This window comes from Zingiber officinale, chromosome 7A (assembly GCF_018446385.1).
Source record: "Zingiber officinale cultivar Zhangliang chromosome 7A, Zo_v1.1, whole genome shotgun sequence".
Lineage (NCBI taxonomy): Eukaryota > Viridiplantae > Streptophyta > Magnoliopsida > Zingiberales > Zingiberaceae > Zingiber > Zingiber officinale.
The window spans coordinates 75,252,133-75,324,221 of NC_055998.1; the positions used below are offsets into that span (position 1 = coordinate 75,252,133).

Here is a 72,089-nt window from a genome sequence, read left to right on the forward strand (position 1 = left end):
GGGTTAGATTGTCAACTAAGGCACCTAATTAGGGTAAGGCAGAAGGCAAAGGCAGATGATAGTATTTTTCATTGGAAGCCGAAGACAAAGGGGGAAGGACTTCTGATAAAACTCTTCTAAACAACCTGTTGTGCATCAATCAAATAAATAATTGCACTGGATAAATAAAATCCCAAAATTCTGTTGATAATCAAATAAATACTTATGAAGAATACCACTAGGGTTCTTGATAATAGTGAGTCGGGAAAGCCGCTAGGGTTCTTTGCGGAGTGGGGGCGTCGGTCAAACTCCTGTAGGACTTCACGGGACGATTTTGAACGCCTCTGCTAGAGTACACTCCGCAAACGACTTCAAATACCTCTGTCGATAGGGTTTCTTCACAAATGGGTTTCACGATTGTGAGTTGGGAAAGCTGAGTATAAGAGTACGGGCAGATTGACATTTAATAAATTGTTAGGGCTATTTTTGTCCCAAACGGTAAATATGAATACTTTTGGAAGAAAAAAATTCGTTGACCCTAGTATTAAAAAGAGAAAATTATGATTTTGGTCCTGTAATTTGTGTTTTTTCTAATTTTAGTCCTGTTGAAGATTAATTTATTTTTTTAATCCTGTAACTTGTAATATTTTTTAATTTTAATCCTTTTCTTTAAAATTGAAAATTTTGACCGGTAAATGGTAAATGTTGAGTTGGCGGTCATTAATTGTCTATCTGGAAAAAAACACAAAAAAACGTCACTTATCCCACATTTCACGTGGAAAAAAAATATATAAAAAATGACAAACCTAAACCTACGCCGATCCTCCATTCTCCCTTCTCCTCCTTTCAATCGCCCTTCCCCCTGATGTCGCCTTCCCACCGACCCCTGCAGGCTCCAGCGCCAGGGTCGGTGGAGCAGGAGGAGGAGAAGCTGGAGGGGGAGAGAAGGACTTCGGCGGCGACGCTTGAGGATGAGAAGGCCAAGGGCAATGATAAGGAAGAGAAGGAAGAAGAAGAAGGCGAGAAAAATGTGGAGTCGCCTCTGCCTTCAGAGGCAGAGGAGTCCGAGGGAAATGGTGGGGAAGGGGACACGGAAGGCTACGGGGAGAAAATAGTGGAATCTCCGGTGGAAGTTAAGGCCAAGGGCAGCAACGGGAAGAAGGCGAAGAAACAAGGGGGCAAGCAGGCAAAGAAGGAACCACTGTCGCCTCCGGAGGAGATCGAGCTGCGCGTGTCCATGCACTACAACGGTTGCGCTAGGAAGATCAGATGGTCTTGAAGAGCTACGAAGGTACAACGATTCTACAATGAGCTTCGACCTTCAACATCTCCTCTGAAAACGATCGATGTTCCATGGCAGCAGGGGTGGCGGAGGTGGCGAGAGACTGGAGAGCACAGAAGGTGGTGGTGAAAGGGAAGAAGGCCGTGGCCAATCCTTTGAAGATGGTGGAGCATCTCGAGAGGAAAACTGACAAGAAAGTGCAGCTACTGACTCCTCTACCACCTCCACAGCCAGGGAAGAAGAAACCTAAAGCAAAAGATCAGCTGAAGAAGAAGAAGAAAGAGGAGGAGGAAGGAAGAAGAAGACAAGAAAGAAGAGGTTCCTCAGCAAAATCCTGAATCTGCTCATCTTTTTTTTTTTCTCTTCGATCTCTTCTTCTCCTTTTCTCTAAACTTTTTGCTACTTTTCTGCCGCTAAAGATTGTTGTAACTTCATTCCAGCTTCAAATGCACTGGCCAGTCTGCACTCGGAAGATCACGAAGAAGATCTTAAAGATGCAAGGTTTCCTTCTGTCTCCTTCCTCTGTTCCATAGTTTCGTAAACGGACAAACGCTATGAAAAACTTGTGTGTGCCACGTAGGTAATTAATGTCCGCCAACTCAACATTTACCGGTCAAAATTTTCAATTTTAAAGAAAAGGATTAAAATTAAAAAATATTATAAATTACGGGACTAAAAAAGTAAATTAATTCTCAACAGGACTAAAATTAGAAAAAACACAAGTTACAGGACCAAAATCATAATTTTCTCGTATTAAAAAACCTCATTTTATTAAGATTTCTCTATTTCAACTTACATACCACATTACACATACATCATAACTATGGAATCATAAATTATCTAAATCAAATAAAATTTTTGTTGATAATTTTAAATAGATAACCAAAATTATAAACAATAACCTTGAACCAAATGCACCTTAAATAGTTGTGATCTAGGCGACCATAAGTTACCAAAGATTTTAAAATTTAATTTGCTTAGTTAGAGCACCTATATTGATGTTAATATATGAGTGTTATAACATCCAAATGATGTTATAAACCAATATGGATGAGTGTTATAATACCCACACATTAACCGTGTTCAATTCTTTGAATGTGGTTAATGAGCAGATTTTATATAAAAAAATTAAAAAATAAATTTTGAATAAAAAATAAAAAAGATAAATAAATAGTGAGATCCATAATAATTAATGTTAATATTAAAATGAATGTGAATATTTGTTAATGTTGTCACTGATTTGAGCGTCTTCCGATCCCGTTGTGTGCCGGCCTTCGTGCCGTTATCTCGTTCCAGCTTCGTATGTTGTGGTGTTGTGGCCTTCGTGTCTCAGTTATTATTTGGCGTCACTGATTTAGCCGTATTCCGCTCTTGTTGTTTTCTCGGTCTGTGTGTCGGTGTTTCATCTCGGCCTGTGTGTCGCTATTATTTCCCGGCCTGTGTGCGGATCTCATTTCCCAGCCTATGTGCCGATCTCGGGTCCGGACCTGCATGCCGGTATCGTATCCTGGTCTGTGTGCTGGTGTCTTATCCCGGTCTGCGTGTCGATGCCTTATCCCGGTCTGTGTTCCGGTATTATATCCGGATCTCCAGCTCATCTTCCGGCTCCGCGTCGTCAGATCCAGCTCTCCATCCTGATCAGGAGTCGGCTACTCTTCCGGGTCGCAACAACTCGAATCGCGTCCCATCCGAGGGTGCCCCCCTGGGCCAAGGTACGTTCTCCGTTCATATTCTATGCATATTTCATTATTTTATGGCTTAGTCTTGTACTCATATGTTCGTTGGATCCGCCTCGAGCCTTGGGGTACCAGAGACCGGGGGGACCCCGTCACTGGCTGCAGGTAGCGTTGACCAGAGGACTTTTGAAGACTTGGTCAACGTAGAAGCCATCTCAACATACCCCCCTCCGGGACACTGCGACTTCGTCAATATTCCATCCACCTCGCCCGACGGTTCGTCTGACTCATATTCCGGACAGGATCAATTTGGCGTCATCTGTGGGAACATCCTTCACCTGTTCTGGAACGTGAAGATGGACGACATCGGGAGGTTCTCTGCTATTATCACAATCCCGGAGGATCTCGACGCATATATTATATTCTATCCTCACTCCATCGGTATTCGGGAGTCGAGGGATCGAGTGGAGCTTTAGCTGGCTGACAGGTTAGTTTTTCCGTTATGTTTTTTCCCTGACTCCACGGGTATTCGGGAGTTAAAGGACCGAGACAAACCCTTAGCCGGTTGACACGACTTCCCGATCAGGTACGCTACAAGCTCTACTCCCTTTTTACGATTATAGGAACTGATATAGCTCCCTGATCATAAGAGAGTAAAATCCTAGTTCCTTGATCAAAGACTAGGGCCTTCGATTTTTTATCGGACACTAGGGGCCCAGCTCCCTGCACATACACTTGGGACACAGCTCCCCGCTCATACACTAGGGACACAACTCCTCGATCATTGACTCGCAGTACCACTTCTCGATCAGGATCTAGGGGTCTCGCTCTTTGATTACAGGCTAGGGGCCTTACTCTCCGATCAGGAACCAGGGTTTCAGCTCTCCGATCAGGTGTGTTATAGGCTCTGCACCTTTCACCATGAGACTCTGCATCCTCTTACTACTACAGGCTCTGCACCCTTCACTGTGAGGCTCTGCATCCTCTTATTTCTATAGGCTCTGTACCCTTCACCACGGGGCTCAGCATTCTCTTGCTGCTATAGGCGCTTCAAACTATTATTATTATATGCTTTGCATCCTTCATTTGTTGTGCAACCTCTTACATCTATAGGTGTTGCTCCCTTCACCCACGGTGCTCTGCTTCCTTCTATGGCTATGGGCTCTGCTCCCTTATATCAGCTTCACGCTCTTTATCTTCTCCCCTCACTCCATGAGTATTTGGGAGTGGAGGGACCGAGACAGGTCCTCAGTCGGTTGACACCACTTCGCGATCAGGTATGATAAAAGGTTTTATTCCCTCATATTGCTACGAGCTCCGCTTTTATGGACTTCAAGGCTTATCCTCCTCCGTTCGGGGTCGAACTATCGCCACTGGTCTCGGACCAGAGTGTCACCACTGGTCTCAGATCGGAGTATCGCTAACGATCTCTCGGTCGGACTTCTAGACCAATTATCGGTCGGGCTTCTAGACCAATTCTCGGTCGGGCTTCTAGATCAATTCCTGGTAAGACCTTTCGATCAATTCTTGGTCAGACCTCCAGATCAATTCTTGGTCAGACCTCCAGATCAATTCTTAGTCAAACCTCCAGAACATTTCCTGGTCAGGCCTCTAGAGCATATCTTGGTCAGACCTCCAGAGTATATCTTGGTCAGACCTCCAGAACATTTCCTGGTCAGGCCTCCAGAGCATTTCTTGGTCAGGCCTCCAGAACACTTCCCGGTCGGGATTCCAGACTCTCGCCCCAATGCGAGTTATAAGTGAGCAAGGATCTCACACCCAACGACCTTACTGGTCGGGTCCCAAACTCTCGTCCCAGTGTGAGTTATAAGTGAGCACTGCTCTCACGCCAACCCCCAACGACCTTCCCGATCGGTTGTTCTAGACTTTCGCCCCAGTGCGAGTTATAAGTGAGCTCTACTCTCACACCTCCAGACTCTCGCCCCAGTGCGAGTTATAAGTGAGCATGCTCTCACGCCTAACGACCGACAGGTCGGTGTCCCAAACTCTCGCCCCAGTGCAAGTTATAAGTGAGCATGCTCTCACGCCCAACGACCGGCAAGTCGGTGTCCCAGACTCTCGCCCCAATGCGAGTTATAAGTGAGCATGCCCTCATGCCTAATGACCGGTAGGTCGGTACTCACTCCTCACTTGCAACTCTGCCTAATACTCATCACACTTGATCCACTTGTCGCCCGACTCGACACTCTCAGTTCGCATTTTCACTCACCACTGTTGCTCGGTCAACACTTACTGCTCACTAGTCGCTCTGCTTGGCACTCTCAGTTCTCATTTTCGCTCACCACTGTTGCTCGGTCGACACTTACTGCTCACTAGCTGCTCTGCTCAGCACTCATCATTCGTGTTTCGCTCACCGTTGTCGCTCGGTCGACACTCGCTCGGTCACGCTCTTTATCGCCAGGTCGCGATTTACTGTCGCTCGGTCGGCACTCGCTCCGTCACTATCATGGCTTGGCTTGTCCGTCTCGCTCTTTATTGCCAGGTCGCGATTTACTATTGCTCGGTCGGCACTCGTTCGGTCATGATCATGGCTTTGCTCGTCCGTCATTCTCTTTATGGCCAGGTTGCGATTCACTGTCGCTCAGTCGGCACTCTCTCGGTCTCGCTCTTTATTGCCAGGTCACAATTCACTGTCGCTCAGTCGGCATTCGCTCCGTCACGATCATGCCTTGGCTCGTCCATCACGCTCTTTATTGCCAGGTCGCGATTTACCGTCGCTCAGTTGACACTCGCTCGGTCACGCTCTTTATCGCCAGGTCGCGATTTACTGTCGCTCAGTCGGCACTCGCTCGGTCACGCTCTTTACCGCCAGGTCGCGATTTACTGTTTCTCAGTCGGCACTTGTTCGGTCACACTCTTTATTACAGGTCATGATTTACTATTGCTTGGCCGACACTCGCTCATTCACGATCATGACTTTGCTCACCCATTATTCTCTTTGTGGCCAGGTCACGATTTACTGTCGATTGGTCGGCACTGTCGATCGGACGACACTCGCTCGGTCACGTTCTTTATTGCTCGATAGCGATTTATGATCGCTCGGTCAGCACCTTTTTCTCGGCCGCGTTCATGACTTCACTCGTCTATCTTTTTCTCCATTGCCCGATCGCGATTTATTGATGCTCGATCATTATGTTTCTCGGTCACGCTCATGACTTCACTCGTCTATCTTTTTCTCCATTGCTCGGTCGCAATTCATTGACGATTGGTCAGTATTTTTCTCAGTCACACTCACGGCTCTGCTCATTCATCATTTTATCTATTGCCCCAGTCGAAATTTACTATCACTTGGTTGACACTTTTTCGGTCGCTCGGTATTGATTTATTGTCGCTCGATCATTTTACTCAGCATCTCTCGACCGTCTGCTCGATATCGCTTGACATTCGCTAGATCGCTCTTTCGACACTCGCTCAATATGTCTTTTGTCGCTCGGTCGGCGCTTATTCTTTTCGTCGCTATGCCAGGTACTCATCGTCCACAGCTACTCGTTCGGCGCTATGTGATATATCCGCGATATGACTCTGCATTCAGTAGTGATGCTGTGTTTCATTTGGATGGGTCTAGTCAGTCGGACTTGCGCCTCCTTCGACTAGACTTGAGGGGGAGGCTTGTGATGTGGATACGGTTTAGGGCAGAGGAGAGATTAGTGGAAAAGTGAGGGGCAATTTGGTAAAAGCATGGGTAGGGTTTTAAGAAGAGGGGACTGTAGCATGCAAGAGGGGGCGCGACGTTTTGGGTTTTTGCGGCTTCTTCGTGGATTTGCGCCGCCGCCACAGGAACTTCTTCCTCCTCTTGCTCCTCGTCGGCGCCGACGCCGACCACCACCTCCCCTCTTCCCTCTACTCTCTCTCTATCCGTAGGCCTCTTCTCTGCGTTTTTCACGCCACTGCCACCAGAGGGAGGAAGACACTGCCTTCGTCTTCGCCTTCTCCTTCGTCGCCGGTGAATCTCTGCCCTTCATCTCCTCTCTCTCTTGACGCTCGAAAGTCGCAGCCACTTCCGGCTACTATCGCGGCGCACTAAGCTGCAACCACGCACTCTTGCCGAGAATCACTTCCCACGATCGTCGCCTGGCCTCCATTTCGCTGCTCCTTCCCCGTTATTCGTGGGGAAATCGAGGTTGCTTCTAGCTTTGAAGAATTCGGAATCGCCTGAGCCTCACGCCTAGCCAGCGGAGATCAAGAACCGATTTCAAGGACAGCGACACCATTTGGAGGGTAATTTTGGCCATGATATCCCCGGAATCGCCAACTTTCCCCTCGCCGGCAACAACCTCCAACCTCCACCACCCCCTCTTCTCCATGCTGCCGCAACCAAGGAGATGGCCAGCAACCTTCTCTCCTCTCCCTGGCCAATGCCGCTGGACTCGCACCGCTACCGGCGCTGGCCACGCCCGGCCAGAGCCCCTAGCACCGAGCTGCCCATTATTATTGTTGTCACTGATTTGAGCGTCTTCCGGTCCCGTTGTGTGCCGACCTTCGTGTCGTTATCTCGTTCTAGCTTCATATGTTGTGGTGTTGTGGCCTTCGTATCTCGGTTATTATTTGGCGTCATTGATTTAGCCGCATTTCGCTCTTGTTGTTTTCCCGGTCTGCGTGTCGGTGTTTCATCTCGGTCTGTGTGCCGCTATTATTTCCCGGCCTACGTGCCTATCTCATTTCTCGGCCTGTGTGCCGATCTCGGGTCCCGACCTACGTACCGGTATCGTATCCCGGTCTACGTGCCGGTGCCTTATCCCGGTCTACGTGCCGGTATTATATTCGGATCTCCAGCTCATCTTCCGGCTCCGCGTCGTCAGATCCAGCTCCCCATCCTGATCAGGAGTCGGCTACTCTTCCGGGTCGCAACAACTCGAGTCGCGTCCCATCCGAGGGCGCCCCCCTGGGCCAGGGTACGTTCTCCGTTCATATTCTATGCATATTTCATTATTTTATGACTTAGTCTTGTACTCATATGTTCGTTGGATCCGCCTCGAGCCTCGGGGTATCATGGATCGGGGGGACTCGGTCGTTGGCTGCAGGTAGCGTTGATTAGAGGACTTTTGAAGACTTGATCAACGTAGAAGTCGTTTTAGCATACCCCCCCCCCCCCCTCCGGGACACTGCGACTTCGTCAACATTCCATCCACCTCGTCCGACGGTCCGATTGACTCAGATTCCGGACAGGATCAGTTAATAAAAAGGAGAGGCTAACATAATAATTACATAATTTGCTATTTACAGAGATGTCATATATTAATATTCAAACTAATATTGATGCTCTTAGAAAAAAAAAATTGTACAATAAACGTATATTTTGGAAAATAAACGCACTCTTTGTTAAATAAAAAATATTTAAAAAAAAAAAGATTAGTGTTTATACGATGATTAATTGCTCAATATTATTTTTCTATTAAAAATACTTGTATTGCTTTTTCTCTAATTTTATATATTTTAAATTTCAAATTTTCAAAATATTTTTATAAAAAGTATTTGTATTGATCGAGCACTTGATTGAATCAAACCTAAGTTACATACTCAACTTGGAGTCACAAGTCATTCTCAACCACAGACCAAATCAAGATAATAAAGCACAACCAATTTATTATGTCATTCAATTAACTTAACTAAGCAAAACAACGTATAGGAGACACTTCTTGGCCTCGCCTATCAATCATTTAGTTTAGGATGTTCTTTGCAACAACTCCACTTAATAATAGATGATTATCAAGTTATTCGATAGACTAATTCGGCCTATCCCGAGCCAGCCCTGGATGGTCGAGGTGGGGGGTAGACACACAGGCCCCATCTCCAGCCCCGGTCCTAACATTCAGGAGGCCCTGGGCAAAATGATAAAATAGGCCCTAATTTTTTTAATAAAGTAAAATTTATTTACAATGACTTCTTCTAATTTTCCTAGAAGTAAAATCATCTATAATATTATTAATTTCAAGATTTTCTAAAATCTCCTTTTCAATAGATAAAATTACTAATCCATTCAATCTCTCTTGCGACATCGTTGATCTCATGTATGTTTTCAGTAATTTTAATTTTGAGAAACTTCTTTCAGCTGATCCTACAGTAACATGCATAGTCAACAATATTCTATAAGCAATTGCAACATTTGGATAAAAATCTATATTTTTTACAAAATTAAGAATATCAATTGCCGACATTATCTCATTTGGTAAAGTTAGTTGTAGTATTTTTAATTCTGTAAACAAATCATCTAACTCAACATCTAATGAATTATCATGCGTAAAAGTGGATGTCAGATTAACACAACATTTTCTCAACTCATCATTATCTAATGATTTTAATGTTTTCGAATCAAACCAAAAACCAAATATATTTTCAAATGTTTTTATTTCATCAAATCTACTTTTCAAAGAAGAAATTGTCATATCTACAATAATCACAAAATAATCAATTCTAAAAGATTCTTCAGGTGATAGTAAAATTTCATCATCTTCTTTCTCATCAAATTATTTTTTTCTAAAAATACGACGTTTCATTGAAAATACTGGCTCTATATTCATATCAGATGCAAGACTTTTAGCAATAGTCAAACTTGTTGCAAAACCATCATTCCTATATTTTTCAAAATATGATATTATACCATCTAATTGTTTCATAGCAGAATCAATGCACATAGATTTTGATTGTAACTTCTTACTTATCATGTTTACAGCAAATAAAATATCATACCAAATAACCATACCAAGTAAAAATTCAAAACTTTCAATTGAGTTAACTATACTTTCAGCTTGACTCTTAGACTTTGCATCATCACAAATGTCATATAACTCTAATAAAGCACTTCGCACTTCAAGAGCTTGAACACTTTTAATACGACTTTCCCAATGCGTGTTTGAAAAAGATTTGACAGTTAATCCTTTCACATTATCAAGTAAAACTTTCCATCTTTTAGGAGAACTTGAAAACAATGTATATATGCGTTGAACTACTCCAAAAAAAGAAACGGCTTTAACACAAGAATGTGTCATATCACTAAGAGTCAAATTAAGACTATGACAAGCACATGGCATGTATAATGCTCTTGGATTTATTTCAAGCAATCTCTTTTGAACTCCTTGGTGTTTTCCTTTCATATTAGAACCATTATCGTAACATTGACCTCTAATATTTTCAATACTAAGATCAAGTGATTTCAAAACATTTTTTAATTCATTAAAAAGTCCAAGACCAGACGTATCATTAGCTTTTAGAAACTCTAAAAAATACTCTTTTATTTTCACATTGCTAGATGACATATTAACACATCGTACTATAAAAGTCATTTGTTCTTGATGACTAATATCCGGAGTACAATCAAGAATTATTGAAAAATATTTTGCCTCCTTAATTTTCTTAATGATAATACTTCTAACATTATCGGCTAAAAGAGAAATCAACTCATTCTGAATTTTATGACCAAGATAATGATGATGAATTTCATTATTTTGAATGCGTCTAATATGATCTTGCATCACAAAGTCAAATTCAGCAATCATTTCAATCAACCCTAAAAAGTTTCCATTACTTTCTTGATATAGTTTCTCATTAGATCCCCGAAAAGCCAAACAACATTTAGAAAGACATTTTACAATTGCTAATATTCTTGTAAGAACTTGTCTCCAACGCTCTCTTTCTTTAGAAATTTCTCGTTGTAGATCTTTATCAATTGTTTCATTTCTATCTAATCTCATTTTTAATTTCTTCCAAGAGTTCATATTAGTTATATGTTCAATAGAATTTTCATGTTCTTTAAGTCGTTCACTGATATGTTTCCAATCTCTAAACTCATCATTCGCTAAAGAACTTCTATTGTTTTCAGATTTAAATAACTTGTAACAAAAACAATAAACTTTATTTACATGTTTACTATATACCAACCACTTTCGATCTCTTTCCTCTCAATTACTTAACTTTTTAAAATAATAAGTACTTGAAAAATGTCTAGAGTAGTGATCAAAAGGAAATGTGAGATTTATTTCTCTTATAAGCCCCTTTTCAACTAAAATATCACGTGCATTATTATCAAGATTATCCCAATTTCTTGGGTCATATATATCAAGTGGAGGAATAAATTGTTTATCAATATTATTATTCTCATTATCTATTACATTAGTAACATTTTCATGCTCTCTTAAATTATCTTTATCTTCATTAACATCATGAATTTCATTAGATTCATCATTAACATCATGAATTTCATTAGACTCCTCGCTAACATCATGTATTTCTTTAGACTCATTTACATTATCCCTATTTAAAATTTCTATATTTTCATTAGAACTTGTACTTTTAACAAAGAATTTATTAAGAGCGTCTCTTTTGTGATTCAGTTAATTGTTCTAATCTTTTTCTTTTTTTTTTCCTTTTTTCACATCCAGAAATATGTTTTTTAGGTAACATATTATAATTCACAAAATCACAATTAAAAAGCTATAATTTAAATCAACTTAATCTAAGTATAAAAGGAATAATAGCACCTGGATTGAAATTATTTGTAGGCTTAGCACTTAACAGCTTAAGCACCTCGCCTCGGACACGGTCGACTGTAGTAAAACACCTGTTATTAATTTAATAATTAAGTCAACATTAAATTCCAAATTTACAATTAATTAATTAACAAAAAATTCATATTCTATGAACAATTAGCTAATTAACAAAAAAAAAATCCTAGTACAGCACCGTGTAGAGTCTGTAGACTTGCAATCGTCGGCTCGCAAGTCGCAACAGAGCGGAGCAGCCGTGTAGAGCAGAGGCGGAGCGATTCGCTAGAGAAGAGGACTCAAAGCCAGAGGAGCAGGAGAGCAGCTTAACAGAACAGCCGAACAGGCCCTGGCAGCGGTAGGGAAGCGGCGTTTTCTTCTTCAGCAGTTCAGCTCCTCCGTCCTCCGATGCTGCTCGGTGCGCCGAGTAGTACGCCTCGTGCAGTCGTGAGTCGGGGGCAGTGTGTTTCCGGCAGTGGCGCGGCCGTGCGGGGGAGAGCGGAGTACTGGCGGAGAGGGTCCCTGCTGTCCCTCTCTATCGCGCGGCCCTTCGATGCGCTCGGAGCAGTAGCCGTCGGCCGACGGAGGTGAAGGAGAGTACGCAGTCTCGCAGCGGCGCAGCCGAACGGAGCGATTTCGCCAAAGGAGCAGCGCCGACGATGGATTTCGTGGAGCAGTAGCCGACGGATGCAAAAAGCACGGATGCAAAAGGCAAAAGGAAGGATGCGAAAAGTAAAAGGAAAGTAAGCACTGAGAAATAATCGGCGGATGCAAAAGCCAAAAAGCAAAAGGAAGCAAAAGGAACGTTGGCAGCTGTCGGCGGATGCAAAAGTCAAAAAGCAAACTGAAAATAAACAGCAGCCGACGGATGCAAAAAAAAAAAAAAAACAAAAGAAAATAACATTTAACCTAATTATTAAATACATATTTATCTGTAAATTTGGGCCCCCCAAAATATTGGGCCCTGGGCAGATGCCCAGGACCGCCCGGCCTCTGGGCCGGGCCTGCCCATCTCTGGCGAACTTATTTTTTTCTTTAATATTTTAATATTTTTTAAAAATGTTAAAAAAATATTCATTAAAAAATAAATTAAAAAATCTAAATATAAATTCTAAAATATTATAGACTTTTTTTTTACTTTCAAAATCTAGAGATGATGATGACCCTACGAACCCCAATTTATTCGCATCACGCAATTCTACTAATCTAAATATCATTCCCACCTACAACATTATGATTAAACACCTTGCTACATCGTTTTCTCTTTTCATCCTCAATCTATTCAACTTTACTTAGTGGATGCTAGCCCCGGCACATGTAATTTGTCCGTGTTGCTCAAGTTACTTGCCAGTCAAGCTTTTTTGCTTTTCTAGTCAACAAGTCCACTTTACTTTCAAATTTATTGGTCAACAAATAAATACTAAATATGTATTGACCTTGACTCTTGCTTACTTAACACTTAAGTTTATTGGTATTTTTGGTCCCACAAGTCCACTTGACTTATCTATTTTTATGTGGGCCATAGTCAATGAATATAAACTAAATAAGTATTTTTTTAATAATAAAAATAAATTATAAATAATAATAATAATAATAATAATAATAATAATAACTAAAATGAATCAAAATAGTAACCTCACCGAGCAGCCCAAACGCAACTTAAAGAAGCACTTTTTCGTTTCTCTAGAAAGATCCATAAGCTTTAAATGGCTACAAGGCATGATTTTTTCATTTGATCCTCAAAGTTTGGAGAATTGTTTTGCTTACACTTGGAGTTTCAGGAAATGCCAGATTTCTCCTGAAATTTCAGATTATTGCAGTCAGCACTCGGCATCGATTGATACAAATAGAGCCATCGTTATCGGGGGGCAAGATGAAGCAAAATTGGAAACCTTAGAGGGTGAAAACATTATGTTTGCTATAATTTGGGAGCAAAATGAAAATTGAGCGTTTTCGCGACGGCCATCACGTCACTATTATTCTTTGTGCCAGCTTCGTACGCTGTGCCTTGCTGAGGAAGGAAAAGATTTGAACGGACAGGGGTAAAATGGGTAATTTACATATAGGTCGATCGTCGCCGTCCGCCGAGTAAAATCAGACAGCTAGGACCGTCCATCACCGGAGCCACCTTCCCACTCGCTCCGAACGTGCGGGGCTCAGGACGTTTTATTAGTAGAAGCCCAACCGCCCCTTCGTGCAGACTTTCACCAGCATCTTTTGGTTTGTTGCTATTCCTGCTCCCGTACGAGCCCGTCTCTCGCAATGTCCGGCGAACGAGGAGCATATGGAGGTGGTCGCCGTGGCGGTGGACGGGGCGGTCGGGGTCCTGTTGACGGCGGCAGATCGCGTGGCGGCGGAGGAAGGGGCGGATATGCTCCGGCTCCTCGCTCTCAGGAATCGTCGACGACTCCGTCCGCATCGTACCGTCCTTCGCCGACGGCCACAGCAGCAGATTCGCCTTCGTCCTCTTCTATCGGCGAGGAACTCCGGCATCTCACGATCGCCGAGCCCGCGAAGGAGCAGACTCCTCAGCCGGCGGCGCCTCCGGCCTCTAGCAAGGGTATGAGGCATCCGGCTCGGCCGGATTTCGGCACCGTCGGAAGGCCGTGCTTAGTTAGGGCTAACCATTTCCTTGTCGAGATCGCCGACAATACTCTTTTCCACTATGATGTAAGTTTCTATTTTTCTCTTTCGTTATGCATCGTTCTTCCCGTTTGATCGAGAATACCTTGTTCTGAATTTGTAGGTGAGTATAGTGCCCGAATCAGTGTCCAGAGCTACCAATAGAAAAATCATCTCTGAGCTTGTCAAGGCACATAAGGATAAAGCCTTGGGAAGGAGAATGCCAGCTTATGATGGAAGGAAGAGCCTGTATACGGCTGGTACTTTTCCTTTTGAGTCAAAGGAGTTCACGGTTTCACTGCCTGAAAATGATGGAAGGTACTGTTTCTCAACTGAAGCTTTATGCTGACTGTATTTGTTAAAATCGTGTGGTTTTCCTCTTCTTCAGGAAGGCCAAGGAATTTAGAGTGATTATTAAGCTTGCTGGAAACGCAAGCATACACAACCTGAAGGAGTTTTTAGCTGGTCGACAGTTTGAGGCGCCTCAAGAAGTCATTCAAGCCCTTGATATTGTTCTTAGGGAGTCTCCATCTACCAAGTACTTCTGTTTCCTTTTCTTTCTGTACAATTTTCTCAAGTACTATATTATTGTTAATATTATTTTCGTTGCAACTTGTTCTGCTTCAGGTATACTTCTGTAGCACGGTCCTTCTTTTCCCCGAGTTTTGGGCATCGGGCACCCATTGGAGAAGGCTTAGAATGCTGGAGGGGCTACTATCAAAGTCTTCGACCAACACAAATGGGCTTGTCTTTGAACATAGGTAAGTCTTGCTGGAAGTGTTCTTTTGTTTATCTGTTTTGAGGAAACTATCAATTCATCTAGGGTATATTCCATTATATAAGGTGGGTTGTAATCTTGCGACTAAAGTTTTCAGTAACATGTCATCTGAATTGTATTACTTTACTTCATTTTTTGTTGATTAAGTGTCTGGGAGAGGTCCAAGAAAACCCTGAACGAAAGGCTTATATATCCTGTCTTTTGATATGATACCTCGTGTTAACAGTTAATTGATCCTAACGGGTTTATTTTTTCCTTGTTATCCATATTGCTAGGGTTATCATTACCTTTTGAGATAACATGTTTCTCTCTGCAGATATCTCTGCAACATCTTTCTATAAGCCCATGAACGTTGTTGAATTTGTAATGGAGTATCTTAATCTGCGGGATACTTCAAGGACCTTATCTGATCAAGATAGAGCTAAGGTTTTTATATTTCAATCTACTATGAAATGTCATAAACTTCCATTTATTTTTCTCAGTAAAGTTGTTTATTGCTGCCAGTTATTCGTTGATTCCTTAATTGTGGTTGCTGCATTTGTCTGATTTTGTTGATGCTACATATTTTATCATTTATATGAACTCCTGGAAATTGATAGGTCAAGCGAGCCATACGTGGAGTAAGAGTTGAGGCAGTTCACAGAAGAGATTTAAGAATACGATACAAGATCAATGGATTGACAAAGGAGCCACTGAGACAACTAAAGTACAGTACCGGTCTCCATAATCGTTTGAGAAATTCTGTGTTCATCCTTATTGTTTCTATATTAAGGGAATTCGTTCTCTAGGTTTCCTATCAGCGAAACACAAACTGAGATATCAGTGGTCCAATACTTTAAGGAACGGTATAATTACAATTTGATGTGTGTTTCATGGCCTTGCCTCCTGGCTGGTAGTGAGAGCAAACCAACCTACTTACCAATGGAGGTACATATATGATTTGCTAATTTTCTCAAACATATGTTCTTCACTGAATGATCTGTGGATGTCCAGGTTTGCGCAATTGTTGAGGGACAACGCTATTCAAAAAAGCTAAGTGAGGGACAGGTAACCGCAATATTGAGAAATACATGCCAGAGGCCGGTGGACAGAGAACGTAGCATTCGTGAGGTTTGTGATACTACACATTGTTCTTGTTCGTTAAAGTACTATTGTAAAGTTAAAACTTTTAGATGCTTCTTGTTCATGTAACTTCTATATGATGATGATGATTTGTCAGATGGTTGGACAAAACAACTACAATAATGATTTATTCACGAAGGAATTTGGTTTAAGGATGAAGTATGAGCTCACTACTGTAGAAGCTCGTGTTCTACCTCCTCCAAGGGTATTCTCCCTTTAAATATTTTACTCTTGTGTAGTAATTCTTGACTAGTTACTAATGCTATAGTTAACTTATTTCAATGTATTTGTTTTGAATGTTGCAGCTAATGTATCATGACTCTGGTAGAGAAAAATCCTGCAATCCTTCTGTCGGTCAGTGGAACATGATAAACAAGGTAACATGTTTTATTTTGCTTGTAATTTTAGCAATTTGTCATTAGTTTTTAATAGGATCAAAATTTTTAGAGTTTTCAATTTCAATGTTTTTTTTATAAGAATGTATTATCTGACAAATAAAAAAGGAATCAATTAGATCTGTTAATGATTTCTTGTTCTTATCTGCACTTTGATATATACATCTTTTATGTGTTGCTTCTCAGAAAATGGTGAATGGTGCTTCTGTTGATTATTGGACTTGCTTGAGTTTCGCGTCACGACTTAGACAGGAGGAAGTATCTAACTTTTGTCAAGAACTGATTGGCATGTGTAATAACAATGGAATGGTATGGATGCTTCACGTCAATCACTATAATTTTCTCTTAATTGACATTTATACAATCTATTTGATTCTACATAATTTTTTTAAAGGTTATCAAGCCACCTTTTGTCAATTTCAAATTTGCTCGTGTTGATCGATTAGACTTTGCTTTGAGAGACGTTAACAATAGCTCAATTGAAGCATTTAAACGAGCTGGGATTCAAGGGAAGCACATCCAGTTGTTGATTGTGATCTTACCAGAGATGAAGGGCTATTACGGTATTTTGCCCAATGACTATCCTTAGAAGTATTGAAAAATTTGTTGTCTGATTTTGGTTCAATCTATGATGGATGAACAGGGAATATCAAGAGAATTTGTGAAACTGAGCTCGGTATCGTGTCACAGTGTTGCAATCCAAGGCAGGTATCTAAATGCAACAAACAATATTTGGAAAATGTCTCGCTGAAGATCAATGTTAAGGTTTGTTATTATTGTGTCCACTATGATTGACCATGATTATTAGCTAATTATCTGCCTGTATGCTAATCCTCTTTCGTATATAATTGAGCAGTGTGGTGGACGCAATACAGTACTTGAAGATGCCATTTACCGGAGGATACCTCTTGTAAGTGATATACCAACAATTTTCTTTGGGGCTGATGTATCACACCCTTCTCCGGGGGAGGATTCTTTGTCTTCCATTGCTGCAGTTGTAGCTTCGATTGACTGGCCTCAGATCTCCAAGTACAGAGGTTTATTCTCGACCCAACAGCATAGACAAGAAATAATCAACGATTTATTTAATGTTGATCAAGACCCTAAAAAAGGACACACCCCTGGCGGGATGATACGGTACATTTTTGTTGTTTCTCGTTTGTATAAATTTTAGTGAGATTGATATTAAACATGTGTTCTTTTTCAGCGAACTGCTGATAGCATTTTACCGCTCAACAAATCAAAAACCTGGAAGAATAATTTTCTATAGGTTGGCCTAGATCCATTGAAACCAATAGTTGTGATGTGATTTCTTAATCAAGAATGTTTTTACCGCAGGGATGGGGTCAGCGAAGGGCAATTTAGCCAAGTGTTGCTGTATGAAATGGATGCTATAAGAAAGGTTCGGTACTTTCCCATGGTTTATTTTTTTATCAATCCTTTATCATTATTCTTGTATGACATTTGCATTGTTGTTTCTGATCATGAAATCAGGCTTGTGCTTCTTTACAAGAGGGATATCTTCCGCCAGTCACGTTTATTGTAGTCCAGAAGCGACATCACACAAGGTTGTTCCCGGAAGTCCATGGAAATCAGGGATCGACGGACAGAAGTGGCAATATTTTGCCTGGTTAGTTGCATTTGATTCAAAAATTGTCTCAGGGATTTTGTACTTATAATCTTTTTACTCCTAGGTACTGTTGTCGATCGTAAAATTTGTCATCCAACAGAATTCGACTTTTATTTATGTAGTCATGCTGGGATACAGGTACTGATTGAATTACTTTGATGTGAAACATACTAAAAGCATACTGGTTTCAACACTACTTCCCAGGGCATGATCGGTTGCCATTATGAAGCCCTCAAGATACTATGCTTTCAAGTCTCTACGAATATAATGTTTTTGTAATGTGTTTTTTTTTCTTATAACAGGGTACGAGCAAGCCGACTCATTATCATGTTTTATTGGACGAAAACAAATTCTCCGCAAATGCATTGCAGACCTTAACTAACAACTTGTGTTACACGTACTTAGCATTTCTCATGTTATATTTCTTTCATTTTTTCTTCTCAAGTCTTTCTTTTGTTGCTTGTAATTTCATTTTGTTCTTGCAAAAAACAGATACGCGCGGTGTACTCGTTCAGTTTCTATTGGTAAGTTTTGCAATCCTTCTATGTCGTTCATGTGTGTTAGTGTTTCATAGCAATTAAATCTACCTCATCTCTTTACAGTTCCGCCTGCATATTATGCTCACTTGGTCGCATTTAGAGCTCGCTATTACATGGAGGGCGAATCCTCTGAAACTGATTCAGGTCCGAGTCAAACGAGAGATGCGCCTATCCCAGTACAATTCTTTCCCCGAGTTAAAGATCAAGTGAAGGATGTCATGTTTTACTGCTGAAGTTCACTTCAAAATAGTGCCACTCTTTTTTGGGTTGAAAAGTAGGCTTCATTTTGCTCAACTCTAAAGGGTAATAGTCTCCATTAAGAGATGGACCTCTGTTTAAACTTAATAGTTTGTTGGCATACCGTATAACGATTTAGGGTTTATTTCAAGGTACATGACCTCTGTTATGTCCATCCGATAACACGGTTTAGTTACCGGCTTGACATTTTGAATTGTAAACATGACATATTTCTTAGTGGTTTAAATACTGATGCTAAGTTTTAATTATAGAGTATGGATCGTAGTGGTGTTAAATATTTATCTTTGTTTATCAGTTATGACGTAGAATTAAATCATTTGTTCTTCTGCTGAATGAAGTGGGTCTGGGACGGCCTGGCCTGTGGTCCTGAGTAAGAGTTACATTTTAATGTTGGGCCAGACCCATGGGCCTTAATGTGCGATGCACGCTCTGCTGTAGTGTCTAGTCGGTTGGAAGACTATTGTCTTGAAGGGACGATGACTAATGCCACCGCACCTGCCATTTGTCAATGGAGTAAGAGATTATGTGTCTGGGATAAGTGTCATTAGTTTTTTACTATAAAAAGGAGGAGACATGATCATACATTCGAAACTAGTTTTGAAGTTTTGGTGTCTCCTATCACACTCTCAAAGATTAGGACAATGCTTAAGCTTGTGTGACCTTTTTGAAAGCTATTTCTTCTTTGTTTTTGGTTTTTTCCTTATTGCTTTTAGGATAAAGAATTTACAGAAGATTATTATTATTATTATTATTAAAGACTTTGAGTTTGAATAGCTTATTTATCGAAATTGGATGGTGTTTGAGTTGGAGTTTGATAGTAAGAATGAAAACATTTGACCTCTTTGTTATCCCTAATTAAGGAAGACAAACGCGAGTAAGATAAACTTACATATAGCTTAAAAAGGATAAGATACCAAGCCTATTTATATAATTGGGATAAATATAGATAGTTGATAATAATGATGTTGATTGCCACATGATTTGTAAAATTACGATTCGGATTGTACGATCTGGAAGCACTAAATCAATTTAGGATCGATTGAGATCGAGTTTTATAGTGAAATTGAAGTAGGATCATTGTGAGCGTATAGGATCAGTACAATTCTATGATCCCACGCTTCTAAATTTTGAGATGTCATAATTTTTTGTTCGGGTTGAATCATGAGACACAATACATCAAATTAAAATTCGTTCAGAAATCTACATTCGGATGTAATTCAAAACCACAGTCTTAGGTCTAAAAATATGTCGTTTAAAGTTTTTTTGGATGCTTTGAACAATTTTCATCATTGTATTTGGGTTATTTTTCATCTCTTGCATCGTTAGGGTTGTGAAACAATTTAAAACATTCATTTAGTTGATGTTCGATAGTTTTGATCATTAAAAATATTTTTTTTCATTTCTTTCTCTAAAATTATGAGTTTTAAATATCTATCTCCTAATATTTTATTGAATCAACATGTCTTTAAAAGATTTTTTTCAACCCTTAGTGTTCGAAACAATGGAATTAATATCCGATCCTACCTATCTTACTCTTACCGATTTGATCCTACCGATTCAATTCATATCCCAAATTTACTTTCTGACCAATTTGATCCTATCGATTTAATCTAGATCCTAAATTAATCTTGCCTAGGATGACGATATTGTGTAAAAACAAAGCCAATTTGTTGGGTGAACAAAGTGTTCATGCTGTAGTTTTCTTGTAAGCTCATAACGGGAGGAATACAACAAATATATTTTATCTTAAATAATTAAGACGAAATATAAGTAGTTGACCATGATAATTACATAAAAGCAAGGTTTACCTTTTGGATTAATAAAGCATCGAGGTAGGGCTGTAAATAAATTAAACGTTCGTGAACAAGTTTGGTATTCGGCTTGGTAAAAATTTATTTATGTTCGTTCAATATAAATAAAATTAATTAAATAAAAAAGGTTGAACAACTCGTTAAGCTAAACAAACAAGCTTAAACACATATGTGTTCAGTTCTTTAACGTCCGTGAACAATGTTCGTGAACAACATTCATGAACAATGTTCACGGACCATATTCATAAAACTCTTTTCAATATACTAAATAAATAATAAAATAAAATAAAATAAATAAATTTAAATTATCAAGCTCAATAACAATCAAATAACTAAAAATTTAAAACAATCAAACAAGCTTGAATTGAGAGCTTAATAACATCTAAACAAACCAAGCTCGAATCAAACTCAACCAAGCTTGAATTGAGAGCTTGATAACATCTAAACAAACCAAGCTCAAGCTCAAGTCAAGCTTCAAATAAGCTCAAGCTCATAAAAAATAAACCAAGTCAAGCTTGAACACTCATTTTAAAAGCTTGATTCATTTTAAGCTCGGCTCGATTTGATTACCTTATCAAACAAGTTTGAACATCGAAATCTCGGCTCGGCTTATTTACAACCCTACATCGAGACGTCAAGGTTGAGCACCAAGAGGGAACCAATCTAACCTTTTTTTTTAACGAAAGCTTAGGATACGATAGGTCGAGTTGAGCCAACAAACAAGACAAACAAGTGACAAGCATTAGAAAAAAGATTGTGAAGTTAACAAAGATCTTAAAAATGATTGCCGAGTCTAGATGAACAAGTTGAAGAAATATAATTAACATAGATAATCAATCCCTTTTTTCATTTTATTTTAAATTAAAATCAAACGAATGTGAAGGGCTAGGCAATGTGATCCTACCACCATAAGTAGACAAAAATGTGGAAAACGATATGAATGATCACACTAGTGTATGAGAGACCCGATCTAAAATGAATACTTCCAAATTAAACTCAGTTGGACAAGTCACATGGTGGTCCTTCTATCACATTATGCATTATTCATTCATACCCTAAACCCTAAAAAGTTATCTTACTACGAAATAATGAAATCGACCTTTTGTTTTAGTTACGAAATATTCCCATACAACATTTTGCAATCTCTCCTAATAATGTCATTGTATGAATTCAAACCCTACACGCTTGCTAATCAAAAAATTCATTTGGATCAAATAGATTTTTGAGTGGCACACCATCAGCAAATTGGATAAAGAAGCAAGCAATTGAATAAAGGCATGGTCATTGACATGGTTGTCCTCTACATTTGATGTTATATGTTTCTAATTCAATGTTATATATTTCTACATATGATGTTACATTCTCATAATATTGCCAAAATCTAAATTACTTAATCAACTTTTGGATGACTTTCTTTATGCAATTTTTTCCCATGTTTTTTTAAAAAATTTCCGAAGATGGTTTTAGTTAGCAATAACATCATTACACGGTTTTAGGATAGATGACAAAGACAAGTAATTAACAATAGCAAGCAATTAGCAAATTGGATTCATTTCATGTCTTCTTGCAATTAACATCAAAACATTTGGACTAGTTTTTATATAGTGATGGGTGATGCGATTAAGGTTTAAAAACTTCTTCAAATAATATTGTTAACTATATGAATTCAAACTTTTAACATTTGGCTAAAAGTCCTTAATTTAGCTTGCTTATCATTAGAACACATATCTACTTACTTACTATTGAGTGTCTATTTTTGAAATTAAGATCGGACATCAAGCATGATTAATTTCCATATAGTGCGATGAGGATACGAGTAAAAAGTTCAGAAAATCACTATCAATATAATTGACTAGCAATTCAAACCTAAGGGTTAAATTCATTGTTATTGATTGGCTAGTAATTACTATGGATTCTAAGGTCTCTTTCGATGAACTAACTCAAATTCTCAAAGTGTACGTGATGCCATGGGATGGAATCGAATGCGATAAGAGATTTAAAGACATGTAACTAAGTGTTTTTTTCCTTCTTGGGTTCAAATTTCTCTTTTAAACATTTCAAATCATATTTTCAATTTATAAAAAAAAGTTAGCCATAAAAATGTGAAAGTCGATACTTCCTCACAAAAAATAACAAGAAATGATTCGATATAAACTAAACAATCAATCGGTCCAAATAAATAAATATGTGTATCAAACCCAACCTCTAGAGATTAGTTACAACTACAAGTACTCATCTAGTTCTTTAGCTCATCTCTATTTAATTGCTCAACTACTTGTTATCTAGATCCTAATTAACGACTATATTAAGTCAATTTCAGATGCATCATCTAAACCACAAATTCGGGTTAATTAAGAAATACAATATTTGAAAACCACAACTTTTCTGATTAATTAAGAATCCCTACCACAAAATTAACACGATATATATATATATAATCCTGTCTGGGAACTGAGTCAGATGAAGACTGGTGAAACTGACGTCGGTGTTAATGGAGCGACTACTTTGACACACCTTATACCCATGTGTTGGCAACTTGGACCCCCCATGTAAAACCAAAGGTCGGTAATAATGGAACTGATGGTATTTGGATCTTGCACACACCCAGATAAGCACACGAAACGTTAGAGACAAAAAAAAAAAAAAACTAGGGAAGAGACCTCTGGCGCAAACCCTCTGACGCTCAAGTCAGGTCCCTTTTCCGGCGAGGCAGTGTACGAAGGAAGAAAAAGGAACTACTGAAGATGCGTACGGATGTGCGCGTACCTGGACAATGAAGAGGACCCCCTTTTATATGATTTCACTTGCCTTTTGAGCCTGCGCGCTGCCAGAGAATGTCGGGTGTCAGGGATTATCGGGTTCGGGAAGATGTTTGACGACTTCCCATTGGCAAGAGGAAAGTTCCACTCCTATTGTGTGGCCGAACCCTGGAATATTCCCTGACTCACAGCAGTTATTTTTTGACAGGAGGTTACGATTCTCTGACATTGTTGTAGTTTAATGTTGTCCACCCTGCCCAGGTTCAATTGTAGATAGCTTGAGATGATTATTCAAATGAGGTGAAAGGACTGAACCTGAATGCCCTAGTCTGGGGTAACTGGCCAGAGGCTATCCAAGGACCATGTCTGAGCAAGATAAAAAGAATGTGCTGTGCGGAATCGTCTGGGGCTCATCTAAGACTGTGACCAAAGACCAACCTTCATGACCTGACTGGTGAAGAGTCGATCGAGGGTTGTCTAATAAATGTGTCATGGCCATATGTAAAGTCTGAGCTTGGGAGATCTGATCAGTAGGTGACAGACCAGGAACTAGTCAAAACCCCGTCCTAAGACTTAGACCTGAGGACCAGGAACTAATCAAAACCTCATCCTAAGACTTAGACCTGAGGACCCGACCTATGATGACCAATCGAGAATTATACGGATGGTGAAATGAAAAACTCCTATCTTAATTATTGACTATCACATTCTTTTAATTATTAACTATCATTTCATTTTAATTTTAACTATCATATCTTTTGACTATTGAGATTATGTTATTTAAGCATTGTATCAAAATATATATATTGCCGCGGCAAAGTCTTTCCTACGTTTTTTTGTCATTTTTTTTATTTCGTCCATAAAGTTAATTAGGAGTAAATCTCGACTCCGCGTCGCTGGCCGCCGCGTCGACGAACTTCGGCGCGCTCTTCGGCGCAGCGCCGACGGCGGTCGCGATGCCGCGCTCGGCGGAGGAGGTCGCGGGGCTCCTCCGCGCCGCCCACGCGGCGGGCTCGGTCGCGGTGTCCGCCCGCGGCCGAGGGCATTCCACTCACGGGCAGGCCCTCGCGCCGGCTGGCCTCGTCGTCGAGATGGCCCACGGCGACCTTCCCGCTCCCAGGCCGACTCCGGTGCCTGACGGCGGCAGTACTACGTGGATGTCTGGGGAGGCGACTCGTGGGCCGACGTGCTGCGATGGACGCTGTCCCACGGCGGGCTCGCGCCGAAGTCGTGGACCGATTACCTCCACCTGTCGGTAGGCGGCACGCTTTCGAACGCCGGCGTCAGCGGCCAGACTTTCCACCATGGGCCCCAGATCAACAACGTCCTCCAGCTCGACGTCGTCACAGGTCAATAAATTCTACAATTAAAATTCCAAAAAAAAATTCTCAAAATAATAAAAATAAAATAAAATTCTGAAGCTTAATTTTAGGAAAGGGAGAAGTGGTGACGTGTTCGAAGGAGGAGAACACGCCGTGCTCGGTGGGCTGGGCCAGTTCGGGATCATCACCAGGGCCCGCATCGCCCTGGAGCGGGCCCCACAGAGGGTAATTATCAACATAATTAACCGAATCAATGGCCGGTAATTAGGAACTAATAGAGCTATTAGTTGACTAATCAATTACTCAGGTGAGGTGGATCCGGGTGCTGTACGCCGACTTCACCACGTTGGACGGCGAGAGATTCGACTACGTGGAGGGGCTGTTAAAAATTAAACTTATTTTTTGTTGATAAAATTTTATGGAGATAAAATGATGATGTGACATGTCTTGACTAGAGATAGGATAGAGATAGAACTTGATGAATTGATAAGAGTTCATGGAGATAGAATTTATTTGTTTATTTATTTTTTTAAATATCATGATTATCTCATATTAGTGTTTATCCAATAAACCTATAAATATGTACTTCTTTTTCATGAATGAATAAGTTGAGTTTTCTATTTTCTTCTACTCCTCTTCCACATAGAGTTATTTCTCCTCTTCCACATTTTTCTTCTATAATTCTTTTTCTTCTCCCATAATTTCTATTTCCAACAAAGTGGTATCAGAGCTATGGCTAATGGAGGTATGGTTCCCTTCCAAGTTCCAGTACTCAAAGCGAGTAATTATGACAATTGGAAAATCAAGATGAAGGCACTTCTTGGAGCTCATGATGTTTGGGAAGTTATAGAAAAAGGTTACGTTGAGCCTCGTGACGACTCGACGTTATCTTCAACTGAAAAAGACAGTCTGAGAGATTTAAGAAAAAGAGACAAGAAGGCTCTCTTCCTCATTTATCAAGCTTTAGATGAGGATGGTTTTGAGAAGATTTCAAGTGCTACTTCAACCAAGCAAGCATGGGAAAAGCTCGAAGTCTCATATCAAGGAGAAGAAAAAGTAAAAAAGGTACGACTTCATACATTAAGAAGTCAATTTGATGCTCTTCGTATGAAAGAAGGTGAGTTAGTATCAGATTATTTTTCTAGAGTCTCTACCATTTCCAATCAACTAAAAAGAAATGATGAGAAACTAGAAGAAGTAACTATCATTGAGAAAATTCTTCGATCATTGGATTCAAAATTTGATAGCATTACAACCATCATCGAAGAGACCAAGGATCTACAAGTCATGACGATTGAGCAACTGCTGGGTTCATTACAAGCCCATGAAGAAAAGAAGAAGATAAATGAAAAAATTACTCAACAACTCCTAAAGACGACTCTTCAACCGACAAAGAAAGATGAAAGCTCCAGTAATAATAGAGGTCAACGGGGAAGAGGTCGTGGATATGGACGAGGCCGTTCTAATGAGCAAGGATGAGTCTCCAACAACAACAATGAAAGAGGAGAACATTCAACAAGAGGACGTGGAAGAGGGTATGCAAACTCGAGGTATGATAAATCTCAAGTTAAGTGCTACAATTGTGACAAATTTAGACATTATGCAAAAGAATGTAGATCGCCCAAGAATAAAGTATATGAAAGAGTAAATTATATGGAAGAAAAGAAAGAAGAAGATGACACCCTACTGCTAGCGTATAAAGATAATGAAAGAGAAGAAGATACAATTTGGTATCTCGACACTGGTTCAAGCAATCATATGTGTGGGAAAAGAAACATGTTCGTAGAGCTTGATGAATCAGTTGGTGGTAATGTATCATTCGGAGATGAATCAAAGATTGAGGTAAAAGGCAAAGGTAACATTCTCATCCGTTTGAAGAATGGAAAACATGAATTTATCTCAAATGTTTTCTTTGTACCAAATATGAAGAGCAACATCCTAAGCTTAGGACAACTTTTGGCAAAAGGGTATGATATTCATCTAAAAGATGGTATGCTCATCTTGAAAGATCATATTGGTTGCTTAATTGATAAGGTGCCTATGTCAAAAAATAGAATGTTCTTACTTAATATTCAAAATGATGATGTAAGTCATGTCGCTCTGCTTGTTGACTGGCAATGACATATCTCGATTTGGACATCTGATTTGGGAGGACTTAGAGAACGGAAAAGAGGAGATGGTGGAGGACTACATTACATCAAACATCCCGATCAAGTATGTGAAGCATGTCTACGTGGGAAGCATTTTAGAAGAAGTTCCAAGGACTCAAGTTCAAGAGCTCAAGCCTCTTGAACTACATGATATCTGTATGTTCATGGCCGATAAAGCCAAGTTCACTTGCGATAGAATTATTTCATTCTTTTCATAGATGATTTTTCTCGGAAAACTTGGGTATACTTCTTGAAGCAAAAATCGGAGGCCTTTGCATTATTTAAAGCTACCATAGAAAAGGAGAGCGGTCTCGAGGTCAAAGTTATGCATTACGATGGAGGAGAATTTACCTCAAAGGAGTTTCAAGAATTTTGTGAAGCCGACGACCCTTCGATAGACCTCAATAAAATGGGAGTGGCGGAAAGAAAGAATCGAACCATCCTTGACATGGCAAGGAGCATTCTCAAAAGCACGGCTAAAGGAACTAAGGCGTAAACGGTTGCATGATATCCAACCGATCACCAACAGTGTGGGGCAAGACACCACAAGAAGCATGGAGCGGAAGGAAACCCGGATTTCTCATCTAAAAGTTTTTGAAGTATAGCTCACGTTCATGTGCCTGATCAATCAAGAAGCAAATTGGATGATAAAAGTAAGAAGTTTATTTTTATTGGTTATGATACTAACTCAAAAGGGTATAAGCAATACAATCCAGATCTGGGAAGACAATCATCAACCGAGATGTCATATTTAATGTAATGAAGAAGAAGAATGGAATTGGGAATCTCGAAATGAAGATTACAACTTTTTCCCGTGCTTTGAAGAAGAAGATGTGGAGCAACTAAGGGTGGAGCAACCAAGGGTAGAGCAAACAAGAGAGGAGCCTACTACTCCACTAGTAACACCAACATCAAGTACTGAAGAGAATTTATCTGCATCAACTTCAAGTGAAAGAGTACCACGCTTTAGAAGCTTACGGGAAATTTATGAGGTAACTGAAAATCAAGATAATCTTACTCTATTTTGTCTCTTTGCGGATTGCGAGCCTATAGATTTCCAAGAAGCTATAAAAAGCAAAAGGTGGAAAGATGCAATGGATGAAGAAATCAAGGCGATAGAAAAGAATGACACATGGGAGTTAGCTGCACTTCCTAAAGGACATAAGGCGATTGGTGTGAAGTGGGTGTACAAAATAAAGAAGAATGCCAAAGGAGAAGTTGAAAGATATAAAGCAAGATTGGTGGCAAAAGGCTACAGTCAAAGATCTGGCATTGATTATGATGAGGTATTCGCTCCCGTTGCTCGATTAGAAACTATCAGACTAATCATTGCTTTAGCAGCTCAAAATAAGTGGAAAATACATCAAATGGATGTAAAATCTGCTTTTTTAAATGGAGTTCTTGCAGAAGAAGTCTATATTCAGCAACCATCAGGTTATGAAGTTAAAGGACAAGTAGACAGAGTTCTAAAATTGAAGAAGGCTCTCTACGGGCTAAAGCAAGCACCAAGGGCATGGAATAGCCGAATAGACAAGCACCTGCAAGAGAAAGACTTCATCAAATGTCCTTATGAACATGCATTATACATTCGTAAGGATAAAGATGTTTTGATTATATGCCTATATGCATTGACTTCACTTAAGCAATCCAAAGTTTGGAGAATTTAAAGAAGTGATGACTAAAGAGTTTGAAATGACTGATATTGGACTCATGACATACTATCTGGGCATTGAAGTGAACCAAAGGGAAGATGGAAGCTTCATCTCTCAAGCAGGTTATGCAAGAGAGATATTAAAGAAGTTCAGGATGGATAACAGTAAGTCTATAAATACCCCAGCAGAATGTGGAGTCAAGCTATCAAAGCATGATGAAGAAGAAAAAGTTGATCCAACATTTTTTAAGAGTTTGGTTGGAAGTTTACGATACTTGACGTGCACAAGGCCTGATATTCTTTATGCTGTTGGACTTGTTAGTCGCTACATGGAAGATCCAACTACTACCCACCTTAAGATCGCTAAGAGAATTTTGCGCTATATCAAAGGTACGATAGATTTTGGATTACTTTATTCAACATCTAACCACTTCAAACTTGAAGGATATAAGTGGTGATTGGGTGTGGAGATATATGATAGAAAGAGCACTATAGGATTTGTGTTCTTTATGGAGATCACTTTTACTTGGATGTCGAAAAATTATTGTCACACTTTCTACTTGTGAGCGTGAGTTGGCTACTTCATCGTGTTTCTGTCATTTGGCCTCTAAATTTATTGAATGAGTTAAGTTTACCACAAGAAGAGGCAACCAAGATACGAGTTGATAACAAGTCTACAATAGCACTAGCAAAAAATCCAGTCTTCCATGATAGAAGCAAGCACATCGATACGCGCTTTCACTATATCAGAGAATGTATTACAAGAAAAGAGGTGCAAGTGGAATACATAAAGTCTCAAGATCAAATTACTGATATTTTTACCAAGCCACTCAAATTTGAAGACTTCATCAAAATGCGATATTTGCTTGGAGTCACAAAATCAAGTTTAAGAGGGGGTGTTGAAAATTAAACTTGTTTTTTGTTGATAAAATTTTATGGAGATAAAATGGTGATGTGGCATGTCTTGACTAGAGATAGGATAGAGATAAAACTTGATGAATTGATAAGAGTTCATGGAGATAGAATTTATTTGTTTATTTATTTTTTTAAATATCATGATTATCTCATATTAGTGCTTATCCAATAAGCCTATAAATATGTACTTCTTTTTCATGAATGAATAAGTTGAGTTTTCTATTTTCTTCTACTCCTCTTCCACATAGAGTTATTTCTCCTCTTCCACATTTTTCTTCTACAATTCTTTTTCTTCTCCCATAATTTCTATTTCCAACATGGTGATCGTCGACAAAGGCCTCATCAACAACTGGAGGTCGTCCTTCTCCTCGCCTAGGAACCCGGTGAAGTTCGGCTCCGTGGCCGGCGAGCAACGCGTGCTCTACTGCTTGGAGATGGCGAAGTACTACGACGAAGACGACGGCGGCAAGGTCGACGGGACGGTGGAGAGGCTGCGGCGGCGACTGAGGTATGTTCCGGCGACGGAGTTCGCGACCGAGCTGACGTACCTGGAGTTCCTGCGGCGGGTGCACCGGGCGGAGGAGAGGCTGCGGGGGAAGGGCCTGTGGGAGGTGCCGCACCCGTGGCTCAACCTCTTCGTGCCGGCGTCACGGATCGCTGACTTTGACGCCAGCGTCTTCAGGGGGATCCTCGGAAACAACACCGGCGGCCCCGTCCTCATCTACCCCATGAACAAGCACAAGTACGTACGAACACCTGCATGCAACACAGCCAATTTCTTAACTGAAACCTGATCAGATCTCTTTAGTCCACCTCTAATTTAAAATTATAATCTTCAGATAACTTAATCATTAGCTACTTCTTAATGGATGATGTTAATTTTCTAATTCATTAAAATATCATAAACATAAAGTATGAGTTGTGATTGGTCAGCTTCCATCTATCTAATCGGGACCTTCTTACTTGTCTTGTATGCAAAATTGTCCAGCCCTGAAAAGGTTTGTGTTAGTATGATCGAGCTCTTTAAATTTGCAGGTGGGATGAGAGGAGCTCGGCGGTGACGCCGGACGAAGACGTGTTCTACTTGGTGGCCTTTCTCCGATCGGCTCTGCCGGACTCCGACGATCCGACCCAGAGCTTAACATACCTAAAACGCCAGAACCAAGAGATACTAGAGTTTTGCAACCATGCTCAGATCAAGATCAAGATCAAGCAGTACCTCCCCCACTACAAGACTCAGGAAGAGTGGGCCAGCCATTTTGGTCCAAAATGGAACCGGTTCGTCGAGCGCAAGGCTCGGTATGATCCGAAGTGCGTCTTGGGTTCGGGCCAGGGAATCTTCCAGCTTTCCTCGTCTCCCTCATCCTTGTTCCCTTCATAAAGTATCATCAGCTGCCAATTCATACCGACAAATTGATAGCACAAAGAATAAATTAAAAGACAAACAAAATGAATGTAAATGTGAGAAATATGCAAGTTAGGTCAAACTAGGGGTGTCTCCTAATCCTACCTAATGATTCATATTTTATTTTTTTTTTGTATGGTCACATGGATATGTAGATACATTACATAACAAGAATTTCGCCAAGGACTTATCATCACACTATGCCCTTGCTGGTTTCTGAGATGCAGACAAGAAGAGGCGCCATTGAGAAGATGTGTCCATGGACACATTCCTGGCAGATTCTAATAATGCTTGCTAGGTTACAATAAGAAGAGGAACTGGAACAAACTTAAGACTGTTGTTCTCCAATCTCCATGGACTCAATTTGCTCGAATTTGTCTCATTGAAATGGAGAGGGACACTTTGATTGATGAGTGAAGTATAACATTAAGGACCACATGCAGCTTGTTCCTATAATTATGGAGAGGAAGTAAATCCAAGTTTGCGCTTATTTGATGTATCCTTTTCCATTACAAATTTGCCAACATACAATTTGTTTTAAAAAAAACTAATGATTTATTTATTAAGATTAATTGTTTAAGAGGAAGCAATCCCAAAACCAGTCTTAGACCTACCAATCTACTATCATAATCGAAAAAATCCATGAAATGCTTAAAGCAGTTATTGGGTTTAGTTACCTGAATCAAAAGTGAGTATCAAACATGATGTTTAATAGTTTCTTTGATAGGCTGTTGAATCTGTGAAAGAATATATGAATGGGATCCCTTCATATCAAATGGTTCGACCAAATAGTTGCGGTCTTGAATGTTTAGGGGAAAAAAACTGGTAGCATCTTTGTCACACGCAATGAAACATAATAAGAGAGTTATGGTTCAAGTATTCTGCAATCAACTATGAAGGAAAAAGCATAGCATTCGAAGTGGAAATGACTTTTTTTTGCATTCGTAGTGGAAATGACTTTTTTATATATATATATATTGTATGGATCAAATTAATTTGTATGATTTCTCACAAAATTTCCTTCTGTTGAATCATGAACAATAATTACTGGTCCTCTCGGGGCGGTGCGATGATTAAGACATGGGGAGTTGCCACATGAGGTCTTGGGGTCGAAACTCGGCGTGACCGAACATAACCTCTCCCATGTCTTAGCCATTTACACTAATGGCTAGTAGTCACCCGTGATTTATCTCCTCCATGTTATGTAATAAATCCTTGAGCAAGCAAAGACTAATTTGTAAACCCTTCATGGAATGCACAATCTCTGATATTAATGTGAGACAAGATTCTTTAGTAAAAAAACCCTGGATAAAAAATCAAATAAAAAACTAAAACATCTTTCACATTTTAGCTTTAAGATCATATCGTTAGTCATTCAACGAGGAACACCGTGAAATCTAGACAAGACAAAGCCAACTCTAGATTGGGGATTGCATATAAAATTATAAGGCTTCAAGGTTGGTGTAAATCCTTGATCAACTACAGGCCCAAGATATATTAGATGTATCTAAATTGCCTGAGGTTACGCAATGTTTTGTATACGTCAAGTCTAATGAACAAACTGAAAGCAGGCAACAAAAATCTCTGGATGGAAGAGGATCACTATATTAGTCACAATGTCTATCTATATGCAGGCATCTTATTATTAAAAAAAAAAAAGAGAGAGAGAGAGAGATAGTTTGGGTCAAAATGAACTGTTAATGTAGGAATCACAAGTGCCTATAATACACTTGTTGGGGTTGGAGACCACCTTAACTTTCTTTGTGCCAACCTTGCTGAAAAAATTATAGGAGTAAGATTGATCCGTCTAATCCCATTGTCATTATTAAAGACAAACAATATTTTCTCTTATGGGAGTGTATAACTTTGTACATTGATTTTACTTATCATCAGCATCATATAAACTTTCTTACTCTATGGGATGCTCATTGCTGCTCATTGACTGCCAATGGCCCTACTGGACCAAAATGATCATTCTGTCTTTCACTTACGATATGTATCTTGCTTCTCCTTTCTTAAGATAACTGGTCAAAAGGACACCACTGAACTTCATTCATTGAGTTATAGGGGTTGGTTGAAGAGAAGTGATAAAAAAAAAACATCAGGGTATTCATTCATTCACTCGCTAGGATAATCTCGCCTCTTCAACCCATCAATTTTCATCAATAGCTTGATAAAGTCATTCTTAAGCAGAAGATTTTGTTAGAATGCTAGTCATCCTAACCAAGTTCTCCCAAGAGACAAACATATATTGCAAATGAAAGGAATACAAGCTCCTGCTAGCATTGATTTCAACATTAGTTGTTTCTACATTGATGCACATGATTCATGTCAGTAGCTGTGCACAACCTCATTTCATTCTAACTTGAACCGAGGTAAGTCCAAAACTATCAGATCTTTCATATTTTGAAGAGAAACAGGATTTATGAAATGAAGGGCTCAAGGTCGGACTGAGCTAGTTGGTACGAACACTCAGACCTTTGGCACAACAAGAGACTGTCCTGGTTAGAACATCCATGACCAAGACAAGCACAATATTGATACAAACACCCATTGATTGCTCAATCACATGATCAAAAAAGCATGTAAACCTAAGCACGCCAAAAAGTAATAATTTAAATGGTTATTTCTGTCCATTTAAGCGAGCATATGCTTTCGAAGCTTATCAAAATCTTTTCTATGTCAAAATTGAGTACCTGGTAGATTTATGAGCTTGTCGATGTCCTCCAGGATATGGCATTGTCTTTCCAATCACGAAACCCTCCTTCGCGCCCTTTCCAAATGTTTGATTCGAGGATTTGGTTCATCGATCGAACCTGGTACGGAAATAGATCAGATCCATAGGCAAAGGTTTTGACGTCTGAAGCGCCACGCGCAGATGCACCCTGGCCATCCATCTGGGAGGCGTGCGAGAAGACGAACCACCAGGCGACAGGCAAATCGATCTTATTCCTTCTCCCTAAGAGGAGATTTACACGGAACAAAGAAAGGACGGTGGTGAAGGCCGAAGAAGAGACGCCGCGGCGCAGGACAAGGGCGGCGCCAGGGAGACGGAAGAAGAGATTTACCGCCGCCGCACTGGACGACGGAGGATTGATTAATTCCATTTTGGCCCCTTGAAAATTAATTAATTTTTAAGAAAATACTCAAATATTTTCAGAAACTCTTTATAATTTGTTCCCCATTTTTTAAAATAATATTTATTAAAATCAAGCTGTAAAAACATCTATTAAATGATGTCAAAAAGTTGAAAATTATCTCATTCCACACTATTATTTCAATTTAAGTGTTTTTTACATAAATAAATAATATAAGTTTATATATATATATATATTAACTAATTCAAAAAATTTTAGATGGCATAGAGTGTGAGTTAGTTCATGATTCACTGGTAGAGCTTTATGGATCGCAACTATTTTAAGTAGTCTCCTTTAATGGGGATTAATAGGTTTAAAGTTGCTATAAAACCCTTAACGAGTATCACTATTTGTTTGTTATGATTGATCCAATCTGGGTAAACCCTATCAAGTCATCACCCTATCTCGACATGTATGCTAGGCCGATGCCCTCCGACTTCCTCTAACCGCGTCGCCATAGTGACGCTAGGGCAGCAAAGAACCTTGATCAAACGTGCTATTATTGGCCTCAACCTTCGACAGTTCTTGACACAGAATCGACCTCAGTAGGAATAGCCTATTTGGAAAGTGATATTGAGTTAACAACAAGACAATACGACGGTCCGCTTGTGCGAATGGCTAGTGGATGATGCCTCGCTCGTGTAGTCATCCACGTGACACACCTAAGGTGTAGCATTTGTAAAGCACAAAAGAAATTCGCTAGAAAATCTGTAAACAGTTACAGTGGATGACAATGAGCAGATCTCAACAAGTTCTTCTTGTTTGTTGTCGGAAGAGTAATCACGAGAAAATCGAATAGCCCTTCGTATTCCATGAGTCAAATCCCTCTCTACTGGATATTCTCCTTGCACACCCTCAAGCTTCGTTCCCTTCTCTTACCTCTGCTTTGAATCCTTGGCTTGGAAGCCCATTTATAAGAAGATTGAGGAAGACAAAGGGGAAGGGGTGCCCCTTCGTCTCCTTGACATTTGCATCAATGAAGGACATGAAGGGGAAGAGACACTCCTTCGTCTCCTCAATGTCTAACATCTCCCACTCGTGCAAGTCAATCCATAAAGGTTAATTATATGGCCACAAAGACCATGTAAGTCACATAGACTATGATTAGTCACAAAGCATATCACAAAGACCATAATAAATGCTAATTAGTCACAAAGGTCAAATAAGAACATTCATTCCATACATTAGAGAGAAATGATTCATACGACGGCAAGCACACTGAGCAATAATTGCTAAGAAAATTATTACACCTTACATAGTTGTTCTATAGAATGAATCAGAGACATTAATTACTTGTCCTGATTCTAGATTAAATTATTTACATCAATATGAACATATCTAATCTCTCATAATGACTATTATGTTAAAAACATGTTCAACATCTCCAATAAACACAATTATTCATAATTACATTTTATGTACTGAATAAAAATGTAATAAGTATCAGTAAATAATTGTTAATATAAATCGATCTTAATATTCTTTTTTAGCTAGAATGTATTCATTCTAATCGACCGCTTTTCTAATTATGCTCTATAGACTAAATCACCTATAGCTAATAGGAAACATGCTAAACTAGCATATACTGATCAAAACTTCAAATAGACAGCTAAATAGTCACTTAGGGTAAGATTGAGTTTAACTTATAATCTCAAGGGTCTCACATAGTAGAGAAACATATATTCATTCTCCTATTATCCTTTGTGTCGCCATAACACATATGGTATGAATCACATGCTACGATTTTATTCTCTTTATTAAAAAGAGCGCATATTTTTTTGCAAAAATCTAATATCGTACAGATTTTGATCTAGACATACCTAATGTCTAATCCTGAATTCAACATATGAATTTTAATCTGGCTTTAAGCAGATTCAGTAAATGGTGGGTTCATTTACTCCAATCTGTTGGATCGGAAAGATGCTAGAGGGGGTAAATAGCGTTCGTTATTTTTTTTTTTTTTCAAAAATCGAGAATATGCAGCGGAAAAGAAAGAAGAAAGTACAAATGCTAACACTATTCCAAGGCCTACACTCGTTGGTGCTTTCGTTGGGCAATCACTATCAGTTTGAAAATGAGTTACAAAGATTTGAGTACAAGAACTGAAATGTAAATGATACCAACAGACAGAAAGAATATTTGAAGAAGTCTTTATTTTTCAAACTTTAGAATAGCCTTTCGGTGTCATAAGAGCTTTTTCAGAGCAGCGCGCGAATATGAAAGTCGAAGCAGATGATTCTCTGAAGGTGTTGGTCGAAGGCCTTTATATAGGCTCATTATGGGCGCCTAGAATCCCTTTGGGCACTTCAACCATCGTCGACATGGCGATTTCTCATTGAAACTTGATCTGTCAAGTTTTTCCACCTCTAGGCGCCCGGACACTCTCCGAGCGCCTGGACTGTTGACGTGGGTTCAGTCAATCATCGCGCTCCAACTCAACTTCTAGATGACTTTTCTGGTCCAGGCGCCTGGACCAACTCTTTGTTGGTGCGGTTAGTACTAACAGTCTAACTTAGATTTTGATGAATGACAAAGTAGGTTAAGTTAGTTTTGTTGTGATCTAACACTTTAACTGAGTATGCAAGAGAAATCCAGCTAGGTCAACAGGCCGACCGGATAGTTGGTGCGAAGCCCAGCAAGGTTGACAGACCGACCGGATAGCTGGCAAGAAGTCCAGATAAGTCGACGGGCTGACCGGATATCTAGCACGAAGCACAGCTAGGTCGACGGGCCGGCCGAATCATTGGCACGAAGCCCAGCTAGGTCAACAAGCTGATCGGATAGTTGGCACGAAGTCCAGACTGGTCGACGGGCTGATCGGATGTCTGGTAAAAGGTAAGTAAAGGTAAGTCACCGGAGGAGAGTGACTGTGAGGATGCATCCCAGTTGAGGGACAATAGGCATCGATCCAGTTTAGGTTCATTTGGGATTCCTAAACTAAGACATTGACTAGTTCATGGTTCTAGGAGGACAGGAACTAATTACTCTATTTTTTATATTGTGCTAACACTTTTCTTGCAGGGTATTTTGGACTAACACATATGTTGCTGGGCAAAAAAATAAGCAAAGAAGCAAAGCTTCCTTCGGGTGAACAGTACTCGAAGGCGCCATCCATGGCTATGGAAGGCGCCTCAGTACTGTTCATGGAAGGCGCCTTCCATGGCTATGAAAGGGGCCTTCTACGGATAAAATTTGACCAGTTCGTAGATAAGGCGGAGCGATGTCGGGATAATTCTATCCCATTGGAGGCACCTTCAAGGCCTTTGGAAGGCGCCTTCCAAGTCCTTTATAAGGTAGTTTCGAGGAGGCTTTGGAGCAACAACTACATATGAGTTACTGTGTGCACATTTGAGCCTTCAACTACTCCCAGTTCCTGCTGCAACTCTATTATGAAGTTGTTGAGCCCGACGACTGCTCCGAGGAGTTCTGATCACGGCCGGTAAACAGACATCAACACAAAGTACATCATTTCAATACCTAAAGAGTGTTGGTAACATTTGTTTTCTGTACTTAATCTTTATAAAAGGGAAAGTGCAGTTTGTTGCACTTGACCTAATTTTTTTGTACTCGATTATCTCTTCTGGGGTACTGGAAGAGGTTTTTAGTGGATTTCCCATCGATAGGTCCATGGAACTTGGGCCTTAGAGTAGGAGTCGCCGAAGGCTCCGAACCAAGTAAAAAATCGCTTGTGATCTTCTCGTACTTTCATATTTTCAAACTTCTTACTTTCCACTGTGTACTCGTGTTTTTAGAACCAACAAAACAGTGTTTTTGAAAACCACATGATTCACCCCCCTCTCACGTGCGTCATGATCTAACAAGTGGTATCAGAGCAGGTATCGCTCTGAATTGCTGCAACCACCAATCAGGCAAAATAGGTCCTTTTCAAAAGAAAATTCTATATCGTTTTTGTTTAAAAATTAATCTTACGCCTTTCATTTTTTTTCCCTCCAATTTTTTTTTGAAAAATTCATTTCAATTTTTTTACTATTAGTTTAAATTGACAAAATAATCATTCTGGTAAATTTTGTCATAATACTTTTTATTATTATTTAAAAAAATTGATGAAATATCTTCATTTCTGTATCTCCCACACTGCTTACCTCAAGACAAAGTCTTGGAATTTACTTCTTGTCGATATTTTTTGCAAGTATACCAATGTCTATTCAAGAAGGATGGAGCATCCACGAACCACCACCATACGATCAAGAAGATTTTGACTACTGGAGGCGAGTAATGGAATGGTTCTTAGAAAGTCTAAATTTTGATAATCTGTTGATATTGAGAAAGTCTTCTCGGGATTTAGAACTGAACAAAAATGTAAGTAAACTTATTTATAATATTTTACCTAATAATGTTTTATGCGGACTAGAAAAGTACAAGAATGCACATGAGCTTTGGACCTAGTTGATCAAGCTACACGAGGAGTCGTTAGTGCTAGAAGATCAAGTCAAAATCAAATATGGACTCGAGTCAAATCCAATCAAAAAACCTACTGAATTAGGGGATGCGCTTAAGGTTAGTATAATTTACTAAAATACTCCTATCAGTAGTAGTTTAAACAATCTGCATGATAATTCAGATAAGTATGAAATTATCCCAAGATGCATAATAATATAGATTTACATGATTTAAATTCAAAACTACAAAATAATCTAGATTCTGATCAAGTCAATCAAAACTTTGATCAAATCGGCATCAACCTTAACTTGGTCAAACATAACAATGACCAAATCAATTCAAATAATTTAATTAATTCATAAAATTTAAAATTAAGTGAACATTTAGACATAAGTAAGTCAATCATTAAAATAAATTTGAATTTAAAAGTTAAAAATAAGAAAATAGATTTAGATAAAATCAATAAATACCTTAATAAAATATTTAATAATCTAGATAATATCAATCTAGAAAAAATCTATTCAAAACCAAGATAATTTAATTAATAAAAAATTAAATTTTAAAGATAAGACTAATCTAATAAATTCACTAATAATGTAAACTTAAAAGACAAAGAAAATACGAGAATAAATTCAAACACTTCAATAAAACCAAAACCAAATTTAATAACTTCAAAATTAAATACTAAATAAAATTAACAATTAACAATTAATAAAACTAATAAAAAGTTAAAAGCTTTTAAGGAAATATAATTCAAACAATTTAATCAATTCAAATTTTAAAACTAATAAAAACTTAAACACTAAAAATAACCTTAACTTAAGATTAAAAGAAAGTTTAAATATTAAATACACTCCTTTAAAGAAGGACAATTTGACTAATTTTAACTTGATGCAGATATGTCTTTGGGACAAAAAGTAATTATGGAGAACAAGAGGGGTCTTTTGGTCATGCCACATGAGGAGGGTTTAGGGGTTTTAATGGGAGGCACTGTTCGTGGATCAAAGAGGGGGGGGGGGGGGGGGGTCATGGTTCCCTTTTCCTCTTTACCTCACGCATGTCGCCGACAACGCTTCCACTGGATCTCCCTCTTATTCTCCTTACCCACTCATCGGCAGCCAACCCCGAGCATCGTCTCTAGCGTTGAGGTCGCCACCGCCTCCTCCCTAACACCGACAACCTCCAGCACCCTAACCCATGCGCTAGCTCCCTTCGGCCGCCGCCTATATCAGCTGACTCGAGGCCTCTGCCGGTTGCACAGCTCAACCATCGTCGACTGCAATCCCGCCGCCGGATTCGACTGCCAGCTCCTGTTCGTCCCATGACTCCTCGCCAACGGCCCGTCACAGCCTCCAAGTGGCCCCAACATAGTAGCCTCGTTCTCACAGGAACGCCGACAGCTTCTCGCCGCTGCCACGCCAGTCGTTCTCATGCGCGCCGCTAGCATCGAGGGTCTGTCCTTACGCTCTGGTGTCACTACCCTGGTGCAGGTGGCCTCCTAGGAGGCTACAACCCTCGGCCTCATCGCTGACCATCTCGGTTATGCTTTGATCCAATTTATCTCCGACCTTCGAGCCGATATAGTGTTCAGGCCTTCAAGTCGTTATTATGTTCCAATCTATGTGGTGTTGCCATATCCCGACCTGCGGGCCACTGTTGTATTTCGGCCTTCGTGTCGCTATTTCAGCATGTGAGCCATTGCTGTAGTTAGACTACACACTGTTCAGCAGATCTATATCGCATCCAGCTCCGAGCCGCCGGATCCAGCTACTCAGCTGGTGGACATGTATCTACTCTTCAGGGCTATGACGACTCGATCAGCATCGCGACCAGCTCGTCGATCCAACCGAGGGCTGAAGGGCGCTGGAATTCCGTTCTGTTTAAATTCCTTGTACAAAAAAAATTATACAAGAATAGAACTTTTTCTAGCAACCCACATGTTCTATTAGACATGTGTTTGATTAATCAAGCAAGTTCTTGATGGATCAAAGCGCACCTTGATCGAAGTACAAGATCGTTGGCCTCTTCTGTTGGTATTCAAAATCGATATGAAGAAAACAAAACTAGTTACGCAGTGGAATTAAAGAACTAGTTGTACCTTTCCTTTGTAGCTAAAGATCTCTTAATCTTCTGCCATATTCCTCTCCTCTTCTTGGACATCGTGTGGGCGACGATCTACCAAGACAACACCACCCTCCTTCTCTTCTCGGCTTCCAAACCATCGACTACAAAAGGAGGCTCTAGGATGGGTCACCTTCTAATCTTCTTCTTCCTCTTCTTCCTTTTCTTCAAGCCGCTGCCCACCAAGGGGGAAGGGGCGCCGACCACAAGGAAGAGATGCGGTCGACCCTAGGTGGAGATGTGGTCGACCCTAGCAAGGGAAGAGGGGCGCTGGCCACAAGGAGGAAGGGAAATTGTGGAAAACTAGAAAGTTAGGTTTTAGGGGCCACCACCTACTCTTTTTTATAGGCTTGCCGTTGGTTACAAAGAAAAAAAAAATAACAGAATTTTGTTTAGAAAAAATCTAAACTAAAATATGTTAAACCAAACCAAGTTTAACCAAACTAAGTTAAGTTAAAGCAAACCAAGTTAAGTTAAATCAAATCAAGTTGTGGATGAGTGGATGCGAGACTTTATATAGATGCTACAACAGGGACCTAGAGGAGGAATTGGTTTAGGCCTCCTGATGGGCTTGGGCTTCCTGTGTTCGGCCTGAACACCCAACCCAAGTCCATCAATAATAACCCATACCACTAAAGGGTTATTTTTGAACTACCACACTAATCCCATATTACAATATGGACTCCTTCTTATCATGAGTGCGTTAATCTCTCTGTGTTTAAGATATCATATGCCCGTTAATTAATTAAGTTACTGAGAACCCAATTAATTAACATCTGATTCCAAGAGTAGTACCACTCAACTTTATTATCATGCCAGACTAAATCCACCTACAAGGTTTACATAATAATCCTTATAAGCTCCTCAAGGGGGCATCATCAACCTAAATAATTAGGACACAGATTCATTCTATAATCAACAACACACCATATAAATAATACTATCTCCCAACTCATCGGGTCTATTGATTTAACGAATAAATCTCACCCATTGATAAGTTAAAGAAATAAATATTAAGTATATGTGCTTGTTATTATATAGGGATTAAGAAGACGCACATCCATAATAATAGAGGTTCTGTTCTTTTATGTGGTTAGTATAAATCGAATAACCTCAGATGCCCCTGCTCAATATACACATAGTGTACTAGTATAATTTTATAGTCAAGACAGACTAATACCAAATTATACTACAACCGTTCCAATGGTTTGTCCCTATCCATCTTGGTTGTGAGCTACTATTTATAATTTATAAGGAACCAATAACATGATCTTCTATGTGGCACAGCACACCATGTTATTTACAATATAAATTAAATGAACAACTGTATAAATATAAAATGCAAACATTTGACCAAAGTGATTCTCATTTCAAAATATTTCAAAACAGATGTTCATACAAAAGCTAGGCTTATAGTATACATTCCAACAATCTCCCATACTAAAAGACTATGCTGTCATAAATGTTGTCATACATCTGATTCCCATCCCCTCAACATGGCTATCAAAAGCTCTCACCGGAAGGACCTTAGTGAAGGGATCTGCTGATGTAATCTTGGCGACAACAATCTCTCCTAATTTTACGATGTCTCGTATCAGGTGGTACTTGCGCTCAATGTGTTTACTTACCTTATGGGCTCATGGTTCCTTCGAGTTTGCTACTGCAGCACTGTTGTCACAATAAATTATGATAACTTTGGGCAAACCATGAATCATATCTAAATCCATTAAGAAGTTTCTGAGCCATAGAGCTTCTTTGGTTGTCTCAGAGGCTGCCACATACTCAGCTTCCATGGTGGAGTCTGAAACGCATTTTGTTTAACACTCCTCTATGCTATGACTCCACCTTCTAAAGTAAACACATACCCCCGAGGTTGATTTATTGTTGTCCCTATCTGATTGGAAGTCTGAATCCGTGTATCCCACAGGGAGCAAATTATCTACTTGGTAAATCAGCATACAATCTCTAGTCCTTTTCAGGTACTTTAATATATTCTTTACAACAGTCCAATGTCCCGGTCCTGGGTTACTTTGATATCTACTAACCATGCCCACGACAAAATAGATATCCGGTCTCGTACATAGCATCACATACATTAGGCTTCCTACAGCCGAAGCATAGGGAACTGCCTTCATCTCCTCTATCTCCTTTGATGTCTTAGAAGACAACTCTTTAGATAAAGGTACTTCATGCCGAAAAGGTAGAAAACCTTTCTTGAAGTTTTACATGCTAAAACGAGCTAGGATAGTATCGATGTATGAAGCTTGGGATAAGCACAACATCCTTTTCTTGCGATCCCTTATTACTTTGATCCCAAGAATATGTCCACATTCTCCCAAGTTCTTTATATCAAACTGCTTGGACCTCCATACCCTTACGTCTGACAACACTTTGATATTGTTGTCAATGAACAAAATATTATCTATGTATAGTACAAGAAATACCACCATGTTTCTATCACATTTCTTGTATACACAAGACTCATCGGGACACTGAATGAATCCATAAGACTGGATCACCTCATCAAACTGGATGTTCCAAGATCTCGAAGCTTGCTTCAGTTCATAAATGGACCGATTAAGCTTACATACAAGATGTTGCATCTTTATCTTGGAGTGCTTCATCATATGTCCAGGATCAACTTCATATTCACCAAGGATCAAGTCTGAAGACTTTCCCAAAAACATGAATCTTTCAGGTTATTTAACAACCCTCCCACTACGACGAGGCATTACCTATAATTGTGCATCATTTGTGACACGTGTTGTAGTTACTTATGGTTTCTCATCTTGTACCATTGGTACTAAAGTAGAAGTGCCCTCTCTTTTTGTTGGTGCGGTTAGCACTAACGATTTAACCCAGGTTTTGATGAATGACAAATGGGTTAAGTTAGTTTTGTTGTCTGACACTTTGATCGAGTGTGCAGGAGAAGTCCAGACAGGTCGACGGGCTGACCGGATGTCTGGCATGAAGTCCAACTAGGTCGACGGGCTGACCGGATAGCTGGCGAGAAGTCCAAGCGGGTCGACGGGCTGACCGGACGCTTGGCGAGAAGTCCAGCTAGGTCGACGGGCTGACCGGATATCTGGCGAGAAGTCCAAGCGGGAGTCCACACGGGTCGACGGGCTCACTGGAGGGGAGTGACTGCGAGGACGCGTTCCCGGGAAGGGAACATTAGGCGTCGATCCGACTTTGCTAAGTCAGATCGTGACTAGATTCCGGTCTCGGAAAGACGGAATCTAAGTCATACTATTTGTGCTAATTCTTACTTTGCTAAAATGTGCTAACAATCTGTGTTGCAGGATATATATTGCCTCAGACTAACTTTGTTTTGCAGGAAAAAGGAGCTTTCTGAAACAAGGTGGTCCGGGCGCCCGGAAGTCAAATATATCCAATCAAGTCGTCACCACATGGAGCATCTCGGTTTGAGAAGCGTCACATTCCAGGCAGGAGCTTCAACATCAATCAAGCTGAGAACTCTTCTACTGCTGGTCTTGCTGCTCGACGTTCAGTGCGACGCCAACAAAGCTCCGACACTACGCTCCGTTCTTTTCCCTTTTTTTGTCGGTATTTGTTTTCAGTTTTCATTAGCATTCCCTGTACGGTTCTTTTGTAATCATCATTTCGAATTGCTAGTGATTGCCCAACGAAAGTGGTCAAGGACCACGGGCCTTCGAGTAGGAGTCGTCACAGGCTCCGAACGAAGTAAAACCATTGTGTCTATTTTACTTTTTCCGCTGCGTTTATACTCGATATTTTCGAATCGATATTCACCCCCCCTCTATCGAATCTAACGGTCTTACAAGTGGTATCAGAGCAGGTACCGCTTTGATTTGGTGCAACCACCAATCAGACAGGGGGTGAATTTTTTCTTTCAATCAATTCTAAAACTGGTGTATGTTTAACTTAAATTAGTGCAACACGAATCTAGATTTTTTTTTTCTATTTTTCTCTTCCCGCACTACTAATCCAAGACCAAGTCTTGGGATATTTTTTTTGGTTATTTACCTGTGCACAGAATGTCCCAACAAGAAGGATTCAGCACAGTACGACCTCCACTCTTCAACGGGGACGACTTTCCATACTGGAAGAAGCGCATGGAGGTTTACCTCAAAAATGAACTTGACCAATGGATGAGCGTTCGAGACCCTACAAGATTCCGACACCTCCGGAATATACGGATCCCTGACGACTTAAAGAAGAAGGCGTCGAAAATAAAGCAATTAACACTCTACAAGACGGATTGACAAGAGAAGAACTAAACAGTCGGTCCACACAAGAACGCTAAAGAGTCGTGGGACAAGTTGATCGAGCTACACGAGGGAACAGGTAACCAAACGAGACTTGCTCTTAAATAAAATTTTTAATATAAAATGCAGGAAGGTGAAGCGAATCAGCTTCACACGAGGATCAAGGACATCGTCAACTGGCTTCATGCGATAGGCCATCAGATGGAAAACAGAGACTTTATAAGGTACGCATTAAACGCTTTTCCACGTAATAGTTTGTGGGCATCAATAGTGGATGCCTACAAGATTTCTAAAAATCTCTCTAAGTTAAAGTTAGATGAACTTTTCTGTGAATTGGAATTACACGAACAAACTAATGCTGGAGCCGAGAAAGGTATAGCTCTATTTGCAGGGTCCTCCAAAGAAAAGAGAAGCAAACCTGAATTTGAAGAAGACTCCGACCAAGACTCTGAAGATGAAGAACATCTGGTAAACTTGGTAAGAAAAATGTTCACCAGAAGAAAGAGGAGCTTCAGCAAAAAGGACCTTCAAAAGATCAGCTCTCCCTCAGAACAAAAGAACGTGACTTGCTACGGCTGCAATAAAAAGGGACACTACAAGAACGAATGCCCTTGAAGTTACGGCAGGCCAAGAACCTGACGTGGCTACTCGAATCGGAAGAAGAAGAAACGAAAGAAAAGAACCTGGAGGGATGAAGCAGTTGGCAAAACCGGAGCCCCAACTCAAGTTACAGGTATTCCGCAAGACTCGAATGAGGTATATTTTAATTTAAACAAAAAATTTTTTAGAATGATTTTCTGTTTAAATAGTAAATTAACTAAAGTAGAAAATGAAAACAAATCACTTCTTGAGGAAAATCAAAACCTCAAGGAACAAATCAAAAATTCAAATCCAACTCAAGATCTAACGCTTGAGGAGGAGAATTTATCATTAAAAAATGAGATTAACAATTTAAAAGAAATGTTAGAAAAATTCACAACAAGATCAAAAAATCTAGACTTAATCCTAAATAATCAAAAAGCATGTTATAATAAAACCGGACTAGGATATAAGTCGAATTCAAATAAAACCTTCAAATCATTAATAACCCAATATAAATCAACCAATCTAGCTTGGGTTCCAAAAGACGCAAGTAGGACTTAATCAATATTATATACCTAAAGAAAAAATACATTATATAAAATCGAATAAACCAAACCAAAATCCAAAATACAAACCTAAATCAAATTCGAAATCTAAACAGTTTAAAAATCAACAAAATTATCACCAAGTTAACCATAACTATAAAAAGAATCGACACAAGCCTAAAATCAAAATTTATTAATGACCAATAATTGGCTCCGGAATAGCCGGCACCTCCAAAACTAACTTACCCTAACCAAAACAAACTAACCCGGCAGGTAATTAGGATTAGTTAAAAGAGACCAAGTTTAACTTGACTCATGGGTGAAGTTTTGGATGATAGTACGTTAGGAAGCTTGGGCATCGCATGTCTAGAAAGATATGACTTTGACCTGCATGTGACCGAAGCTACCCTTAAATGAATCCTAACCAGTTAGACCAAGATTTAGTACTAAGTTCCGTGGATAGGACTATTCGGAAAACCTCGAAAGGTTGGTTACTTCTAATGATGCCCATGTGACTCACCAAGCTTAGAAGTTTATCCGAAGAATGCCTATTTGTGGAAACCAAAGCTAAATCTGAATCTAACTCACGTTAAACAAAACTCTGTAATCAAACCAATTTCATCTCACAAAATCATAGGATTCCCTGATTGATAATATAGATCGGGCGAGATGAATAAGGCTTAAATTTTAAAGTTAAAAATTAATTTCAAATTTTAATTTTAAACTTAAAAATTAATTTTAAATTTTAATTTTAAACTTAAAATTAATTTCAAAATTTTAATTTTAAACTTAAAAATTAATTTTAAATTTTAATTTTAAACTTAAAAATTAATTTCAAATTTTAATTTTAAACTTAAAAATTAATTTCAAAATTTTAATTTTAAACTTAAAAATTAATTTCAAATTTTAATTTTAAACTTAAAAATTAATTTCAAATTTTAATTTTAAACTTAAAAATTAATTTCAAAATTTTAATTTTAAACTTAAAAGTTAATTTCAAATTTTAATTTTAAACTTAAAAATTAATTTCAAAATTTTAATTTTAAACTTAAAAATTAATTTCAAATTTTAATTTTAAACTTAAAAATTAATTTCAAAATTTTAATTTTAAACTTAAAAATTAATTTCAAAATTTTAATTTTAAACTTAAAAATTAATTTCAAATTTTAATTTTAAACTTAAAAATTAATTTCAAATTTTAATTTTAAACTTAAAAAATTAATTTCAAAATTTTAATTTTAAACTTAAAAATCAATTTCAAAATTTTAATCTTAAAACTTAAATTAATTTTAATTAATTTCAAAATTGTAAACTTAAATTAATTTCAAAATTTTAATTTTAATTTCAAAACTTGGCGCCCGGAGTCCCCTATAAATAAGGGGCAGCAGGCGCCCCCAATCTTTGCACCACTAATTCTCACTTTTGCCAAGGTTCACTCCGAACCTCAGTGCGAAAGTACTCTAAATCAAAATTTTCTTGCGGTGAAGACGCTGTTGCGATTCAACCGAGGTCGTCAGATCTTTATTTGTCGATGGCTCCTCGGTAAAAAATTCTTCCCCTCCCTAAAAATTTTATTAGAATTTGGTCTCTTATTTTTTTTCTTAGAATGTTTTATTATATATATACAGTAAGAAACGAACAAATACTGGTGCTGGACCCTCCAATGCTAGTACAGACCCTAGGTTCCCCACAGACGAACTTAGGATTAAGTTTGAGTCAACTATCTATAAGGCCATTAGGACTGCCTGCATAGATAGATCTTTCTTTCTAGTGTCATATCCCTCCGTTTTAGAGGTTATAGACCACTATAACTTAAAGAACCTTGTCGAATGTACCAGTCCAATAAACATAAGTCTGTGTGCCGAATTTTGCAATAACCTAGTGAAAGTAGACGATCTCACCTATACCACTAGGACAGCAGGCACTGATATCATATTTTCCCCTACTACTATCCGAGAGTTCTTAGAGTTATGTCCATCTACTTGTTCCTTTTTGTGCTATCCTCCCAGAGATCTACCATTCGGAGATCCCTACTCACATATTACTCTCGGAGAGATCCCACTGTGACACAGTTTAGGTCAGTAGAACTTCGAGTCCAGGACTACGCTCTTTATAGGGTGTTAGTCCTTTGCATTTTACCACTGACTACTCGGGACATCGCTGTGATGCGTCCATTTCATTCGTTCTTACTCTATGCCCTGAGTCATAGGTTAGATATTGACATCAGCCTACATATCTTCTCCACCATTATCTACTCGGCTGGATTCGTGACTGATAGACGAGTCCACATGCCATTTTGTCACATTCTGACAGCCTATATGTCCTCGTTGCACATTGATGTCACTAGAGGAGACATTGCCCATATGACCGAGTTCGATGTTATAGCGGCTCGGAACTTCTCCCTAGCTGGTGTCCAGATAGATAGGGATGACGGGACTATGTTTTGGCGGAGGGGGGCACAGCACCAGCCAGATCCAGACGCACAGGTGGACGAGTTCACGCACCGCCCCCAGCTCGAGCACCACGACACGCTCCCCGCACTCTAGCCGACCGTATGACCGGACTAGAGAGAGCTATGGCGAGTCTCCAGCAGGAGAACTCTGATTTTCATCGGGACATACGGCGAGAGGTTGCCGAGTTACGAGCTGCCGGGGACACCCGACACACTGAGCTGATGGCACTTCTTCGATCCTTGGGATCTGGACCACCCCCTTCATCATCTCAGTAGCTTTAGTTATGACCTACTTCTGTAGCTACACTACTTGTAAAATATTTTGGATTTATCTAGTGATATTTCAGACCTACATTGATTATGTTCTATCTCGGTAGACTAGGAATTTTAAATTTCAAAATTGTTTTAAAAAATCACTCTTTCAAATTATAAGTCAAATTTGGTTGTTTACAAAACTTTTCATTTTTAGATTTTCAAAAACAGTTTTGGCCTTAGACTAGTTTTGAATCCTTAGAAAGCATGTACCCATAGGTCTAGTTTTTGAGCATCTCACCAACACCTTAGGTTTACCTTGCTTGTGTTTGACAAATATAGAAAGGGGTGAGATGCATAGGCCAATTGTCTGGACTTAAGATGCTTATTTCAGTGCATCAGCATAAGTCTGGACGTTAAATACAACTCAGATATTAATCAGATTAAGTTGATCAGTCAAGTCAACTTAATCTGACTAACCAAGTGAAAGCTACTATCTTCTGATAGTCAGTTAGTACCTAACTGGTTAGACAACTGGTTAAATTTAAAGTATCAAGTTCAGGGGGAGAATTAACTAAAATTTTGTGTGTTTGAAAAATATTTTTAAAACTATTTTATGTTTACAAAAAAAAAAAAAATAAATTTAACTAAGTATTTGAAAAATGTGAAAATTTAATCCCATCCCATTTTCAAACCTGATTTGAAAAGTTAACTATTTTCAAATTTAGCCTTTATCAAATTAGCCTTAAAAATTTATTTTGACAAAAATTTTACTTCTTGAAAAATTATTCTTACTTGTTTAATTGTTGCTTTGTTTTGAAAAATCGAAGTTGAAAATTTACCTTTTTGAAAAGTAAATGTTACTTAAACATAAAAAGTAAATTTGAAAAACCTGTTTTGAAAATTTATACACGCTTGAAAAGTTAAACTTGATTAACTTTAAATTTATAGTTTTCAAAATTCAACTTGTCTCCCCCAAGTCAACTTGACTATTTTTTAACTTGGTGTTAAAAATTGTACTTTTATCTTTCAATTTTGAACCAAACTTAGATATGTTTCAAAATTTGATTACCTTTTACAGTAACTCTTCACTATGATTGTTTACCCTTGCTTACTTTTGATGAATGCCAAAGGGGGAGGGTTAGGTGGTTAAGTTAGCTAAACCAATTTGAAAATACAAACTAACTTTAAAACCACATAAATGCATGTTGTTTCTTGCATATGTTTTCACTAACTTAACCAGGTTGTCATTCCATCGGTTAGCACTAACGATTTAACCCAGATTTTGATGAATGACAAATAGGTTAAGTTAGTTTTGTTATTGTCTGACACTTTGATCGAGTGTGCAGGAGAAGTCCAGACAGGTCGACGGGCTGACCGGATGTCTGGCATGAAGTCCAACTAGGTCGACGGGCTGACCGGATAGTGAGAAGTCCAAGCGGTCGACAGGCCGGACGCAGAAGTCCGGTCCACTAGGTAGTGTCCAAGCGGCCGACGACCGGACGTCTGCGGTAAGTGAGGTAAGTCACGGAGGGGAGTGACTGAGTTCCCGGGAAGGGAACATTAGGCGCCGATCCGACTTTGAAGTCGATCGTGACTAGATTCCGGAAGACGGAATCTAAGTCATACTATTTGTGCTAATTTTACTTTGCTAAAATGTGCTAACAATGTTGCAGGATATATATTGCCTCGGACTAACTTTGTTTTGCAGGAGAAGTGTTTCAACTCTGTTGTGCAAGAACCCGGGCGCCCGGAAGTCAAAATATATCCAAACCAAGTCGTCACCACGTGGAGCATCTCGGTTTGAGAAGCGACGTCACATTCCAAGCGCCCGGAAGGAATCCAGGCGCCCGGAGCAACAATCAATCAAGCTGAGAACTCTTCTACTGCTGGTCTTGCTGCTCGACGTTCAGTGCGACGCCAACAAAGCTCCGACACTACGCTCTGTTCTTTTCCCTTTTTTTGTCGGTATTTGTTTTCAGTTTTCATTAGCATTCCCTGTACGGTTCTTTTGTAATCATCATTTCGAATTGCTAGTGATTGCCCAACGAAAGTGGTCAAGGACCACGGGCCTTCGAGTAGGAGTCGTCACAGGCTCCGAACGAAGTAAAACCATTGTGTCTATTTTACTTTTCCGCTGTGTTTATACTCTAAGTTTTCGAATCGATATTCACCCCCCCTCTATCGAATCTAACGGTCCTACACTTTTTTTCCTCAAGAACAATTTTATTCATGGGCTTGTGGTTGATTACATAGTCCTCTTCTAAAAATTGAGCATTGGTGCTAACAATGACCTTTTGATCTTTAGGACTATAAAATAAACCACCTTTCGTTCCTCTAGGATATCCCACAAACAAGCGAACTTCTGTACGTGATTCCAACTTATCAGCGTCTCCCTTTAGCACATGTACTGGACTACCCCAAATCTGAATGTGTTTCAAATTAGGCTTACGCCCATTCCACAATTCTGTGGGAGTAGAGAGTACTAACTTAGAATGTACCAAGTTCAGAATGTACGCCGCCATTTCCAGAGCATATCCTCAAAACGAATTTGGTAATTCTGAATAACTCATCATTGATCTAACCATTTCCATAAGAGTCCTATTCCTTCGTTCCGTCACACCATTCTGTTGGGGTGTACAAGGTGCAGACAATTGGGATTGAATCCCGACCTCTGATAAGTAACTCCTAAACTCTCCTAAGAGGTACTCTCCACCACGATCAGACCGTAGTGTCTTGATACTTTTACCATGACGTTTCTTTACATCAGCCTTGTACTCTTTGAACTTCTCAAAGTACTTAGACTTACGGCGCATCAAGTAAATATACCCATATCTCGAATAGTCATCTATAAAAGAGACAAAATATTCAAAACCACCTCTTGCTTGGATAGTCATAGGCCCACACAAATCAGAATGAACCAATTTTAACACTTCTTTGGCTCTATACCCCTTTGCCTTAAAAGGCCTCTTGGTCATTTTTTTCCTTCTAAGCAAGACTCGCAGGTCGAAAAAATTTTCACTACCAATGAACCCAAAGGTCCATCGGCTATTAACCTTTGAATCCTACTCAAGTTAATATGACCCAACCTTAGATGCCAAAGATATGTTTGGTTTATTTCTGAAAGTTGCTTTCTCTTATTAGAATTAGAATATGTGTTATTAATTTTCATTTATTGCATCGTGGGAGTTATTGGATTAAGAGTATACAAATTGCCAACCAACGTACTAGAACAAATAACCACCTTATTTCTCTTGACAATCACTTTGTCATAAAAAAAATAGAATATCCATCCATAAATAATTTAGAAACTGAAATCAAGTTCTTTCTAAAACATGGTACGTAAAGATAATTTTAAAAATCAAAGTTTTATTCCTATCAAAAGATAAATAAACATCTCCCACTGCAATAGTCGCCACTCTCATAGTATTGTCCATGTAGATGGTGATCTCTCCTTCATATAGTCGTCTGGTTTCTTAGAACCTCTGCAATGAATTACAGACATGATCAATGACTCCCGTATCTACACACCAGGTACCGATAGATAACACCGCTAAACATGTTTCAATAACTAATGAATAAGATATACCTTTATTGTTCTACTTTTTACGAGAACAGTCCACCTTCCAATGTCCAGACTGCTTGCATGTGAAGTACTTGCCTTTCGTCTTCTTCACACCTGCCCGCGGCCTAGTCCCTTGAGGTCGAATCATTTTTTTTGCCGAACCAACTTGTTTCTTCTTCTTTTTTCCACCTTTCGGCTTAGAGGTAGAAACGTTTTCAGCAATATGAATTTGATAACTTTGACGAAATAGTCTTTCTACCGCTTGGAGTTCTGTCAGAAGTTCCACCAACGAATAAACCCTTTTATTCATGTTGTAGTTCAGGCGGAACTGCTCAAAACTCTTGGGCAGTGTTTGGAGAATTATATCGACCTGAGTTTCCTTATTGATTTCAACTCCAAGGACTTTCATCTCATTCAAATGAGCCATCATCTTGAGGATATGATCCCTCACAGGTGTCCCCTCAGTCATGGTGGTCGTCATTAAGTTTCTCATGACCTCACTACAAAAAAAAGAAGCTATAGGACCGGTTTATTTGACTTGTAGGAGCGGTTTTCCACCGCTGCTATAAATATTGCAACGATTTGGCAAGTGCACTTGTTGCCACCGTTGCTAGGCCCAGTTAGAGCGGGAGATAAAAGCGGTGGTAAATGTTGTCCTAACCGCTCTAAAATGTTAGTTTTTCCACAGATTAAAAATCACTCTAATATATCCTCAATTAGAGCGGTTTCTGAAACCGATCTGAAATCTATATTTAGGTACGGTTGTTAACCAATTTTGCAAGTGAGGATGTTGAATCGGTTGACCAACTGATTGTGAAACATGGATATTGCCATGGTTTTTAAACCGCTATAGAAGGTGAAAACTAGGAGCGGTTTACGAAACCGCTTTTGTTTGCACATATCAGGAGCACATAATAACTGCTCCTAAATGTGGGTTGCAAGAGCGCTTCTATTCACTGCTTCTATATGTGTTCATGTGGAACGATTTCGTAACTGCTCTTGAAAGTCATATTTCGAAGTGGTTTTTTGTAATTTTGGAATGGTTTAACATCAATTTTTTAATTTTTTGGAATGGTCTTTTGTAGATGGCAGATTTTTAATTTTTTATTTAAAAAAAACCATTTATGTTTCTTTATAAATCATTCCATAACTCAACATAATAAATAGATGAAAAAAAACAATGACATTCCATCATAAAAAATCAGTACATAATCCTTACGAACAATCGTTGTCAATCAAAATAGCATATTATTCATCTAAAAACATATTATTTATTTCCAACCCTAATATAAATCAAAATATCTTTTTCTCAAATTCTAGCTGTTACCATTTGATTTCTCTCATGGAGGAGGTCTACGGATATTTTCTTGAGTGTTTGATGGAATACTCATATATTGTTGCATGATTTCTTCCATCATACTTGCCATCTACAAAAGAAAGCGGGTTTTACATCATGCATTTATACAAGTAATTTTTAATGACTCATTTGTTAACATCAAACATGCTAATACCTGTCCCGGTAACATTTCGAGCCCTTGAGATCCCCCAGCAGTTCCAACCATCATACTTTGCATAATACGGATAAAATTTTGGAATTGTTGTTCCTGCATCCACCTCATCGATTGCTCCATCTCGGTTTTCCTTTGTGCTTCACGTGCTTCCATTTCTACTTGTAGTCGTGCTTCTCGCTCTGCCTCCCTAGCTTCCATTTCCTTTATTTTTTCTTTCATTTCCTTGAACTTTTCTGTGGCATCCGAAGCAGTGTCATATCCTTGGCAATGGCTACGCTCATATTGGTCAGGAAAAACTTGGCTAGGCAGTGCACCAGCTCCTAAACATCGAACTCCCCCAAAATGCCCAGGCCCGAACACCTCACTGCATAAAAAAATAATTAGTATCATAAAAGTTATAACTTTAGCAAAAATTAAATGTGCTCATTACTTAAATGTTTGCTCATGCACTTGTCTTGGATCTGTTCCCTCCGGCATATCTTGGAGATGGTGTTTCACAGCCTCATTCAATAAAGCCTGACACAAAAATTGTGAATAACATTACAAAAATATTGACAAGTCATTTTAAAAAATTGAAACAGAATTCTTACCTCATGTTGTATAGTTTCATCAGCAATAGGAGGCCTTCCTTTCTTTTTACTATGACAACTTAATTCTAATATTTCAATACGAGTAGGTTTTACACTATTTTCCTGAAACTAATCAACAAATTGCGCCATCAAACTTAACTAACACCAACTATATTCTATTCACTTTAATCAATACTTTAAATCCCGACCCTAAAAATATAGAATTTGTGAATTAAAAATCATATAGAACTTATAAAAACAATCATTATATATAATGGTTACAAATTTATCTTCCAATGTTGGAATATTTATGCGTCCTTGTGCATGAATTTTTCATTTTTATGAGCATTTTCTCTATTAATTTTGACATTCTCTGCAATAGGTTAACAAAAATGCATCATATACACCCATCTATATGTACAAAATAATAAATTTATTATTACTACCTCATTCTTCTTCCAATAGTCACATAAAGTTTTCCAAACCTCGAGTGTCAGCTTATGAGGGACAGGACGAATTTGCAAGAGCTCATCTAAAGGAATATTTGGGTCATAAGACATTGCCTTGACTTCAGCCCTCCATCGCCTCCATGCAACTCCCATCATTTGCATCACAATTTTTTTGTGGCGAGTACAAAAATGTTCCTAGGAATATTAAACAAATTATATTAATTTCTAATTGAAATTTGGAACTAAAAGATTCTCAACTTACAGTTATAGATCCCCACGCAAGATCCAAACATTTTTTAGATATTTTCCTCCAGTCTAGAAAACTAAGGGGTAACAAGTTTCCATTTCGAGCAATCGTTCCCACAATTTGAAAGCGTGGGTTGCATTTCTCCATAAGGTTGACCCCTTTCATTAAATCTTAGAACATCCCTCATCACTATCCTGACCCATGTATTTTGGCTCCTTTGAGATGAACCTAAAAAAGTATTTAAAACATAATATTAATTCATTAAAAAATATAATGTTACTTCATTGTAAATTCAATTAGCTATTCATATCCCAAAAAAATTCTAACCTCCCTCATTATGCTCAACATTGTGTTGTAAGTCCAATTCAGCATTTTGTGTTTCCGATGGAGAGTGCGGCAATGGTACATCCTGTGGTTCATTTTCATCATTTAATCCTCTATTATTTGATTCTTCTCTTCTAGATCGCCCTCTGGTATTTTGAAGCAACTTTTGAATTCTTTTGTTCACCATTTTCAAAGTGAAGCAATTCCTACAAGAAATAGACAACAAGTGTGTAACATTTTTCAAAAGATGATTATATACTCATATTTATGTTGCAAATTCAAACTCTTATCCAGATTTTATATCTTTAAATTTTGACAATTTCGAAAAAAAAGGCCAGAAAATTAAGATCAAACAACTTTATTTGTAAAATGGTGACAATAAATAAAAGCTAACAAAAAGTAGTAAAAAACATAACGAGATATCAACATTTTTAAACCACGAAAATAAAAATTAATCACGCCTAAAACGATATGATAGTCTGGGACAGTCACCCAAAATTCTAGAAACTAGATTCAAATATATATATATATATATATATACTTCAAGCAAAAATTACCTCCAAGAATCAAAATTAGTTGTAATGTTCTCTCTGAGAAGTATCGGTAAAAGGAGATGAGTAGATGAAGCAATATATATCAATACGTTAGATAGGTAAGTTTAGGGTTCTAGAAATTAAAAGCGGGAATCACGGAAAAAAATAGCAAAATAATGTGAGCGCTAAAAAAAGGGGAGCCCTTTCATAACCAATAAACATGATATTTTAGTTTCTATTTTGGTAAAATTTTATGGTTAGAATCTTGGTGAACCATATTAAAATTGTGCAAGTATAGAAATTTTATTCTTTCTTAAAATAATTCACCAACTAGCAAATTTTACATTGCATCCATTTATATAAATAAAATATGATTATATTTTAAAATATAGACAATGATAAGATTGATAATGAGTTATTATAATGAGTATTTAGATAAAAATGCGTGAAATGAATTGTTTAGTTAACACTTTTATTTTATGATTTTTAAAATATATACGGATCATTTTCCTGTAAATGGTTTTGATGGTTAGTTTATAATTGAAATTGAGAATTGATAAAATGGAAAACTATCAATTAGGGATTAACTTGCGATCTCGGCGCAAGGCGGCCTAATTCAGTGGAAGAAAAAGAACAAAGAGGAGAAACAGAGGAGAAAGGCTTACGATGAGGAATTGCCGATCGACACTGTCGCTTGCTCTGCTCTCTTTCGAATCGTGTTGCCCGCATAAAGGCTGCAGTTGCACACAACTTTGCCCTCTTGCGAAAGAATAGCCAACCTGTTTCATAAAAAGAAAAAAATAGAGAGAATAACCAACCTGACTCACATTAAAATTTAAATTAGTTTTTATTAGGTATACAATTTAATTAATGGAATTGTAAATTGTAGTTTTAAATCTATTTTAGTAATATATCAAAAATTTTATTTGTTCCCTTTCTCAGTTTTATTTAGTATGTTTCAATTATATGCATCGATTGTTTATTTTATTTATTTCATTAATTAAAGTATGTAACACATCTCACATTTTGATTAATGAAATACACATGTTGCGTGTATTTATTTATAAAAATTTTGATAAAGATAAGAAGATAAAATTATTAATAAGTTTTAAAATTATTTTAGGTATGAAAATAAAAAAAGGATATTAACGTAATTTAATTTTGGACTTCACCGAATCAATCGAGATTCGACAGTTTGTATTGTTATCTATAAAATAATTTTTTAATAAAATTAGAAGATGGATTCCATGCGTATTAATTTCTGGTGACAAAGAAGTCAACAATGATGCAGAAATTGGATTGTTATTTTTTCTAAGTATCTCGATTGGAATGTTGGATTTTTAAAGAGTAAGGAGAATGATTCACGATTTGTTGTGTGTATGTGGGGAGTAGGGTTAAAAATTGAGGAAATTTAAATATTAATAATAGGCAAAAGACCCTAGGTTAAAAAAATATATGTGACTTGTAGAAACGGTTTTGTTGACCACTTTAAAAAGTCTAATAAACCGCTGCCAAATAAAAAATTGAATTGGTTTATAAAATCGCTCTTAAATTGCATGACGTTCAAAATGGTTTTAAATAACTGATGTTGCAATTAATCAACTGGATCGGTTTTCCAACCGCTCCTATTACTCTTACCTTTTACAAGCGGTTTCATTTAACCACTCTTGTTGCTACACATATTTAGAGTGGTTAATCAAACGCTCTTAGAAAACCAGTCCTAAAACATTGGTTTTTTTTGTAGTGCCTCCTGGCTGGCAGCCCGATTCTGGTGTCCGAAGAGTTTCTTGAGATAGAGCATCATGTCATAGGCAGTGGGTAGAGCCTGATGCTGATGTTGCAACACATTTAACATAGAAGCTAAAATGTAACACCACGTCATCTCATCTGCCTTGACCCATTTCCTATGTCTCTATATCTCCTCTTCACTAGAATCCTTATCAGGCACGCTAGGACAGACCTCAAGAAGTATGAACTTGTATTTTTCAACAGTTAAGACAATGTCCAAGTTTCATTTCCAATCAATATAATTTGGACTAGTAAGTTTATTTTCTTTTAAAATTACAGCAAGAGGATTGAAAGCTATTTTGAAATCCTGAAAATCACAAAATAAAATATTTGGTCAAAACTTTAGAATTTAAAATAATATTGATTCCTCAAATAATATAATTTAAATTCACCAACACCTCAAAATACTGTGAATTTCGTATGCCATGATAGTGTGGACGTATACTAATTCAAACATTTGTAAGAGAAGATTTTACCCATTAATTTTATTATCTTGTCAACCTAACTTTATGACAAATAAAATTAATAGTTGGTTCATTTTCAGTCACACAAATAATAACAGTGGCTGACTCGGATGGAGAGGATACTATTAAATGCGCCTAAGTATATACCATTACTTGATATTTAGTCTATTAATTAGGATTGTGCCCCTTCAGATGAAGAAGATCACACATACCTAAATAATTTCCTATAATCATACATAGAGGAAGTTTGATCTAATGATCCGCAAACAAACTCATCTGATAGGAGGAAGACATTTAAAGTCAACGCGCAAGCTTGAATGCATCACTTACAAACCAGTAATGGAGACCGTGGAATTTATTTAAATAATCCCACTCCTATTTAGTTATTTAAATTGAGGAATTTTAACATGCACACACATCATAGCATATAAAACATTATATAAAGGCAATAAATATGAAAATAAAATTTCCAACTATTATGACCTCATCCAACACTGTCCTCCAATATGTTGTCAATGGATCGTTGTCCTCCAATATGCCACCAATGAATCAAGCCTCTTCCTTCGCTCGCGCCTCCATTCCTCAAAGCACCACGCACGATAGCAAAACAAGCCGAAAAAAAATAAAAATTTACATTTATCGATCCTATATTCCACAAAGGAAATATATATCTAGATCGAGATCTAGAATGTAAAAATAATAATAATCTAATGATCGGATTTAATTATTACAATCATGCACACATAAACAACCTCGACATGCCCGAGGGTTCAAATCATACACAAACACACAAGCCATAATAGTTGGATTTAGGATGCCTACAACCACAGAGTTAATTTATCTTGCACATCCTACTATTATCCGGCCTAAATTTATATATGATCAGTGCATAATTTAACCGAAAATCAATCACACAGAGGTAGAAAACTCGCTCTGATACTACTTGAAAGGCGTTGGAATTCCACTCTATTTAAATTCCCTGTACAAAAAAAATTGTACAAGAACAGAACTTTTCCTAGCAACCCGCATGTTCGATTAGACATGTGTTTGATCAATCAAGCAAGTTCTTGACAAATCAAAGTACATCTTAATCAAAGTACAAGATCGCTAGCCTCTTGTGTTAGTATTCAAAATCGATACGAAGAAAACAAAACTAGTTACACAGCTGAATTAAAGAACTAGTTGTACCTTTTCTTTGTAGCTAAAGACCTCTTGATCTTCTGTCGTATTCCTCTCCTCTTCTTGGGCGTCGTGTGGGTGACGATCTACCAAGACAACACCACCCTCCTTCTCTTCTCGGTTTCCAAACCGTCGGCTACAAAAGAAGGCTCTAGGATGGGGCACCTTCTAATCTTCATCTTCCTCTTCTTCCTCTTCTTCAAGCCGCCGCCCACCAAGGGAGAAGGGGCGTCGACCCTAAGCAGGGAGGAGGGGGCGCCAAACCTAAGCAAAGAGGAAAGGGGCACTGGCCCTTGTTGTGGAGGAGGAGGGGCGCCGACCACAAGGAAGAGATGTGGTCAACCCTAGATGGAGATGTGGCTGGCCCTAGTAAGGGAAGAGGGGCGCCGACCACAAGGAGGAAGCGAAATTATGGAAAACTAGAAAGTTAGGTTTTATGGGCCACCACCTACTCCTTTTTATAGGTTCGCCGTCAGTTACAAAGAAAGAAAAAATAACAAAATTTTGTTTAGAAAAAATCTAAACCAAACTATGTTAAACCAAACCAAGTTTAACTAAACCAAGTTAAGTTAAATCAAACCAAGTTAAGTTAAAGCAAACCAAGTTAAGTTAAACGAAACCAAGTTGTGGATGAGTGGATGCGAGGCTTTATATAGAGGCTACAACAGGGACCTAGAGAAGGAATTGGTTTAGGCCTCCTGATGGGCTTGGGCTTCCTGTGTTTGGCCCGAACACCCAACCCAAGTCCATCAATAATAACTCATACCACTAAAGGATTATTATTGAACTACCACACCAATCCCATATTACAATATGGGCTCCTTCTTATCATGAGTGCATTAATCTTTCCGTGTTTAAGATATCGTATGTCCGTTAATTAATTGAGTTACTGACAATCCAATTAATTAACATCTGATTCCAAGAGTAGTACCACTCAACTTTATTATCATACCGGACTAAGTCCACCTGCAAGGTTTATATGATAATCTTTATAAGCTCCTCAAGGGGGCATCATCAACCTAAGTAATTAGGACACAGATTCCTTCTATAATCAACAACACACTATATAAATAATATTATCTCCCAACTCATCGGACATATTGATTTAACGAATAAATCTCACCCATTGATAATTTAAAGAAATAAATACTATGTATATGTGCTTGTTATTATATAGGGATTAAGAGGATGCACATCCATAATAACAGAGGTTCTGTTCTTTTATGTAATCAATATAAATCGAACAACCTCAGATGGTCTTGCTCAATACACACATAATGTACTCGTGTAGTTTTATAGTCAAGACAGACTAATACCAAATTATACTATAATCGTTCCAATGGTTTGCCCCTATCCATCTTAGTTGTGAGCTACTATTTATAATTTATAAGGAAACGATAACATGATCTTCTGTATGACACCACACACCATGTTATCTACAATATAAATTAAATGGACAACTGCATAAATATAAAATATAAACATTTGACCAAAGTGATTCTCATTTCAAAATATTTCAAAAAAGATGTTCATACAAAATCTAGACTTATAGTATACATCCCAACAAGGGCGCCCCCCGGGGCTAGGGTATACCACCGTACTCATTCTCTATTTACTTCATTATTCCACTATTCATTTAGCCTATTTCTTATATATTATTAGGATCTGCCTCGAGCATTGGGGTGTCAGGGTTCGGGGCAACCCGATCACTATCTACAGGTAGTGTTGACCAGAGGACTTCTGATGACTTAGTCAACATAGAAGACAGCTCATCATCTAGGTCATGGAGATGCAGTCAACATTCCAGTCATGTCATTCCGGCAGTTCTGTATTCTCAGATTCCCGACAGGATCATATTGGCGCCGTCTGCGGGAATCTTTGCCTAATCGGGAGCATGAAGATGGACGACATCGGAAAATTCTATCATCCTCATGACCTCAATGGGTTTCAATGAACATATCATATTCCCCTCACTCCATGGGTATTCGGGAGTTGAGGAACTTAGTCAGATCTGTTGGTTAGTCCTAGGAAGATCGTACCGGATCCACTGTACAAAAATTTTGTACAAGTGCCGAACCTTTCCTAAATAACCTTTTGTGTTCTTTAGAAGTTAAATTAGGAATCGCAAACGGAACTTAACATTATTGATTCCAAATTTAACTTATCTGTTCATAATGGTTTAGACTTGAATCGCAAGCGGAACTTAACACTGATCCAAATCCACCTATGTTATAAATTCAATTAAATATTAATTTCCAAAATTAGTTTCCAGGTTAAACATGGCGAGGCACTAGGCCTTCTTGGATATGGGAGCAACCACCACTTCCTAGACAAAGCCTTTTAAGGAAAGCTAATATTTAATTTCCTTATATAACTCTAGGTTTAACAAAAAAGAACAATCGAATCACAAATTCGAAAAACAAAAAACACAAATTCGAATAACAAATCCGAAAAACTAGAATCTATTGCCTCTTGTGTTTGGAATTCATACAAAGAACAATAACTAGTATGATGTGGAAGAAAATTACTAGTTATACCTTCTCTTTGTATGCTAATGACCTCAAGATCTTCTGTAGTATTCCTTGCCTCGCCTTGGACGTCATGTGGGCGACGATCCTCTAAGATGAACACCACCCAAAAGAGCTTCTCCTCCTTCTAGTATTCGACCACCACCACCAAAGAGCAAAAGAGAGCAAAGGGAAAAGAGAGGGAGAGAGGGTCATCCACCAAAGAGATCACCAACAAGAGAATAAGAATTGTTATCTCATGAGGCCTTCTCTCCCCTTCTTTTATATTACTTACCCAAGGCAAATAAGGAAAGACTTTTTACAAAATTTAAAATCTTCCTCTTGTTTTTCCTTTTCCCTTTTTATTTTTCCTTTTCTTTCCTCTTGATTTTTCAATCATCAATCATGATTTGATTTAATCTTTGATTGGCCGGCCCCATGCTTGGGCACCAAGCAAGGGTGGCCGGCCACATCATCAAGGAGAGAAAAATAATTTTTATAAAATTTTATAAGAAGAAATCCTCTTATAAAATTTTACAAGCTCTCTTTCCTATTGTGCATGTTAAAAAAGGAAAATTTTAAAAAATTAAAACCAAGTTTTAAAATTTAAAACTTCTCTACTAAAATTTCCTTTTTTAACCATGATTACAAAATTAAAAGATTTAAAATTTAAAACTTCTCTTCCTTTTTTCTAAAACCATGAGGATGATTAAAAAAGGAAAGTTTTAAAACTTTTAAACTTTCTTTTTAAACCATGTGACCTAATTCAAATAAGAAACGTTTTATATTTTAAAAACTCTCTTTTAAAACTTGTAGTTTTCTACAAAGAGAAGATTTTAAAAATTTAAAACATCCCCTTATATTTGAATTATTGTGACCGGCCCCTTTGCATAAAGCAAAGGCCGACCACCTTGAAGGAATTTATGGCCGGCCCTTGGCTTGGTCACCAAGCCTTGGGTCGGCCCTTCTTGGACACCAAGATGGACTTTCATTGGATGGACTTGAGGCTTTAATGAGGCTACGACAGGGACCTAGAGGAGAAATTAGTTTTGGCCTTCCGATGAGCTTGAGTATCCCATGTTCGCCCCGAACACACAACTCAAGTTCATCAACAATAACTCATTCCACTAGAGAGTTATTGTTGTACTACCGCACCAATCCCAAATTACATTTATGGGCTCCTTCTTATCATGAGTGTGCCAGTCTCCCTATATTTAAGATAACGAATGTCCACTAATTAAGTAAGTTATTGACAACTCACTTAATTAATATCTAAGTCCAAGGGTAGTACCACTCAACCTCATTGTCATGTCGGACTAAGTCCACCTGCAAGGTTTAACATGACACTAGATTACTAAGACATAGTTTCCTTCTATAATCAATAACATACACTATAAGTAATATCATTTCCCAACTTATCGGGCCTATTGATTTATCAAGCTAAATCTTACCCTTTGATAAGTTAAAGAAATAAATACTAAATATATATGCTTGTTATTATATTAGGATTAAGAGCACACACTTCCATAATAACTAAGGTCTAGTTCTTTTATTAAGTCAGTATAAAAAAAACTTACCTAAAATAGTCCTACTCAATACACTTAGAGTGTACTAGTGTAATTTATTAGGCAAGATAAACTAATACCTAATTACACTACGACTATTCCAATGGTTTGTTCCTTTCCATCTTACTCGTGAGCAACTGTTTATAATTTATAAAGAACTAATAACATGATTTTCTGTGTGTGACACCACACACCATGTTATCTACAATATAAATTAATTGAACAACTACACTTAACAAATAAAATATAGACATTTGACCAATGTGATTCTTTTATTTTAAAAATATTTACAAAAGCTAGGCTTTTAGTATACACTCTAACAATATCCTCTGTTGGTCGACAAGTCAATTTTTCCATTATATTTTTCTGTACGGTCATATGATCTATCACAATTCCCCAATTGAAGACTCCCGTGTCAATCGACCGGATTTATATTATATTATATTTGAGCCACGAGTTTAATGCCGAAGACTCCCGTGCCGATCGACCAGGTTTATATTATATTATATTTGAGTCATGAGCTCAACGTTGAAGACTCCTGTGCTGATCAGCCAGATTTATATTATATTATATTTAAGCCACGGGCTCAACGTAGAAGACTCTCATGCCGATCGGCCGGGTTTATATTATATTAGAGTCACGGGCTTAACGTCGAAGACTCCCGTGCCGATCGGCCGGATTTATATTATATTAGAGTCATGGGCTCAACGTTGAAGACTCCCGTGCCGATCGGCCGGGTTTATATTATATTAGAGCCATGGGCTTAACGTCAAATACTCCCGTGTCGATCGACCGAGTTTATATTATTGGATTTTTTGGGCCACAAAAATCGCTTTTTGCATTGCAAAAACCCCGAAATCCCAGCCACCGGATCCGTACGAAGATTAAAATTTCGAAAAACATTTCGAGTACGAGTTTCTTACACTAGTTCTAAACTAGATCTACAAGGAGAAGGAATTTACCCTTGATGCGAAGCCCTTCACAATCCCGCTCGTCCTTGGTTCACCGGATCTCGAAAGTGTCAAAGTAGACACTTCTCTATGTGTATCCACACAAGCAAGAGATGGAGAAGAACCTCTAAGGATGTGCTAGCAACCTTAGAGATCAGTAATGGAGGAGAGGGAGAGCAAGAAGAAAACTAGAGAGGAAGAAGATGATAGAGTTACTCACACTAGCACACAAAATGCACTAACTCCTCATCAAAAGTGGCCGACCACTTTAAGGGGAATTGTAACTTCCATGGGATGCCAAGAGTTACAACTCTTGGTAACTCCCATGAGGTGGCATTCCACTTAAGCAACCATGATGATGTGGAGCATCATCATTGGACCACTTAATGCCAACTCACCAATGAGGTGGCAAATGGTCAAGTCAAAATTGACCCTTCATCTTCCTCTCAAGTCAAGTCAAACTTGACCACTTCTCTCCCTTGGTTGATCTAATCTAACCATTGGTTCAAGTCAATTTTAATTTAATGAATCTCTATTCATTGAATTAAATTGATTAAATGAGTCTAAGTCCAAATTAGACTCACTTAACACATGAACCAAATTGAGTCCAACTCAATTAGCCTACTTTGGATTACTCTTAATCCAATTTAGTTCATCACATGGACCTAATCTTTTAGGTTCATCAAATGAACCTAATCTCCATCTAATTTCTCTTTGTGTGTGACCCTATAGGTTTTTATAATGTTGGCAATGCTCCTAAACCCATTTAGAAGCATAAGTAATGAGCGGTATCTAGTAACACATCATTATTACCCAAGTTATAAGAATGTTGAGATCCAACATCACCTTATGACTACTAATTGCGACTCCTCACAATATATGACATTTGTTGGTTGCTACTCGGAAAACCTATTGGTTCCACTGTACAAAAATTTTGTACAAAGGTCTGAACCTTTTCCTAGCTACCATGTGTTCTTTTAAATTAAATTTTGGATCGCCTGCGGAACTTAACACGTTTGATCCAAAACTTAATCTATTTGTTCTTTTAGGTTTTGACTTGGATCTCCTGCGAAACTTAACACGTTCGACCCAAGTCTCCTTAAGTTATTAATTCCATTAAATATTAATTTCCATAATCGGTTCCCAGTACTGACGTGGCGAGGCACATGGCCTTCTTGGATATGGGAGCAACCACCACCGACTAGACAAAATCTTTTATAGAAAGCTAATATTTAATTTCCTAAAATAACTTTAGGTTAACCAAAGAGAACAATCAAATCACAAGGAAAAGAAAAAACAAAAGAACACAATATCGAAAAACATATTCGAAATTCTAGAACGTAAGCCTCTTGTATTTGGTATTATTTCCATAAATAACTAGCATGATGCAGAAATAAAAATTACTAATTATACCTTGTAGAAAAACCTCTTGATCTTCTACCGTATTCCTCTTCTAACCTCGGACGTTGTGTGGGCAACGATCTTCCGAGATGAGAAACCACCAACCACCTTCTTCTCCTCCTAGCTAGGTTCGGCCAACAAAGAGGAAGCTTCACCAAGGAAGAAAATCAAAACACTAACCAAGTTCCAAGAGATGCTAGCTTTCTCTCCTTCTTCTTCTCCTCCTACGAATAGTATCCGGCCACCACAAGAGCTCCAATGGAAGGGGGAGATTCGGCCACCACAAGAGGAAGAGAGAGGAGAGGATGGCCGGCCACACCAAGGAACAAAAGAGGGAGAGAAATAATAGATGTTGTGTCTCTTGAAGGCACCCTCACCCCTTCTTTTATATTCCTTGGCCTAGGCAAATTAGGAAATAAAATTTCCTTAATTTCCTTGACATGATTTAATTGAGAAAAATAAAATAAAATTTCCCAAATTAAAATCAAGTGGCCGGCCATATCAATAAAAACAAAATTGGACAAGTTTTAATCAACAATTAAAACTTCCTAATTTGTTTCCGGAAATTTTTAAAAAATAAAATTTCTCTTCAAATCTCTTCATGGTTGATAAAAAGGAAATCTCTATAATTTTAATTTTATTATCATGTGAATAATTTTAAAGAGAAAATAAAATATCTCACCAATCTACAAATAAGGAAAGAGATCTAATCTCTTTCTTTAATCTTTTGTAGATCTTTTATAAGAGAGATATTTTAATTTAAATTCTCTTTAATAAATTATTTCTTCCACATAATTAAAATTAAAATTAAAATTCCTTTTTAATTTAATTTAGCCGGCCCCCACTAGCTTGGGTTCAAGCTAGGGCCGGCCACCCAAATTCATACCTAGGCCGGCCCTAGCTTGTTCCCAAGCTAGCTTGGCCGGCCCCAATTGGGTGGGTATAGAAGGTGGGTATAGGTGGGTATAGAACTCTATAAATAAGAGGCTACGATAGGGACCGAGAGGAGGAATTAGTTTTGGTCTCCCGATAAAATTAAGCATCCCGTGTTCACCCCGAACACACAACTTAATTTTATCAATAATAATTCATTCCACTAGAGAACTATTATTGAACTACCGCACCAATCCCAAATTACATTTTTGGGCTCCTTCTTATTATGAGCATGTTAGTCTCCCTGTGTTTAAGATATCGAATGTCCACTAATTAAGTGAGTTACTGACAACTCATTTAATTAATATCTAAGTCCAAGAGTAGTACCACTCAACCTTATCATCATGTCGGACTAAGTCCACCTGCAGGGTTTAACATGACAATCCTTATGAGCTCCTCTTGAGGACATTATCAACCTAGTATCTCTAGGACACAGTTTCCTTCTATAATCAACAACACACACTATAAGTGATATCATTTCCCAATTTATCGGGCTTATTGATTTATCGAACTAAATCTCACCCATTGATAAATTAAAGAAATAAATATCAAATATATGTGCTTGTTATTATATTAGGATTAAGAGCACATACTTCCATAATAACTGAGGTCTTTGCTTCTTTATAAAGTCAGTACAAAAGAAACGACCTCAAATGGTCCTACTCAATACACTCTGAGTGTACTAGTGTAATTATACAGTCAAGATAAACTGATACCTAATTACACTATGACCTTCTAATGGTTTGTTCCTTTCCATTTTGGTCGTGAGCTACTGTTTATAATTTATAAGGTACTGATAATATCATCTTCTGTATGTGACACCACATACTATATTATCTACAATATAAATTAATTGAACAACTACAACTAAATGTAGAAAATTTGACCAAATGTGATTCTTTATTCATAATGAATGTTTACAAAGCTTAGGCTTTCAGTATACACTCCAACAACATTGCCCTTCTATCCTAGACATCTAGATTGATCAATGTGAGGCATAGACCGTGTCATCCTCTAATCAATCTAAATCTTGAACTCCAAGTAGACTCACTCAATCAAATGAGCTCAATATCTCATATTGACTCATTTGGGCATGGTCATGCACTTCGTGGTCTCACTCTATCAAGAATATCGATGTCACTCCCGTCGTATAGGAGGGATAGATCTCATCTACATCACTCACATTCCTCTGCATAATTTGTTACATACCCAGTAATCGCCTTTATAATCCACCCAGTTACGGGTGACATTTGATGAAACCAAAGTACGTAACTCCTTATGTAGGTAACCATGGTGACTTCAGGTCCAAGGACTAGTAGTCATACTAATAGCCACATGAGAAAGTATATGACACTCATATAATGATCCATGATACTTTCTCATGGCGGTTCATTCAGTATACATTCTCCAATGCATACCAATGTGTCAACTTGATATCTCCATATCCATGACTTGTGAGATCAAGTCATCGAGTTGACCTACATGCTAGTCTCGTCGCATTAACATTGTCCCTGAATGTTAATACTTGACTAGGAATGATTAAGAGTAGTGTTCCCTATATCATCTCACTATCGATTCAACTAACCGATTGATATAGGTAAGAACCTTCTACTCAAGGACGCTATTATACTTAGTTATTTGGCACCAATACAAGTAAGTATAATAACCAAAATAAATGCTTTTATTTATATACAAGAATATGATACAATGAGTCCATGCAACAATCATCAAATGATTGGCTCTAGGGCTCTAACTAACAATCTCCCACTAGCACTCGTGCCAATCAGTGTGGGCTCTAAGCCCCAATGACCTAGTGTGACCATCATGCTTTCTCTGTGCCAAAGCCTTGGTCAAGGGATCTGTGATGTTAGCCTCTGAGGGTACTCTGCAAATCTTCACATCTCCTCTCTCGATAATCTCTCGAATGAGATGGAAGCGCCGTAGTATGTGTTTGGTCCGCTGGTGTGAGCGAGGTTCCTTAGCCTGCGCAATTGCTCTATTGTTGTCACAAAAGAGCTCAATAGGGTCAGCGATACTAGGAACCACCCCAAGTTCAGTGATGAACTTGCGGATCCAAACTGCCTCCTTTGCTGCTTCTGATGCAGCAATATACTCGACCTCTGTCATAGAATCAGCTACTGTGTCTTGCTTCGAACTCTTCTAGCTCACAGCACCACCATTTATGCAAAACACGAACCCTGATTGTGATCGATAATCATCCTGGTCGGTCTGGAAGCTGGCATCACTGTAACCCTTTACAGTTAGCTCATCATTGCCTCCATATATCAAGAAATATTCTTTAGTCCTTCTTAAGTACTTAAGAATATTCTTGACCGCTATCCAATGACTTTCACCTGGATCTGACTGGTATCTGCTTGTCATGCTCAAAGCATAAGAGACATCAGGACGAGTACATAGCATGGTGTACATGATAGATCCTATGGCTGAGGCATAAGGGATCTGATCCATGCGGTCTCTCTCCTCTCTAGAAGAGGGACCTTGAGTCTTCGAAAGACTCACGCCATGTGACATCGGCAGAAATCCCTTCTTGGAGTTCTGCATGGTAAATCGTAGGAGTACCTTGTCAATATATGTACTCTGACTTAGGCCAAGCAATCTTTTAGATCTATTTCTATAGATCTATATTCCTAGAATGTGGGATGCTTCACCTAAGTCCTTCATTGAGAAACAAGTCCCTAGCCAAGTCTTGACAGACTGCAGCAAAGGGATGTCTTTCCCAATGAGTAGTATGTCATCCACATATAATATGAGGAAAACAACTATGTCCCCTACAACCTTCTTGTAGACACAAGGTTCATCTTCATTCTTGATGAAACCAAATTGTTTGATTGCATCATCGAATAGAAGATTCCAGCTCCGAGAAACTTGCTTTAGTCCATAAATGGACCTATGCAGCTTGCATACTCTGCCAGTATGCTGTGGATCTACAAAACCCTCAGGTTGTGTCATGTACATATCCTCAAGCAGGTTTCCATTCAGAAACGCGGTTTTGACATCCATCTACCATATCTTATAGGCATGGTATGCTGCAATAGCAAGCATGATCCGAATGGACTTAAACATCGCTACTGGAGAAAAAGTTTCATCATAGTCAATACCATGAATCTGCTTGAAACCTTTAGCTACCAAGCGACCCTTATAGATAAGTCCATCCATGTCAGTCTTTCTCTTAAAGACCCACTTACACCCTATGGGTTTTACCCCTTTAGGTGGATCAACCAAAGTCCATACTTGGTTAGTGTACATGGATTCCATCTCGGATCTCATGGCTTCTAGCCATTTCTCGTAATCTGGTCTCGTCACAGCTTCCTGATAGGTGGTGGGCTCATCCTCTATGAGCACAACGTCATCATGGTCAGACAAGAGAAATGAGTATCTCTCAGGCTGCCGACGTACCCTATCAGACTTGCGAAGAGGTATGTCTACTTGAACTGGTTGTTGTTCCTCAACTCCTTGTGGAACAACATCATCCATAACACTTTGTGGTTCCAGTTCACCTTCCATCAAGGCTTCAGTGCTATTGTTCGCATCTTGAACTTCTTCAAGATCGAACGTACTCCCACTAGTCTTTCTAGAAACAAAATCTCTTTCTAGAAAAACTCCAGTCTTAGCCACAACTATCTTGTGTTGACTGGGAATGTAGAAGTAATATCCCTTCGTTTCCTTGGGATATCCAATAAAATAACACTTGTCGGATTTGGGTCCAAGTTTGTCCGAGACTTGACGTCGAACGTAAGCCTCACAACCCCAAATCCTCATAAAAGACACCTGGGCATCTCTCCCAGTCCATATCCTATATGGTATCTTTATTACAGCATTGGATGGAACTCGGTTGAGTATAAAGGCTGTCGTGTCTAGAGCATAGCTCCAAAGGAATGTAGGAAGATCTGTGTGACTCATCATAGACCGTACCATATCTAATATGGTATGATTCCTCCTTTCAGATACACCATTCCACTGTGGTGTTCTAGGAGGAGTGAGTTGGGATAGAATCCCACACTCAGCTAGATAGTCACGAAACTCATGGCTAAGGTATTCCCCACCTCGATCTGATCGAAGTATCTTAATACTCTTGCCAAGCTGGTTTTGTACTTCATTCTTGAATTCTTTGAACTTTTCAAAGGATTCAGACTTATGTGTCATCAAGTACACATAACCATATCTACTGAAGTCATCAGTAAATATAATGAAGTATTTATAACCACCTCTAGCAGCAACATTGAAAGGGCCACATACATCACTATGTATAAGACCTAACAAGTCAGTCGCTCTCTCACTGTGTCCACTAAAGGGAGTCTTGGTCATCTTGCCTAGTAGGCATGACTCGCATGTCTCATATGATTCAAAATCAAATGAGTCCAGCAAACCATCTCGATGGAGCTGGGATAAGCGTTTGTCATTTATATGACCTAAGCGACAGTGCCAGAGATAGGTTGAGTTCATGTCATTTGACTTGAACCTCTTGGTACTTATGTTATAGATAGGGTTCTCAAGGTCTAGAATATAGAGTCCGTTCATCAGAGGTGCACTACAATAGAACATTTCATTTAAATAAACTGAACAACATTTGTTCTTTATAATAAATGAAAAACCTTTCTTGTCTAAACAAGAAACTGAGATTATGTTCTTAGTTAAAGCAGGCACATAACAACAATCATCCAACTCTAGTATAAGCCCAGAGGGCAGAGATAGAAAATAAGTCCCTACAGCAATAGTAGCAATCCGTGCTCCATTGCCTACGCGTAGGTCCACCTCGCCCTTCGTCAATGCCCTGCTATTTCTCAACTCCTGCACATTAGTACAAATGTGAGAAGCACATCCAGTATCGAATACCCATGATGAAGAAATAGATAGATTGACTTCTATAACATATATACCTGAAGTGGAAGTCTCACTTCTTTTCTTCTTAAGATCTTCCAGGTACATCTTGCAGTTCCTCTTCCAGTGCCCGGTCTGACCGCAGTGGAAGCAGGTAGCATCCTTGGCGACCCCTCCTTTAGGTTTCAGTGCCTTGCCTTTGCCCTTGGCTTGGGACTTTCCCTTGCCTTTAGGCTTGCCCTTGCCCTTTTGTTTCTGAACCATCAAATAGAATTGGGCTTAACCTTCTTAAGGTTGAGCTCAGCAGTTCGTAATATACTAAGCAGTTTGGGCAGTGTCTTGTCAATTTCATTTATGTTGTAGTTCATGAAAAATTGACTGTAGCTCTCTGGCAAAGACTGCAAGATCAGGTCAGTGGCCAGCTCTTGGCCAAGTGGGAATCCCAACCTCTGTAGATTCTCTATATACCCAATCATCTTGAGTACATATAGACCTACGGGAGCCCCATCTGACATCTTGCACTGAAATAGTGCCCTTGAGATCTCAAATCTCTCGTGCCTCGCTTGTCCTTGATATAGTTGACAAAGTTGTTCAACCATATCATAAGCACCCATTAACTCATGTTGCTTCTGAAGCTCAGAGTTCATGGTCGCGAGCATTAGACATGATACATATAATGTGTCATCTTGATGCTTCTTGTAAGCATCTTTGTCCGCTCGTGTGGCATTGGCAG

General features: G+C 38.6%; 2 protein-coding genes, 1 long non-coding RNA gene and 1 pseudogene across 4 annotated transcripts; 3 read left to right on the forward strand and 1 right to left on the reverse strand.

Annotated features, from left to right (window-relative positions):
* The first annotated feature begins 844 nt into the window (after positions 1 to 844).
* On the forward strand, positions 845 to 1,802 carry LOC121999436 (heavy metal-associated isoprenylated plant protein 7-like). The gene is made up of 3 exons (XM_042554121.1): positions 845 to 1,229; positions 1,340 to 1,579; positions 1,702 to 1,802. The coding sequence occupies exons 1-3, from the start codon at positions 845 to 847 to the stop codon at positions 1,800 to 1,802; spliced, it is 726 nt and encodes a 241-aa protein (XP_042410055.1).
* Positions 1,803 to 13,616: 11,814 nt separating this feature from the next.
* Positions 13,617 to 19,027, forward strand: LOC122001550 (protein argonaute MEL1-like). 2 transcript variants are annotated; one of them, XM_042556350.1, is made up of 21 exons: positions 13,618 to 14,105; positions 14,182 to 14,375; positions 14,446 to 14,595; positions 14,685 to 14,818; positions 15,152 to 15,261; positions 15,435 to 15,541; positions 15,624 to 15,762; positions 15,829 to 15,945; positions 16,055 to 16,162; positions 16,263 to 16,334; positions 16,539 to 16,661; positions 16,747 to 16,915; positions 16,996 to 17,117; positions 17,209 to 17,489; positions 17,560 to 17,622; positions 17,691 to 17,754; positions 17,847 to 17,982; positions 18,047 to 18,120; positions 18,285 to 18,379; positions 18,475 to 18,506; positions 18,585 to 19,027. In XM_042556350.1, the coding sequence occupies exons 1-21, from the start codon at positions 13,698 to 13,700 to the stop codon at positions 18,752 to 18,754; spliced, it is 2,868 nt and encodes a 955-aa protein (XP_042412284.1). In that variant the 5' UTR covers positions 13,618 to 13,697; the 3' UTR covers positions 18,755 to 19,027. The 2 variants fall into 2 exon arrangements, with proteins under 2 accessions (XP_042412283.1, XP_042412284.1); XM_042556349.1 differs by having other exon boundaries at positions 13,617 to 14,105; positions 18,285 to 18,506.
* A 4,317-nt stretch (positions 19,028 to 23,344) lies between these two features.
* On the forward strand, positions 23,345 to 30,181 carry LOC121999437 (annotated as a pseudogene).
* Positions 30,182 to 30,227: 46 nt separating this feature from the next.
* On the reverse strand, positions 30,228 to 33,894 carry LOC122001551. The gene is made up of 3 exons (XR_006117399.1): positions 33,489 to 33,894; positions 30,607 to 30,779; positions 30,228 to 30,534 (listed from the first exon to the last, which is right to left on the reverse strand). It is a non-coding gene; the product is annotated as an uncharacterized LOC122001551 (long non-coding RNA).
* Positions 33,895 to 72,089: the final 38,195 nt, after the last annotated feature.

What these genes read in the sequence shown, in the direction of transcription:
- LOC121999436 (XM_042554121.1), top strand. Translation starts at nt 845, where the DNA reads ATGTCGCCTTCCCACCGACCCCTGCAGGCTCCAGCGCCAGGGTCGGTG. An exon ending in CGTGTCCATGCACTACAACG is followed by an intron (nt 1,230 to 1,339) that starts GTTGCGCTAGGA and finishes GTTCCATGGCAG; the next exon opens with CAGGGGTGGCGGAGGTGGCG. An exon ending in AAGAAGACAAGAAAGAAGAG is followed by an intron (nt 1,580 to 1,701) that starts GTTCCTCAGCAA and finishes ACTTCATTCCAG; the next exon opens with CTTCAAATGCACTGGCCAGT.
- LOC122001550 (XM_042556349.1), top strand. Translation starts at nt 13,698, where the DNA reads ATGTCCGGCGAACGAGGAGCATATGGAGGTGGTCGCCGTGGCGGTGGA. An exon ending in AGTGGAACATGATAAACAAG is followed by an intron (nt 16,335 to 16,538) that starts GTAACATGTTTT and finishes GTTGCTTCTCAG; the next exon opens with AAAATGGTGAATGGTGCTTC. An exon ending in CGCTGAAGATCAATGTTAAG is followed by an intron (nt 17,118 to 17,208) that starts GTTTGTTATTAT and finishes ATAATTGAGCAG; the next exon opens with TGTGGTGGACGCAATACAGT.